This window comes from Carcharodon carcharias, chromosome 15 (genome assembly GCF_017639515.1).
Source record: "Carcharodon carcharias isolate sCarCar2 chromosome 15, sCarCar2.pri, whole genome shotgun sequence".
Lineage (NCBI taxonomy): Eukaryota > Metazoa > Chordata > Chondrichthyes > Lamniformes > Lamnidae > Carcharodon > Carcharodon carcharias.
In genome coordinates this window covers 11,309,901-11,367,912 of record NC_054481.1, presented here as the reverse complement: position 1 = coordinate 11,367,912, position 58,012 = coordinate 11,309,901, and the positions used below count along the sequence as shown (strand labels likewise).

Here is a 58,012-nt window from a genome sequence, read left to right as displayed (position 1 = left end):
TTTGAACTGTTGAGCGACAGTAAATATCAATTACTCACTAAGCACAGCCCAGGACAACATGCAAACTTAACAGCACTTTCAGAACAGAAAGAATGCCACAATATTGTGATGAGTTACCATTGTGCTTTTAGTTGTGAGAAATGCTTTTGCAGTTCATTATAAGTCTGTCATATGCATAAAAGAACATTGGTAACATACGACAGTGTGAGTCAAATATCCAGTCTCACTGGTGGCATTAGTCAGTTAAGGGACTATGGAATCATTGGAGGAAGAATTTTAAAAATGCTAATTTGTTATAGTTGCATGAATAACATACAAGTTTAAATTCATATTTGAAATATATATATACACCTTTCAATGCAAGTTTAATAAAAACTGTTGAAAGGCAATTAAATTAGAACTATTGCATGTAAAATGAAAACGTTACCCTGTGCAAAAAAATTTTAAAAGTTGTTGCAAATTAAATTTAATAGATACATACTATCAATAATTCACACAATCACACAAATACAAACTACTTTAAAAGACTGAAGGAGCTGTAAACCAAAACCAGTGCCTGAAATAATTGGCTCAAATATAAAAAGGCCATCTGGCATTGTGGGGTCTTCAGACTCGGTGATTAAAAACTCAGCACAGCTCCTAACAAGGCTATTACAAATTAGGAAGCTTTCTCAGTGAAGGCCGTCAATCCACCCACTTCACTAATGCAGTGTATGTTTAACACAATTACTGCAAGGGTTATGTCAAGCTTAATTGGTGGAAATTTGGATATGTACATTAATTTAGGATGAACACAGCTGTACATAAATATGAGCACTGATGCTAAACCCCAACTTTGGGACCAAATCACAATATTTTCAGAGTTGTCAGGTTTATGTCATGCAATGGAATGAATGCCACAACCATGGCACAGTATATATACTTTCCTTTTTGGACAACAAATAAATTGCCGTTCTTTAAAAGGTAGTCACCCCACTGATGGGATTTTAGCTATAGTTCAGTCGCTACCAAATTAAAGGCAGTCTGATCCATGTTCGGCCACTGCGTTGTCTAACTGAATGCTAACCACATTGGTCTTCTGAGAGCTGAATTCAGTTTTGGTCTGGTCAGGTTTTACATGTCAGATTTGGTTTCTATTTGGAACAACCTATTTGAATGTTGAAAGAGCAGCCACTTACCAGTTAGCTGACTAGGGTTGTGTAAAGGCACCACGTGGTTGTGCAACACTAAATTTTAACAGCAATAAAGACATATTCACACTTATCCCAACTGGGCTAGATGATTTGGTAGGAGGCAAGTTATGATGGAGATTGAATCCCAACTTCATCTACTGTTAATAATTGACATTTGCAATCAGCCACGTTACCACAGATAGCTTCTAGAATGTGAAAATATCAAATCATACACCTTTCAGGGTGCTCCTGTGAACTCTACATTCTTCAATTATAACAATGATTTTATTAGAAAAACGGAAGAGATATCTTCCTTGCAGCCACTAACTGTTAAAACACTCCCTTACACCTGCAACACTTAACAGCCATCAGTGAAGAAACTGTACCTTTAGTTTCATAATCTTGGATGAGAACCAAAACTCAACCGAAGGGAATTAATGAAAAAAGGAAATATAAAAACTGCAGCTGGACACAGCAGCAGAAAGAGGATGAAAGGTTACACTTGGGTAAATGCTGAAATAGCAATGAATTTAAAACCAGAAAATCTGGAGTGATTTCTGGGACTAGCCAATAACAAGCACTGAAGCTTTGAATTCTGACAAACATTTCACTCTGCATTCAGAACTTTCCCAATGCGAGTTTCGAATCTGGAGGAACAACAAGTGGAGTCTTGAATTTGGACTTGTTTGAAAAATAATCTAACTTAGTTTTACAAAAAAAAACGCAGTAAGTTCTTCCTTTTTAATTGATGCAGAGAATAGACTTAAGAATTGTACAAACCAGTAGGTAGACACTATAACACACCCAATGAACAGTCCCTAATTCCCTAGCACTGGGCACTGTTTGGGGCCAACGAACACAAATCACAACCATTCACAACATTAATTGAATCAAACGTAAGCAGAAAAATCAAAGACAGAAAGATGGAATATTGTTAACAAAAGGAACAGAGTTCCCGTAAATCGACTGGTCTTTTACGCAAATTGTTTTTGCAATTATGTTGGAACAATGCGGAAAAACTGGAGAAAACTACCAAGTGAGCACTATTCCCAGCTAGAAAAAAGCTGCTGAGTGTACAATTACTGTCGTCTCTCTACTGCAGCACAAACTAGGTACACCAAACTAAAAATATAAAAAGTGGATATTTTCTTCATTACTCAAACAAATGTACAAATTACAACTTCTCCAATTCCAAATGCCGCTCTAGTTCAAAATTACAGGAATTGTTAGAATCATATTTAAGATGCTTGCATTTTAAGCAAATTTCTTTAATAAAACACTGAAAATTTGCTGAATCTTGATGAGACACACCAAATTAATGGGATAAAATGCTGCAAGATGCTTTGGTCTGAACTAAAGTAGAAAATACAAAAAAAGCGTGGATGCAAAATGTAGATTGATAGCAGATTCACAGAAGAGTTTTACAGTTTTAAAAAAATAATTCAAGATAAGAGTACTATAGATTGTGAACTGCCTGTGTCAGAAGCAGTTTATTTTTCCATAATCCTCAAATCAGTCTGCATATCTGGGTATACCATCGGCTAGACACTCCTTAAGCTATCATTTCTGTTGTGTTGAATAAACCTGGGGCACAAGTACTGCACTGTAACATGCACTGGTGGTCCAAGTATAATGGTCCATTGTTGTACAATTCAGCTTTCCTCACTCCTGGGGGACCTAAGGATGCAATCATTGGTCCACAGCCAACGGGTAACAATTGTATACAGTTGGACAGTACAGTGTTGCAAGATAATCTTTCAATCTACTCCGGGGTCAGTACTGCTCACTGGTCTAATTGTTTTAACAGTTATTTGGATTAGAAATAAAGTGCCAGTCTTCTTCTGCGGTACATAAAATTAACAATGCTTACAGATACAGACTGTGCATCCGTAGAAGTCGGGTTAGATTTTTTTTTTAAAAAAACCACAAAATCCTTCTGAAAATCTTACCTGTACATTGTAATGCTCAACCAGCAGAGCAGAGTTACACTGCTAACTGCTCTTTGCACCAAGCTCACTGGCAGCAATTCTGTACACATGTGCTTGGATACAGAGCTCCACTCCTAAAGTTCTGAGGGAGCAGAAGGAGCTTCTATAATAACATTAAAAAGTCAAGAGCGTGTTTGTAATGTTCAACAGTGACTCAGCAGATCCCAAGGACCTGGGATCAAGCCCAAGCACTGTTCTTAAAGGTAAGGCGTACAACTGCTGTTTTAGTGCGCTTAGGTGTCAGTATCTGTAATTGTTTCACGCTAACAGGAAATGCTACCATATCCCAAATCTAAAGCACAGCAGGTGGACATAATCTAAAAGACAACTAAAACCAGGAGAGTTACACTTAGGATGGAAAATCTTTAAACTTTATATGTAATTAAGAGTGCTGTACATCTAAAGGGGTAAAAGTAAGTCCAGCCTCATGTGCCCAAAGATCTGTGAGCTGAGAATCACTCTGTTCAGTCGCATGAAGACCCATGGCAGAAGCTCACGACACTGAGTAACATCATCCTCGAATCGATAGACAGCTGCCAATGATGACAGTGGGTGATGCACAAGAAACAAAATGATATTTAAAATCAACAGCACGAAGGCAAATTGAGGTGCATCTAGGATCTTGATTTTGGGTGAAGTAATTACATAATACTATACTAAGCATCAATCTTCAGGTTTGTTTCTGACAGATACGAAAGAAAAAGGACAAGAGGCTGCGATCCAGTAATGGGCTTAGTCAGACCAAACAACTTGTTTCCATGTTATAAAATATGGATCATCCAAGCATTTAGGGAGAATACCAAAATGGCATCATAGGTCACAGTCCAACACATACTAGAAGGGTCAATTCAAGCTGACTTAGCAGCTCAGGACAAAGAAAACAGAAGATGGGGCTGCTGGTGGTGGTGGGGGAGCGGGGGGGGGGGGGGGGGGTGCGCGCGCACGTAACGAGAGGTCCACTGATGCCGTAATTATAGAACCACAAACTAGAAATGTGGAAAGGGCCAGAGCGAATAGGAAATCTAGTATGGCTTGTGAACAAAGAAGGCAATATCATAGCAATGGGAGACTCTCACCAAGAAAACGAAAATCCCAATGAACATATAGCCATTACAAATAAACTAGCACCTAAAAGCACATGTGCAGATTAAGAAATGGATTTAATTCTTAAAGTGACCATCTGAGACTTGATTTTAACTGTCTAGTTCTTCAGTTCATAAGTGCACATTATGTGTGCACTTTCTAAGCATGCTCGGCATCAGCACCATGCAGCTCAAATAGAATTCTCAAAAGTACCCACTGTACGTTAGGCAGACTTTTAAGGGCACACTGCTACAACGGGGACCAAATGCATTAAGCATAAGCTACCGTTAGCATAAGTTATCATTTTAATGATCTCCTTGTACCATAATCAGTCTCACACCAACAGAATAATCACTACAACCATGTGAGCCATGTATTATAACACATTCGTTCAGATTGAATACAGTCTCTAATGTTTTACATCCCCAATAGGATTACTACTGCTTTGCTTTTAGTGGAAAGCACAAATGGGTGTGTTATATATAACAAAAGGTTTGTATAACTCTCTCAGAACATTCTTTATCAATCCAGCAATAATTTGGTACAAACCATAAGAACATCACCAGATCTGCAACAAAACCCCAAGTTCTTGCAAATGGTTTTGTTTCCGTGCCTAACCCAAGCACTGCATTTCAGTTTCAGACATTGGAAGAGAATTTCCCTCTAGTGTTCAGTCCCATCGCAGGATCCTTTTGGCCTCTTCTGTTTTGTAGCTTCACACAATGTCACTGACTGCCAGTTTAATGTTATCATAAATCTAATACTGATTCACGGGAAGTACTGTCAAGCTTATTGCACATTTTTCAAAACTCTCAGTGTCATTTACAAATGGATCCTCCAGTAGTCAATGCCCGTTATGGGCAGCTTAATTGGCAAGGTGCTGAGAAATAGGGGGCTCTAAATGTACCCCTTTGTTCGGTTCATGACCTTACTGAGAGAGGTCACCAATTGGAGGGCCACTGTCAAAAAGCATCTCCTTCCTTGAAGTTTCAGACCCCGAGAGCTCTTGGGCGAGGTCATTAAAACGGGCAATGTAATCCACACTGCTTTCATTCATCATGCACACCAGCTGAGAGTCGACCTGGACAATAAAGACAACAAGTCTGAAAATGAGTTCATGATCTAACATAAAGCACAGATTCTTTAAATGAGAATTTAAGTTCTCCTTTCTTTTCTCCCTTTCTCTGCTACTGCCTGCCTGGCGCATATGGTCATTTTTTTTTTTGTTTTACTTCCTTTGTTTTTTGACGGTGGGGATAATAGGGTGAGGGAGGAATGAAATAGATATGCTTCCCTCAGATGAACACTGTGGCGCCAATATGCCAGCTATGAAATAAAAATACTTCAAAGTGGCTTCACAGTTCAGCAGGCCAACAACATAGGTGTCATTCCATATTCTTTTTTCCAAAGTGATTCTAAACCTTCCTTTGAATTAGCCTTCGTCTGAAAGTTTAGATCTGAAATGCTGCATCACTGCTTTTTTGATATGTAGGAGTGACTTGGATATTGGAATACAGAGTAAAATTTAAAAATTTGCCAATTATCCCAAACATGGAGCTGTGGCAAACAATGAGGATGATACCAATGGACAGCAACAGGGCATAATAAGCTAGCAGAGTGAGCAGAATAGTGGCAGATGGAATTTAGTAGAGAGAAGTGTGAGGTGATTTGTTTTGGCAGAAGGGATAGGGAGAGGAAATAGAGATTTAATGACACAGTTCTAATGTGTACAGTGACAGAGTGAGATTGGGATTCATGTGCATAGATCTTTGAAGGTAACAGAGCATATTGAGAGAGGAGTTATTAAAGCACATGGGATCGTGGGCTTCATAAATAGAGGCATCGAGTACAAAAGCAGGGAAGTTAAATTGAATTTTTATAAAGCTCTGGTTAGGCCGCAACTAGAGTATTGTGTCCAGTTCTGGTCAACACATTTTAGGAAGAATGTGATGATCCTCGAGAGGGTGCAGAGGAGATTTACCAGAATGGTTCCATGGATGAGAGATTTTAGCTCCAAGGCAAGGTTGGAGAAGCTGGGGTTGCTCTCCTTGGAGCAAAGGAGTTTGAGGAGAAATTTGATAGAAGTGTACAAGATTGTGACACGTTTAGATAAGGCAGACAAAGAAAAGCTGTTCCCATTAGCTCATGGTACAAGGACTAGTAGAAGTGCATGAGTTGTAGGGGTGACATGAAGAACAGCTTTTTTATGCAGCAGGTGGTAATGTTCTCAAACTTGCAGCCCATGCGAGTGATGGAAGCAGAGATGGCCACTCGAGGGAAATAAACACACAGGGCTTTGGGGGTTGAGGGGTTTGGGTAGGGCTGATTGGATTGCTGTACAGAGAGCTGGCAGGGATTCGGCAGACTAAGTGGCCCACTTTTGAGCTGTTAGGACTATGACTCACGGCCAATTCAGAATTAAAGCTATGTTATACTAATGCATACTGAAGAGTACATTTTTGTAAACTTAGCAGTAGGCCCAAGAAAGAATGGGAATGTTGGATAATAGGAGCTTCACACACTTTTGGAGCGATTAGACTTAACAGTGTTTAGAAACTTAAAAAGGCACCAGGTTGAACTATTTTTGTACAAGAACAATATTATCATTTCTGAGCAGGACCTTTGATCTCTGAATAAAAATGGTAATAAAAGCTGCAAAGTTCCATGCCACTTGATTATAGAGAATTCCGCTGTTTTTTTAAATTTAGCAGCCGGGAAAATATTAATGATCACTCGACAACAACTTATACCAAATATTTCAGACCGATATTAATTAGGGACTCATCCACTAAAATATGTAATTAGCTAAAGCTGCTGATCACAAAGCATATTTTTTTCTCCACCAAGATTGAAATTGTAAGGTACTGAAATATGTTGGAATATTTAAGGTCAAATGGGTGTCAACTAAGTTTAATTCCACTGATGAATTCTGCCAACTGAAAGATCAATAGTTGCAGCATTCACTCAATATGTTCCCATAGCAACTAAGTTATTTTTACAAGGACCTCAATGTCTCGAAATCATCTTCTGTTACTCTGCCAAGAATATTCAACTTGGAAAACTCTATTAGCCATTTGCGGAACTTAACATTCATACACTAAAAAAAAACCTTGGTAGCTTAGACTTGAGCCTTAAATACTCAATCACATGCTTGATTTTTTTTTAAAAGGTACTTTGAATTTTCTTATTAAAGCATTGCTTAGGTCACATGTCAAATGGAGGCCATCTTCCTACCTCCGAGACGTCTACTAGTGAGCGGGACACAAAAGAATCCCTGGAGTTTCCATCCAATAGGCTTGTTCCAAGCAGAGAGTTGCTATTGCTATTGCAGTTGCCAGTTGTTAGCATCTTCCGCCCTTTTTCAGGTGATATTAGGCTTGCTACAAACAACCCAAAACATCCTGAATGAATACACTGCATTTCTTTTAAAGAGAACGTATGCTATAAGCACTAAATAATAACACAGGTCCCTTCAAGGTCAGGATTCAACCTCATCACTTTTTTAGTGTCAGCTTGGCTCAACCTCATCACTTTTTTAGTGTCAGCTTGGCTCAGATGATAGCACACCTTTCTCCGAGTTGGAAGATTGTGGGTTATAGGCCAACTGCAGGACTGGAGTACATAAGTTACATTAACGCTTTTGGAGTACTCTGAAGGAGTACTACATTGCGGACATTTCATCCTTTGGATGAGATGATGATAAAGTAGAAGAACATGTGTCAAGGATCCATCTTGGCACTAGCTACTTTAATTCTATCACAATACATAGGGATTAAACCAAGTTCCAGTCTCAGCTCAACTTTAGTTGATAAATTGTCACAATGACTATTCAACTAGTTTCTAGGCAGTAGGCTTGAAGGAAGGAGACAAGTCACTTCATTTTAAACATAAACATGTGATTTGTTTATCCATTTCTAATTTGCAGCCATTAACAATTAATGAGCAATTCATTAAATTCGCAAAGCACCCCCACCCAAGTTTTGAGATATTTATCAGCCCACACTTTGAGTTTCATCTGGGACGTTCAAACAGGGGCTTACAAGAATTTAAGAGAATTAGATAAACCAGATTAACTTCTATAGTTAGTGAAAAAAGGATTAAAGAGGACCGCTACATTAATAACTAATTGCAACTTAGTTTGGGGCAAACTATTATTTTCTAACATATGAGAAGCTTAAACAAAGTTTAAGTACTGAAAAATTTTTGCTACAGAATGCATTTGTTCTATTTTTAAAATTGCCACATAAAACCTAAACAAAGTCTAGTGTAATGTTATTCTACTGCCTTCTAAACACAAGCAGAATCCTGTGGAGGCAATGGATACATTTAATGGCTGAAGGGTTCAATGTGCTGAAAACATCAGAACATTTTAATGAGCCATCAGGATAATTAAAAATATTATTCAGAATGTGGGAGGTTACAACTCACCAACAGTAATTTGAAATACAGAAGCTAAAATATCTAGTGTAAGCAGTATAAAAATTCAAAAAACAGACATTAAATCTAGGCCCTATTTGCTTGTTCAGATGGGCATTAAATATCCCATAACCCTTGCTGAAGAAAAGCAGCAAGCTCTTCCAGAATCCTTGCCAACATTCCACTCTGAACTAACATCAAAAACAGGTTACCTGCTTTCACCTCACTGTTGTTTTTGGAATTTTGCCTTGCACCAAATGACTACCAGGTTTTCCTATATAACAGCCAATATAATTCAAAGTCATTCATTGAAATGCTCTGGGATGTTTCTGAGATACAGAAGATAAGTAAAAGCTTTTCTTTCTAGAACTTGGAGTCACTGTTTCAAAATAAAGGGTCACCCGTTTAGGGCAGAGATGAGGAAAACATTTTTGCCCTGAGGGTTGAGACACTTTGGACTTCTTGTACTCAAAAGGCGGGTGAGACAGAGTCCTTGAATATCTTTAAGGCAGAGGTAGATAAATTCTTGAGGAGCAGGGGGGGTGAAAGGTTATCGGGGGTAGGCAGGAATGTGAAGTTGAGGTTAAAAATCAGACCAGTCATGGTCTTGTTGAATGGCAGAACAGGCTAGAGTGGTCTACTCCTACTCCTAATTCGTATGTTCTTAAAATTTTGCCTGCAATATAAAAATCTTTTAACCTGGATGGTAACGATGGTGACACATAGTTATGGCTCATATCCAATCCCAACATTACTAACCAACAAAAACAGTGGATGAAGAATATGACATGTAATGATATCAGATTTGGAATAAGTGGGATGTGTCAAACAAAATATTATACCAGACTTCCTAGCACTCCTCATGGGATTAATTTAATAGATCTCCCCCATTCTCCAAATAAACATTATTTGAATCAACACTAGATGCTTATTTACCCTTTTTTTCTGTACTAAACATCCTATAACTTCTGGTGTGGAAGTTATGGTGGAGTGTCATCCTGGCTCATGACAGAGCGCTGTCCTGAGGTCCTTGCTGATGCTACCTTCTGACCAGCCAGTAATGGGATTATTATTATTGTATTCCACACTATATGTGCATTTCTACAGACACACACAACACCTTAAAAAAGCTTCACTCGTGAGAAAAGTTTAAGTGACAAAGACATGGGACAGGCAAGCTAGATATGTTGTGTATTTATGGTATCCAGAGAACCACGATACAAAACATTTTTAAAAAGTACAGCATTAAGCTTTTGAAGAGTTAGTCACATTGAATCTCTCACTGACTGTGGAAATGGGAAGAGGCTGAATGGGAACAGAAAAACAAGTCACTGTCTCATGATGAATCTAGAGATTTAAAATGGGAATGAGACTTTGCAAGGTATGTTGGTATGCTTAAGGAATGTAAGCCATGATGGGGTGTAACACACCTCCTGGAGGACAATAAATTATAAAACACTTACACAGCAGACTACCCAACGACGAATCACCAGAATCATTTGGATACCACTGTGGATCGTGCGTGGGAGAAGGAATCCAGTTACGTTGAGGACTGGCTGAGGGAGATGGGAGACTCTTTGAGCTGTCACTACCATTCAACTTTGTCGGAGAAAGAGAAGCACCATCACCTGTTAAAACAGAAGAAGTGAAATAGGTCAGAAACTGGTGCTGTGAGTAAATTACATTATACCAGTGACTACACTTCAAAATACTTCATTAGCTATAAAGCACTTTGGGACATCCTAGAGTTTTTTGAAGAGGTAACAGAGATTGTTGATGAAGGAAAGGCTGTCGATACGGTGTATTTGGGCTTTCAAAAGGTATTCGATACAATGCCACACAACAGGAAAGTTATAGCTCATAGAATGAAAGGGGCAGTAGCAACGTGGATACAAAATTGGCTGAGGGATAGGAAACAGAGTAAAATGGTTAATGGGTATATTTCGGGCTGGAAGGTGGTTTGTAGTGGAGTTCCCCAGAGGTCAGTGTTGGGGCCCTTGTTTTTCCTGATACATTATATATATATAAAAATGATCTGGATCTTACTGTGCAGGAGACAATTACAAAGTTTGCAGATGACACCAAACTTGGGAAAATTGTAAACTGTGAGTAGGACAGTGTAGAACTTCAAAAGGGCATTGACACATTGGTGAAGTGGGTAGATAAAGTTCAATGCGGAGAAGCGTGAGGTGATACACTTTAATACAAAGAACACGGGGAGACAGCATAAATTAAAGGATACTATTCTAAAGGGCGTGCAGGAGCAGAGATACCTGGGTGTATATGTACATAAGTCATTAAAGGTGGCGGGACAGGTGGTGGGAGCCGTATCTAAAGCATACAGTATTCTAGGCTTCATTAATAAGGGCATAGAGTACAAGAGCAGGGAGGTTATGATGAAATTAAATAAGACACTGGTTAGACCTCAGCTGGAGTACCGTGTACAGTTCTGGGCACCGCACTATTGGAAGGATATGAACGCAATGGAGGGAGTGCAGAAGAAGTTTACGAGAATGGTTCCAGGAATGAGACACTACACTTATGAGGAAAGATTAGAGAGGTTACGACTGTTTTCCTTGGAGAGGAGACTTGATAGAAGTTTTCAAAATCATGAGGGGCCTGGGCAGAGTAGATAGGGAGAAACTGTTCCCACTCATAAACGGATTGAGAACCAGAGGGCACCGTTTTAACGTGTTTTGCAAAAGAAGCAAATGCGAGGTGAGAAAAACTTTTTCACATATGAGTAGTTAGGGTTTGGAATGTGCTGCCTGGAAGTGTGGTGGAAGCAGGTTCAATTGAGGCATTCAAGACTGCATTGGATGATTATTTAAATAGAAACAATGTATAAGGTTGTGGGGAAAAGGCAGGAGATCGGCACTAAGTTAAAATGCTCAGAAAGCCGATGCAGACATGATGGGCCGAATGACCTCCTTCTACACTAACAATTCTGTGATCCTGAGTTCATAAGAATCAATATATAAATGCAAGATTTTTCTTTAAGAGCAGGTTACACACCTAATTGTCCTGTGACAATTCACAGGCTATCAAATGAGGAATGACAATGCAATAGTACAAATCAATATTCATGTGGAAATAAAACATACATGTGTAAAAATAAGTGACTCCCAGCCACAGAGTGCTGTAAACACAGCTAACTCTCCATGTATTATTCTAATGTTAACTTTGAAACCATGTTTCAACAGATTATTACTACTTTAAACTATTAGTTTTCTCAACAGATGAGTTTCCTACTTTTATTCTATCATTGACATTGCTATAACAGTGCTTTATCAGAGACACCTTTACTATTTCCTATTTTTCAAATTAGCCAATAGTGCAAGCTACGGTACACCACACACCAGTCGAATATAATTTCTTCCACTTACCACCAACATACTGAGTGGAGTTGATAGCAAGCTCAATGATGGAGTCGCTGATTTGACTGTGGGGTCCACCCTGGGACAATGTATCCTCTGGAGGTCCTGGCAATGATATATCCAGGAGCGCTGAGACATTTGGAGGAGAAGTGAACAATGTGTTGGGAGTTTCGCTTGATGGAGAAGGCAGGCCATTCTGAAGTGTATGTTTTTCGAGATCCCTCTGTGCAGAAAACAAATACACATTAGAGGTTAAAGCTGAGTCATTTAACCCACAGAGAACATAGCTAAAAGCTGCAGGAAGAACCCCCTCAGTCAAGACAATCAAATTCATTCTCCAGGCGAAGCAAGTGTATAAAAAGCAGGGTTTAAAAAGAGCAACATATCTCACAGAAAGGAACATTTTCAAGAAAAGTTCTGATGGATTTCACAACTGCATGTGACAGTTTAAATGCCATTTTTATTTTCAATTTTTATATATTTTTATACACAGGTTAATATATTTTGTATAAATTGGATATACACTAACGTACAGTGGAACACTCAAGTGCCTTCCACCACTTTCCACTAAAGTCACAAGATAGCTGAGTTTGCGGTATATCAACTTGCAATAGCGAGGGTATCTTTCAATCATCCAATAAACTTGTATTCAATTATTCTTCGTGAAAAGACCTCTCAAGACCAATGTTATTTCTGATAGCTCATCAACTGAAGAAACTGAGCTGTACAAATTAGACTAATAATGTAGCCAGATGCCACTGACATCTTTGGGACCCAATGTGCATATTTAAAGAATCATAGAATCAAAGACTGTTTATGGCACATAAAGAGACGACTTGGCCCTTCATAGAAGGGCTCCCTTTTGTTCCTGTGGGCATCCCATTCACCTGCTCAAAAGAGCAGGTTAACATCAAGTGGATAGGCAACAGGATCAGAGGGGGCAAGTGGCTGCCTCATATTAATTGCCTTTTTATTTTTATGCACAATAGTGTTAAGAAAATGAGGGCCACCAACCCTAGATCATGACTGGATGACAACAGTGAGCATATTTAAATCCTGCATCTTTCCCTCTAGTCTAGCCTCTTAAAAAGAATTTCTATTTTCTTTAAAACTTAAGTATATGAAATAAGAATATTTCTACAATTTCACATGATGGTTTTTAGGCCCTTTGAACCTTTACAATGTTACATTTAGCTGCAGGCTGAGGCTGCTGGGCACCACAGACAGGGCAGAATTTCCTCCGATCGACACCCCACCATTTTAAGTGGACAGGCCAATTAAGGCCCGCCCAGCATGACATCCACAAGGGAGTGCACATATGCCGGTGGCGCGGGGGGGGGGTGGGATGATTCCCTGAGCCGAGGATGTGCTCTTTCACGCATGCGTACGAGACAGTGCACTCATCTCCCTGAGGCTAAGTGCTGTCTCAGGGAGATTACTGACAGTGCTAAAAACTTTAAAAATAGAAAAATTTGAAATATTATTAACATGTCCCCCACATGTGACAATGTCACAAGAGATGGGACATGTTAATAAAAAGGACATAAACGTTATTACACTTTTTAAAAATGGACATGAAACTTCATCCCGCCAGTGGATGAGGTTTCAGGTTTTATCAGAAGCCCGCTGGAGCTCTGGGCTTGCCCGCCAGCCTTAAGGTTGGACAGGCAGGTCCATTAATTAGTTTAATGACTTTGTCAATGGCCTCAATTGGTCACTGACAGGTCGGTGGGCACATAGCTAATTCCACTGAGCCTCCGTCCATCTGAAAATTGAAATGGGGCAGGATGACGTCAGGAGTTCCGCTCGACATCATCCCGCGTCGGTGAGTGGGCCCCATCCCCGCCCCTGGAAATCCTGGCCATAAGCTAGTGACTCCCACCTAGCAGCTATGGTTCTCAATTACAAGAAAGCTTGATACAATGAAAGTGCTACCCTTTCTGAGCATTTTTACAGCATAGGAGAACAGAATTGCTCACTTAGGACTGTGGGTGCTAAGGAGACCCCCATTGTCACCAGCCTGCCCCTTCCAATCATAATCAGTAACTCAATAGAGTAACATATGTGCAATACCATGAATGTGTTTTAGCTGTTTGCATCAACAATGGTGAAACGCATAATAATCACACACTAGGCCCACGCAATTATGAGCAAAATTATTCAAGGTAACTACATTAATTAGAGGCATGCTGTAGACTTAGAATTTAACTCAGATAAACACCAGAGCTTGGAGTACCATATTCAGAAGGAATGACACAAAAATACAGCTTACAGAACAGTAAGTGCTAATGGCCAATGACACTCACCCCTGTCGAGGTTGCTGTTGTACAGCTTCCATTCTGATGGACTGAGGATAACTCTTGGTCTGAGGTCACTATAGAAACTCCTTCTGTTGACAAAGAGGTCAAATCTTGCGATCCTTCTGCATCAAGGGTCTGGACTGGGCTGCCTGGAATTATGCCTGCTGATTTAGCTGCCATGTCGATTGCACCTGGTGCAAAAGAAACAGTTTGACCAATTTACTCCACTTACATCACATTTGTTTCAATACATATTTAAAAAAAGCCTCTGCTGCAATTTGGAAATCGACAAGTACATCTTAGCATGATCGGCACCACAGTAGTGAAATGAGCAGAATGTTTCCCTAAACAGGTCTGCTTAGGCAAAGTTTATGAGAGAAAGCTTTCGCAAAGTATTGTTAACAGATAATGATAATGTATCATAAGAAAATGATAATTCAAATAAACAGGAACAGAATTATTTAACAACAGTGAATTAACTACATTAAAAAGAAATCTGATTGGAATACCACAAAATATGCTCTAACAACAGGATGGGATCTGAAACTCAGAAGTAATTGACCAATGGAGCTATAGCAAGAGTAGAGTTTTTACAATGAGGGTGAGACGTATAATCAAGGTAGTGTTACAACTAATAGCTGGGAATATAACAGAGCTATGGTTACTTGTAAAACAAAAGCAGAATTGCTGCTTGCTATCACAAAACCCAGAGGAATAATGCTAAATTTTTCTACCATAAAATATCTGCAAGTTATGTTCTGTAAATTACTGAGGCAATAGCAGGTAATTGAGCCTGATATTCCTTGAAAGATGACAGCATTTGGCATAACTTTTAGAACGTAGCTGCAACATATGATTATGCACCTAGATGTACTTTCTTGGCTAGTTCCTAGATCTTCTCAATAAAAATAGATTGCTTATAGCTCTTCGCAGTCTACAAATCAAGAGGGCCAAAAAGTAAAGTGGAAAACGGAAAAAAATGAAAGGCACACAAAATTTAAAGCAACACATTTGCAGTTCTTTAAAACAGATAACTTTTGAAACATTTGCAACTTACTGGAGAGCTGGCTGGTAGATGATGGAATGGCTTTTGGAACAATAGGACGAGCTAAAGATGCTTTGGAAAGTGATGATTGAAGAGGACGGAACGAGCCTGTACCTAAAACATAGAAAAGCATAGAGTTCACAACAGTCAATGGGGGCTGGGCAGGGGGGCGGTGGAGAAAGAGGGGAATGGGGGGAGTTGTCAGTGCTTTTACTGGATAGTAACTGTAGCATTGCTACAAAGAAGAGCAACATTGTCAAAGAGATGGATTTTCAGCAGGGTTTTACAGGAAAGAGGGAGAAGGGGAGGGGTGGGAATTCCAGAGTGTTTAGCTCTGACTGCTGAAGGCATAGTCACCAATTGTAGGGTGAAAGGAGAGGTGGATGCACAAGGCCAAAGTCAGAGAAACAAAGCATTCTGGAGTGGTTGAGGTTGCGGGGCTGGAATAGGTTATAGCAACAGAAGTGTGAGAATTTAAAATTTGAGGCATTGGGGACCAGTAACAAATAATGGTTAGAAGAGTTAGACTTATGGGTGAGAAAGATTTGGTGTGCGATAGGATATGGGCAGTGTTTTGAATAAGCTGAAGTTTACAGAGGGTGAAGGATGAAATGTCAGCCAGGAAAGCACTGAAATAGCTGAGGCTGGAAGTGACAAGGGCATGGATGCAGCAGATGGACTGAAGCAAGAGCAAAGGGAGACTTGATAGGTCGTACTCTGCTGTACTAATCTATGATCCTAGGCCTTAGAAACTTGACTCAGGGTTGAATAAGTTTGCAAACAGTCTGGTTCAGCCTGAGACAAGCAGTGGGACGAGGATGAAATCGATGGCAAAAGCAGAGATTTGTGGCAGGGGCCCAAATCACTGGGCTTTCCCTCCACAACATTTAAGTGGAGGAAATTATAGCTTATCCATGGCTGATATTTGACAAGCGGTCCAAAACACAGGGGCAAGGGAGGGATCAAGGCATATTGTAGGCAGGTATTGTTAGGTATACAGGTGCCAGTAGAGCACTTGAATTTGTCCTCGATGTCTCTGGATTACCACAGTTGCTGCCATTAATCAAAACCTTCAGTTCAAATTTGAAACTTAAGGAACATTCCAAAATGACATGTTATTATGCTTATTCTGTATTCGTGTTTAATTCACTGACACTTCTCTTCTAGAGGTGCCCAGCTTGAAGATGTTCTGCTCATCTCTCTAACCGGAGTTCCATTTGACTTGTTCACCATCATTTTTGCCCTGTCTAATCAGTCTCTTTACTTGTCCTATTAATACCCCAATTTGTTTGTTACCCACCAAACCACTCATCATTCAGTCTCGCCTGCCTTCTACCTCATCATGGATCTTCGTTTTAGTTCTTACCTCCCCTCTCTCCTTGCCCTGCCTCTGCACTTGCTCAATATCTGTCGTATCTCTAACTTTTTCCAGTTCAGATGAAATGCTGGACAGGATGTGCTCGCAAGCTTCAGGATTAAATGGGGACCCGAGCCAGCACTTAATGGCAGCATGACTGGCACAGCGATATTCCTAACTGGCTTACTAAGGAAGGTGTGCAGGCTTCCAATGCTAAGGCAGGTAGGAGACCTCAAGAGTACCTCAAAATGGAGGCACTACTGAAGGGGTTAAATTAAATATATTAGCTATAGAGGTCTACAGCACAGAAAAAGGCCCTTCTTTCCATTAAGTCTGCAGCAGTCAAACAAGTACCTAACTATTCTAATCCCATTTTCCAGTACCAGCCATGGCATCGCAACCGCACATCCAAATACTTCTTAAATGTTATGAGGGTTTCTGCCTCTCCCACCTTTTCAGGCAGTGAGTTCCAGATTCTCGCCACCCTCTGGGTGAAAAAATTCATCCTCACATCCCTCTAAACCTCCTGCCCCTTACCTTACATCTATGCCCCTTCGTTATTGATCCCTCCACCAAGGGGAAAAGTTTCTTCTTGTCTACCCTATCTATGCCCCTCATAATTTTATACACCTCAATCATGTCCCCCCTCAATCTCCTCTGCTCCAAGGAAATTAACCCAAGTCTATCCAATCTTTCCTCGTAACTAAAATTCTCAAGGAGTCAGGAGGAGGAAGCAGACAAACTCCTCAGTTTAGGGGTAAAACTCCTCTTCTTGGTGGTTTCCTGGGATCCCTTTGGGGAATGGAGCTTCTGGCTCTGAAGGCCCTCCTGGATTGCCACAGAGAGGTCACCGCTGGCAGCCTCCACGAGGTGGGGGCTGCTCTGCCACCAGCAAAATGCTGGCCAGCCAGTGAAATCACCCTAATTGGAGGCTTAATTATACAAGCTAGTTGACTGCCTCTGTGGTGCAAGCACCAATCCGCTTGCCCCCAGGTACATTGCCTCTGGGAATGTTCCCCAGTGGCTGGAATACATCAGGGAGCCACCCTGGTGCGACACACAACTACTTTCTTGCCCTCCTTTGCCAGTCTCAAAGCCCCACCTCTAACCCTGCCACCCCAGGGTCATGGAAGTTCAGCCCGTTAGCTCTGGTTTTCTCTCCACAGATGCAGCCTAACCTGCCTAGTATGTCCAACATTTTCTGTTTATATTATTCTGCTGATCTGTTTGAGTGATTATAGATACCTGTGGCAGAATTGGACAAGATAGAAAAGGAACAAACATGTTGAGAGGAATTTCCAGTTGGTCGTGGTAACAGAGTTCTCTGTAAAAAGATTAGAGAAACAAGAATGTTTTACTCAGCAAGAAGCAAAACAGAAACTTCAGTTTAAACAGAATATGGTTTATTATTAACCAAATGAATATTTTGCTCTTTATGAAGAGAAGAATTTGTACATATTTAGCTGAGAAACGTTAGTTGATAAACTACTATTTGGCAACATTCAAATGAACTTTAAATGTGCCCATTCTTTGAGATGGGAGTTAATATTTTTGCCCACTTGAATGTTTCCCAAGTAAAACGCAACAAAATATGACAGGAATAGAAATATAAATCCAACTAATGCAATTCTTTGTATGATAGTTACCCCTCTAATTTTTCTCTAGTTTCCTTTCAATCTATTTCCCATATTCTCTCTGCTTGCTTGCCTTGCCCACAGACCTACTGCAACCAAAGGCCAGACGAACTGGTCTCATGTCTCCATCTAGCTGATCAAGCTAGTCTGCAGCAGGATGTGGTTCTGTGATTCTTCCTCTCCACGAGGAAGCACACAACTTCTATTTTGCAACTCCTCGCTGTAACCATGTTGAGAATAAGATCTCAATGGAATGAGCATGGAGCCAATATTCCATTAGCTCCACAGATAGCAATGAGATAAATGACCAGATAATCTGTACATTTGGTATAATCTGTAAATTTGGTAGTACCAACTAAGGGGGTAAAATTGGTCAGCACACTGGTAAAACTCAATATTATTCAAAGAATAGAGCTATGGGTTCTTTTACGTCTGCTGGAACCACTAAACAGTTATGCCTCTCCTTTGATGGTCAGTACATCCAATGATGCGGCACTCCCTCATTACTGCATTGGAAGGTTAAACACACAATTTATTTGACCTAGAAGCAAGAGTGCTACCAGCTGAGTCAAAGTGACACAAATCATTGTTCGTCAAGCCTATTTATATCGCAGCGAGAAATACAAATACATGCCTCTATTTACTGTAATATACACAATGGGGTGGAAACAATACACATTTACACTCAATACGTCAATCAATTTGGACAAAATTGAGCAATTATGTATGCAGAATGTGAAATTATCACATTCATCGTACAAATTTTGTGGTGAAAAGAACATCAAGGGCTCAAAACTTTACTTCTCAAACATGTAAACAATTTTTTACCTGAACCACCAGTGGCTTGCGTGGACGATTATTCCGTAACTTCCTTTGCTTGGGTAAGTAAATGTCTGGTGGTCTCTGAAATAGCAACAGTGTTATCAAAAAAAGCACAGATACTTAAGCCTACTGATGAACATCACGATCACTAATAAGTACTCTCCTTTTAAGTTTTCTAGAAGCCTTTAGCTGGTTCTCAATGCAAAGTGGGTCATGGATGTAATAGCAGCGCATTTAGAAATACATAATCTAAATCAAGCAGAGTCAGCATGGCTTCATGAAGAGGAAATCATGCCTGACAAATTTATTAGAATTCTTTGAGGTAATAAGCTGGATAGATAAAGGGGAACCAGTAGATGTAACATATTTGGATTCCAAAAGGCATTTGATAACATACCACACATAAGGCTCCTTAATAAGACGGTGTTGGGTGTAGTATATTAGCACGGATAGAGGCTTGGCTAACCAATAGAAGACAGAGAGTTGGGATAAGGGGGCCATTTTCAGGATGGCAACCTGTAACTAGTGGAGCGCCACAGGGATCAGTGCTGGGGCCTCAATTATTTACAATATATATTAATGACTTAGATGAGGGAACTGAATGTACTATTGCCAAGTTTGCAGATGACACAAAATAGGTGAGAAGGCAAGTGGTGAGGATGACGAGGATACAGACAGGTTAAGTGAGTGGGCAAAAACATGGCGGGTGGAATATAATGTGGGAAAATGTGAGGTTTTGCACATTGGCAGGAAGAATAGAGGAGCCGAATATTATTTAAATGGAGAAAGACTGCAGAAAGCTGCAGCACAGAGGGATTTGGGAGTCTCAACAAGTTCAACAGGTAATAGGGAAGGCAAATCAAATGTTGGCCTTTTTTTCAAAGAGAATGGAGTATAAAAATAGGGAAGTCTTGCTAAAACTACATAAGGGACTAGTTAGAACACACCCAGAATACTGTGAACAATTTTGGTCCCCTTATCTAAGGAAAGATATACTGGCATTGGAGGCAGTCCAGAGAAGGTTCACTAGGTTGATCCCGGGTATGGAAAGATTTTCTTATGAGGAGAGGTTGAGTAGGTTGGGCCTGTACTCAGCAGAGTTTAGAAGATTGAGAGGCGACCTTATTGAAACTTATAAGAATCCTCGGGGGCTTGACAGGGTAGATGCTGAGAGGTTGTTTCCCCTTGTGGGAGAGTCTAGGACCAGAGGGCATAATTTCAGAGTAAGGGGGCACCCACTTAAAACAGATGATGAGGAACTTCTTCTCTCAGAGGGTAGTCATTTTGTGGAATTCTTTACCGCAGAAGGCTGGAGAGGCTGGTTTGTTAAGTATATTCAAGGCTGAGACAGACAGATTGTTAATCAGTAAGGGAATCAAGGGTTATGGGGAAAAGACAGGAAAGTGGAATTGAGGATTATCAGATCAGCCATGATCTCATTGAACGGCAGGGCAGATGCAGTGGTCCTAATGGCCTACTTCTGCTCCTATGTCTCATGGGTCATTGTTAGAGCTAGGATTGTCAAAATGTAATCTCGTCCAGACTCAGATCAGTTTTACAGTTAGTGAAAGGAGCAATAGTTGACACAGGAATGATTTCCTGCTTCTCGTGCTTTAGCAATGTTGTGAGATTGACATAATACAGAAAAAAACCTGCGTCTATAATAGTACCTTTCTTCTGGTCAGGATGTGTCAAAACACTTCCTAATCAATGAATTACTTTGTAAATGTAGTCACGGTAGTTATGTAGGTGAGTATAGCAAATGTCAATTTGTACAGAACAGGGTCTCACAAACACCAATGAAATAAATGACCAGCTAATCTGTTTGGTGACAAGAATTGAGTGGTGTACACAGAATTAACTGCCAGTTGTTTCTAATCATAGCTTACCACCAAGAGGAAGATTAACATAAATAACCTAGAAAACAAGATTTATCTCCAACATCAATCTCACTGTTAAACACTGCACGAGGAACCAACACACGCCAATGCAAAACTCTTGCAATCCACAAGGTCTGTGAAAATATATAGTGGAATGCATCCACTAGTGCAGAATTGAGAGGAGGAGGAATCTAACAGAAGTAGTATCCAGTTTTTGACAGAGCTTAAGAAGGATAAGTAATGAAAAACTCAATCAATTACTTTGAATATTTCTTTTCAAAGATCAAGATTGGCTCTGTGACATGGAATTAAATAAAGGGAAAAAATATTAAAAGGTTACAGAGAAAGAGCAGGAAAATGGGATAGTTTATTGTGCCAAATGGCTTCCCTTTAGGTTGAAACTACACTGATTCTAAACCATAAACTATGGTGCACTACACCAAAAAGAAAATTGTATCCCTACTAATCTCAGGTCATACTATTCAGAATAATGATGTATTCAATTGTCATCGAGGCAATATTCACAGATCAAACTTCAGCAGTTTGTAACTGTAAATTGAATACTGAATTAGGATTGTTCTTGTCTAATTTCTATCTTTTATTAATTTTCTGTTATACAGAGAAGGTGAAATTGAGCTCAAAGTGATGCATATCAGTGCTAGGGAAAGGGATCATTTCATACTTTTGGCACCAAATCAGCATGCTGCAGTAAAATATTAATACGGACAAACAGAGGATAAAGCTCTCTAATTCCAGCATCAGGAAGGATAATTAACATTCCTGATCTGGAATCAGATCCACATTTAACGGTTACTAAAGTAATTATTCAATCATTACATGTTTTAACACAATAATTAATATCTTTGTGCACACAAAGTACAAAATTGTACTAAAATTGAGTCACCAGAAAAAGAACAAAACTCCTTAAGTAGTCTTGCTATTATTGTGCTGCCATTAAATGCCTGCACTGCAGGCACTACCAAAGAGTTCAGTCACCAACTGGCTCAATAGCAATACAATTAAATCAGATCTATTGATGAGAAGAGAAAGGATAAAATAATCAGCACAGTCCAACTTAACCCATCAATGAAAGCAATTCTTTGGATTTCAGAAAAATCAGAACCAGCAAAAAAGGTGCTGCTGTTATTACTCTTCGTAGTCTCAAATGTAGTCATTTTTAAAATTCATTCACGGGATGTGGGCTTCGCTGGTTGGGCCAGCATTTATTGCCCATCCCTAGTTTCCCTTGAGGTGGTGGTGGTGAGCTGCCTTCTTGAACCCCTGCAGTCCACGTGGTGTAGGTACAGCCACAGTGCTGTTAGGGAGGGAGTTCCAGGGTTTTGACCCAGTGACAGTGAAGGAATCTGTGGAATAATGTGTCTTTTCTTCAGTTGTTCTTGGGGGTGTGGGAATTGCTAGCAAAGCCACCATTTTTTGCCAATCCCCAATTGTCCTTGAAAAGTTAGTGGTGAGCCACCTTCTTGAACCAGACCCAGCCTGACTGGTGAACTATTGCAATCCCATCTTTTAACACACTCCCCCATAATTAATCAACCACAGTAAAAAGCACACTCGTTCTGTTCCCTAGTCTCATTCACAGGAGAATGTTCAACTCACACTGAAAGAATCCAGTCGTTGCCTGAATGTCAGATCAGCCTCCTTGCTGGGTGAATATATCTTGTTATGCCTACTGTTGGGCGGCAGAATTGTAGGAACAGCAAATACCCCACTGTCTGCATCACTGCTTGAATTTCCTGAGCTACCAGATGAGCATGGCACCACCAATGTCTTCTGTACATTACGCATGCCTGAAAATAATACAATCACTAATTAAATATTCAATAAATAAATATTTTTTATTCTCATTTGTGACATCCAAACATATTTTCCAATTGGGTACTAGACAAGCACTGCAGTTTCAGCACTCACTAAGCTGTAATATTCAGCAGGTCAGATAGCATCTATGAAGAGAAACAGTGAACCTTTCAGGCTGAGATGACCTTTTATTAGGGCCCTTCAGGTCATTTCACTATCTTTGAATTCTGCTGGTCTTCAAAATCACTGTTTTACACATCATGGTTTGACTCTATTGCAGAAGCAATAAAACCCAAATTGAGTAGAACAGATCACAGTATATGTCTAGTTTCTCAGATAAATCACCATTCCTTGGACTTGCTGGTTAGTGCACTAACCTGAAGCAGTGGTGGGAGTAACTGTTTTGTTAGATCGAACAGCTGCAGTATTTCGGACACAGCCAGGACTACGTGTAAGGGTGATCACCTTCCCTGGAGGTGTGTGCATCTGATCTTCATGGTTTGACTTCATTGGAGATGTCGCCACAGAGCTAGATTCTGGACTCTAAACGTTATAAAAGAGCTGCATGAGAGAGTAGCACTGAAGTCCTCTATGCATTCCTCAAGTCTCCAAATCTCTACTGGTCTGCTAAGGCACATTTAACAAGATGCCAGTGGTAGCGTGATTGGTCCAATATCATTGGAATGCTTTCACTGAACAATCTTTGCTCCTTGCTCCATGTTCTAACATGGAGTTTCACACATAGGCTTTTACAAACTGCCATTAACACATATTTATTCATAAGATTTATTTTTTATTATGCTGTTAATCACTGCTATAGTAGCTAACAATTTCTATTAATTTCAAGCCTAGTGTCTAATGCCTAATGAATTTTAGTAAGGGAGCATGAATCAATATATGTTAACATTTTGGAATCTCTTCCATACACACAAAAATGTAGCTTAACCCCAATGGTTTCCAATTTTAAAATGAGCATTGCCCATTGTAGATCCTAACAAGTTGTAGGATTTTTTAGAAGAGAACAAATCACAGAGTAAAGTGTAAGTTTAAACCCTAAAAAACCCACAAATGTTGAAATAATAAACATATTAAGTGCTAATTTCTTCATTGCAGAGGCCCAGAAAAAGAAGATTTTTTTTTAAATGTGCAAAATTAATCCTAACCTGCTGATACAACACAAACTTTACCACTGCCTGCAATCTGTGAAAATAGCATTTGTATTCTCTCAGACTGCTGGAACAAGAAGCATATTCATACACACCATTAGCAAGGTTTTCAAAATATCAGAATTAACATATTATGAAGCAACTTTTTATAAGCTGTCATCCATTTGGACCATTTATCAAGGCTCTTTACTGGCAGAGGAGCCCAATAATTTCTGCTCTGCTAAACCTGGTGATATTAACTTTGGGTCATGATGTCTTACAAATCAACCCTATTAACTGCTGGGAGACTTGGAAGAACTCTATTCAAACACCAATTAGTGATCCCAAATTTCCTCTGTACACTTTGGAAATATTTGAATTTATTTCCAAAGTGCAGGAAATAACCAGGGAAAATATTTTCACAAGGATAAAGTCGTCAGCTGCAATGAAGTCATTGATATTGTCCATTTTAAGAACGAGGGAAGTCTACCGTTGAATACAATACTAAACTATCATGTGTACGTACCAATAAATCAATTCCTTTGGTTTTCTTCTACTTTGTTTTTTAATAAGTTTTTATCTTTCTTTATTCTTTCATGGGATGTAGGCATCACTGGCTAGGCCAGTATTTGTATTGCCCATCCTTAATTGTCCTTGAGAAGGTGGTGCTGAGCCACCTTGTTGAACCACTGCAGTCTACGTGGGATAGGTACACATACAGTGCTGTTTGGGAAGGAGTTCCAAGATTTTGATCCAGCAACATTGAAGGAATGGCAATATAGTTCCAAGTCAGAAAGGTGTATGGCTGGGAGGGGAACATGCAAGTGGTGGCGGTCCATGTATCTGTTGCCCTTGTCCTTCTAAGTGGTAGAGATTACAGGTTTGGAAGGTGCTGTCGAAGGAGCTTTGGTGAGTTGCTGCAGTGCATATTGCAGACGGTACACATAGTTGCTACTATGCTTTGGTGGTGGAGAGAGTGGATGTTGGATGGGGTGCCAATCAAGTGGGCTGCTTTTCCCTAGATGGAGTCGAGCTTCTTGAGTGTTGATGGAGCTGCACTCATCCAAGCAAGTGCAGAGTATTCTATTACACTCCTGACTTGTGCCTTGTAGATATGGACAGGCTTTCAGGAGTCAGGATGTGAGTTACTCATTCCAGAATTTCTAGCCTCTGACCTGCTCTTGTAGCCACAGTATTTATATGGCTGGTTGATTTAGTTTCTGATTTGTTGCCCTACCCTAATTGCCCTTAAACCGAGTGGCTTGCTAGACCATTTCAGAAGGCAGTTAAGAGTTAAGCACATTGTTGTGGGCCTGCAGTCACACTTAGGCTAGACTGGGTAAGCACAGCAGATATACTTCCCTGAAGTCTAGTAAACAAGTAGTAAACAAATGGGTCTTTACAACAATCAATGATACAGTAGTTATCATGGTCACCATTACTGAGACTGGCTTTATATTCCAGATTAATTAACTGGATTTAAATTCTACCAGTTATTATGGTGGGATTTGAACCCATGTCCCCAGAGCATTAACTCTGGGCCTCTAGATTAATAGTCCAGTGACATTACCCCTACACCATCATCTCCCCTAAAAGAAAAGGGCTTCAAGAAAATGACACAAGATGGTAGTCGCCTTAAGTGTTGACTTGTGACTGGTGTCCAGAGATGTTGAATGCACGAATATAAGTGATCATGAACAGGCACATTGCAATCAGAGCTGCCCAGTTAAGCTCCTCCAATCAGTGCTGAAATGGAATGACAGCACGTGTCTCTGTGCTGTGCCGTAAATGGTAAGACTTTAGAAACAAACTTCTTGCCCTTTAGAGTAAACAAGAGTAAAACTAGTCTGTAGACAGGTACTGACCACAGTTATCTTCTAACATTCTTTAGTTTCTGGGGGGGTTTTTAACAGTACGAACCAAAATATAAAATGATATTAGAAGTTTCTTTATTCTCTATGCCTTTAAAATACCATTTGCGTTTAAACCGTTTTAGCAGAAACTCACTGTTATTCTCACCCATCGATCCAGTATACTCACAGGTTTAGGATTCACTTCAGTGGTGATAATTTGCAGCAAGCACTTCAGTAATCTCTGACTTGCACCCCTTGTTCTCTCAGTTTCCTCTGCGTTATTCCGCTGGGTCTGTACCCAGTCATACTCAAGCTGTAGTTTGCTGGGTTTCCCCAGCATGAGGTACAATTCAGCCAACGTCAGATTCTCAGAGGTACTCGGGCTCCAGCCATCCTCCTGCATCTGCTGCGCAAAGTGGGTAGTATCCTCTTTTGGTGGCTTTGGAACAATGCTGGCACTATTAGGTTGTCCCTGAGGGGGCGAAGCAATTATCAAGGCCTGCCTCATAAGGCAGTCAGTATCAGACACCTCTTGGGTACATGACACTGACTGTTCACGAGTGCAAATAGAAGGTAGGGTCCTATTATCACCATCATCTAATGTAGTTGAACTGGATGACTTTAAAGTAATATCATTGGCCAACTGTGGCCCTGAAACTGCAAGTTGTTCAGTGCTGAGTTCCATCATTTCTACATTTCCCGAATGCACAGCACTGGGATCAACAGAAAATCCATTTATGCCTGAAGCAGGAACATCTTTTTCGGAGGATTTGTCCTTACACATACACCTTTCTGGAACTACTAAGTTCTGACAAGACTTCATGTAACGAGGGAATGGGTCCAAGAGGGATGCCTCATCAGTGTTCATAGTCCCCCCACAAACACAGAGTTCAGCAGTGCTGGCTGCTTCTGGGGACTCCATTAGAGCTGCTTCATTACCATTGCATTCTTCAGTGGAAACATCGGAATTAGCTTTGGGGGAATTAAATAGATTTTCTCCATTTTCCCCTGATTCTTGTTGTGCCACATCAAAAAACTCCTCTGCTTTTGGACTCTCCTGGTGGGCAGCTGTCTCTTCAGCAGTGATACCTTCCAAAGAAGGAATTCCCTCTTCAGTGCTTTGTGGTCCTTCTCCAGTCAACAACCCAGTCATTTTGCTACCAGTTCTCCCGTCTGTTGTGGCCCGTATTTGTTTAATATGTCCCTTCATTGGGCCCTGTGCTCCCTGGTTGAGATTAACTGTCGGATCCTTTGTAATAGAGGCCCTAGCTAGGATTTGTGCTGGTGGGAGCAAATGAGTGTCCTTCACGTTCTGTCTGCACCTCCCCGTTTCCTGCCAGTGCACTGTACAGCAGGCTTTTGAGTGAACCACCTTTGCCACTCCAGGCAGTGCAGTTAAGGTACAGTTCTCTGCAGGATAGAGATGGAGCTCCGTCTTTTCTTCAAGTCCCACAATCCTCGATTCATTATCTCCAGAGTCCTGCTGGCGTTCTTCTAATGATTTACGCTGAAGAACAAAGTCAAGGCAAAACTTGAGGCAAGACATTTGTATGTTTACATGAATTAAAATTAGTGTACAGTATCTAAGGTCAGCTTAGTTTAATTGTGGCACTCTAACCACCTTCAGACAGTATTGGACTTACTGCTAGTAGCGAAAGAGGAAAAGAAAGCAAAGAGGAAAAAGAAAAGAAAGAAGTTGCAGTCACAGTGCATCTTTCATAACCTCAGGATGTTGCGAAGTTATTCACAGCCCATGACTTGCTTTTGAGGTGTATTCACTGTTGTATTGTAGGGAAGCACAGCAGCCAATTTTGCGCACAAGGAACCCAACCAACCATGCGATAAGTTTCCAAATAATCTGTTTTAGTTACATTGGTTGAGGGATAGCCGTTAGCTATGACACCACAAGTTCCCTGCTTCTTTTCCAATAACACCTTGGGATCTTTTTAACCTATCTTAAATGCAGGCAGGGCCTGCAGTTTAATGGCACCTCCCACAGTGCAACACTTTCTCAGGACTGCACCAGCGTCAGCTCAAGTCTTTGGACTGGACCTTGAGCCTACCATCCTTCTGTTTCAGGTGAGAGTGTGACCACTGAGTCACAGCTGGCATTTATTACAATAAACTAAGCTGCAGCACGAGGGTTTAATGCCTTCCGCATGTAGTTTGGTCAAACCTACAGAAGTTAATGTGAATGAAACACTAACAGGTAACTGGTGTGGTAAAGGTTAGAAATGTAGCCATTCCAACTGAGGCAGGCTGCAATTAACAGACACGGGTAAGGGGTATACATTTTTATTTATTTATAATGCCATTCAGACATGTACAAAATAAATTTATTTACATTAAGTCATGGTAGCTATTCTACCTTTTTTTTAAGCAGTTATAGACAAAATGGTGGATTTTTTTAAAAATTGTTTTGCGCAACTCAGAATCATGCATTAATGTATATTTTATGGCACTGGCAAAGGTCTCCACCTGCCTTCAACAGAATAGCACAATTATACAGGAGGGCAAGCTACAGTGGAGAGACAAATAAAAGTAGAGGAACAAAAGAGAAAAATATATCCAAATATCAGGGGTTGACTTTCACTGTTGCACACTGGGGTGGGGGGGGGGGGGGTGCAAATAGGGCAGCAAGGCTCTGAAAACTATGATGTGAATTTCCTTTCTCCTCTTCCCATAGCCGTCCTGCAAATGGATAGAACCCTCATTAAGGCATGCAGATAATGTCCAATGACATTTTTTTCCCCAGGTACCAGTAAGCAGAGTATAGTTCATCTACTGGTACTAGATGTAAAGTGGCCTAACCAGTGTCGTGTCCAGTACAGGCATGTCATTAAGAACTCTGTCAATATTTTTAAAAATTGGACACAAACAAGCTGTTAAGAGAGCTACAGCAAATAATGTGACTTTTGGCATTCGGACTACAGGCAGTATCAGGTCTCCTGCAAATACCCTAATTAAATATGAGGTGATGGCACCTCAAAGCCATTTGTGAATTTCACACATTCATTGCTTAAGAATAGGCCAATGCTTAAAGAGTATGGAATTTCCAGACTGTCTGTCTCCATGTTTCATCTGGACAAAAGGGAAGATCGAAACTCAATGGCCACTATCAACTTCCCATTCTATCACAGAATGGGTGGCCCTCAGAAGTGTTAATCTAGTGGTCATGTAATTGAAATTGGTTTCCGGGACTGCACCATTACTACCTCAGGATCCAGCAGAGCCATCAATCATCAGCCAGTCCGAGGACCAGAATTTAAAACAAGTTGCAAATTATCAAGCAGCCAAAGCGCTTAACCTGCTCCAGTTTCAAGGTTCACCTGAGAACCAACCTCCTCAATATCTGACTACAATAAACCTCGCAACCTGCTGTGAATTTTTCGTTTTAACTTCAAATTATTGAATCCATTCAGGAGACCACAGGCCTGCTATACGAGAGACTGGAAATCATAAATCAGAAAATGAAAGAACCGTAATCTGTAAAAGTGAACTAACTTTATCTGTATTTGTGTCTGTGTGCCTGTCTTCTCTGCGCACAAGCATTTGCATGCATGCACATGTGTGTCTGCATGGGTGTGAGTGTGTGCGTGAGACTGAGTATATAACTTTGTTTATTCAGGGAGTGTGAGAGAATAAATAACTTTAAACTCATAACAGCTTGCTGCTGAATTACTTAATTGGAATACACAATCTTAAGGGTAAGGAAAGAAACACCTCTTTCCACACAAAACATACCGATTATGGGCAGTTAGAAAGCAGACGCATTGTGTCTGTGATACCAGCGATTCTTAAAGGGATTCCTGCAGGCCACTTCCTAAAGCAGCAACAGTAAGGCATTTTGTGAACAGAAAGAATGTGAGGGTTCCTTCTAACCCCCCAAAAAATCTTCCCACCCACTGCTGGTTCCTCCATACTCTTTGCCACTTCCCCACTTTAAGGTTGACTCCAGGGCAGTCTATGCATTACTCCTGCCCCGGATGATTGAGCGGCTGTGGGCACTGGTTCAGTTCTTCCAGCTTGGCAATCAGAAGCAATTGAGGCCCTACCATTTAAATTGCTTGGATCTCTTACCAATGACATCAAGCAGCAGTATGATTGCTTCACTGACTGGCCATCTGGGATTTGTTGATAAATCAGCCAAGGATTTCTTTGTTTGCTACTGGTTGAAAAAGGATACAATTCTGAATTCCTGTAAAGCCCATTTATTTTTGAGGAATTCAATGAGACTAGAAACTTTCCTGTGCAGCTCCACCATCATCCTGCAAGGAAATAAAACCTGGTCCATCAAAGAATGATTTGCTAATAACAGTATCACATTGCATATTGTAACTCAGTTTAAAGTAAAGGACTAAAAATGCAGCATGCTGTCATTCAACATACAAATGCAACTGATAGCTCCCAAGAGGGAAATTTCAGAATTATCTTCAAAACTCTTAAATATGAAATTACAAAGCATACAAAAGTTCCAACGTATTGTTTCATAAAGTAGATGAATGTGAATTTACATCCATCATTCTATAAATGGAGTGTTCTTGATCTGCCATAACAAAGGGAGTCATGGAATTGGGGGTTGAGCATTCCAAAGCAGATCGACTGGCTGCCCACTTTATTCATCTATGGGTATAGGGGATGGACAGATGAGGAGAATACAAGTAAAATCAAGTTTACCATTGGTCACTGATAAAGGAATACTCTAGCGTGACTGATACAATTCAACTAAACTGAACTTTCGGTGATGTTAGCAAGTCTGTTAAGTGCCCCATAGTTTTAATTTTTTCTTTGTTGTTGATTTTTTTTGTGGTAATTCATGTGTAAACTGTTTACAGTCTGTACCACCATTGAGCTTGCTTTGTCTCAAGTAACTTGTTAAAAATAGCTATTGACTGAAAGTCAGTTCCCCTCCAAGTAACACATCTGTTAACATTACTCTCAAATACTGCTCTGCTAAATGTTAATGAAATGTTGGAGTATTTAACTTACACAGGACTTTCATTTAAAATATGTAAAAGTTTCGCATTCAGAAACTGAAGACTCAAGTTGTGCTACAAAAAGACAACACAACACACTCAGCTCTCTATCTGATTGTCAGCAAATCAAAGGAGTGAATCCATCACAGATAAACAGATTGGATGTTCAGCCTCTACCTTAGTCGAGGATTCTGTGCCAAACTCTGAACTCTTGCCCAGGTGTAGTTACTGCGTGGCAGCAGTTCAAGTAGCACTTTGAGAGGAAGTCGGACGGGTTTCTGGTCTTCTTCGTCACTAATCCCTAAGAACGTTAAAAAAGACAGTCAAAAGATAGTTGAGGAGGAGATAGCAGGAGAAAAGGAAGAGACAACACGCTGAACGTGAGGGAGCCTCTGTCTTCTAGCCATTCACTCACAGGAAAAGAGCTGGTAGGTTCTGGGGAAGAGGGGTGAGATGAGGGACGGCAAAACAAAAAGGAGGGGGAGTTACAAAGTTAAGCACGTAGTTTGAAGAGGAAGAGGTAAAGGAACTGATGGGGGTGAGGGGTTGGCAGGAAATAGAAGTGGGATAATAACGAGGGGAGGTAGCAGTATTGTCATTGGACTGTTAATCCGGAGACCCAGGGTAATGCTCCGGGGACCGGGGTTCAAATCCCACCATGGCAAATGGTAGAATTCGAATTCAATAAAAATCTGGAATTAAAGGTCTAAAAATGACCACGAAACCACTGTCGATTGTCATAAAAACCCATCTGGTTCACTAACACCCTTCAGAGAAGGGAATCTGGCCTACATGTGACTCCAGACCCACAGCAATAGTGGTTGACTCTTAAAAGTGTTCTGAACAAGCCAGTGACACCCACATCCCACAAAAGAATTTTAAAAATGATATAGGATATGAGGAGAGTTGCTGAGGACTATAGTTTCCTCACAACCCCACCTCAAATTCAGACTGCAGCCTTGGTAGTTTCTTTTGTCATCCAACACCTGTTGTCAAAAGGGAAAGAAGAAAAAGAGAGCAACAAAGAGGAATGAGAGTAATAGAAGAGCAGAAAGGAAAGAAGAGAAGAGAGAGGGGAAGATGCATAAACAAGACAAAGAAAATCACCAAAAGGCAGACAGATTAAGAGAGTGACAGCATTCTCCAGCTTACCATATGAAATGCTAGTAATATGTTTACATTTTTGCATAAACTAGAAGGCTGACTTTATACAAGTCAAGCCAATACTAAATTCAGATGCATGAATTTGTAATGGTTTAAGTTAACAGAAAAAAAATGTGACAAAAACTTGACAACAAGAGGTCAAATGGCACAGCCAAGAGGTGAACACAGAGGCAAGAGTTTTGCTATACTATGGATAGAGAAGCAAATATACATGCAAACACTAATAGGCCGTTCGTAGTGTGGCACACAGAGATTTAAGACCAAGGGTCGTATTCAGGTGAAAAGGGGTTCATGGGCATAAGGTAATTTAATCAGTATGCATAAATGTAATTCAGTCATTCTGTCAATATTCTTATATGACCATTATGTAATAAACTGCCTATATAAACTTGCCATGCTGTAATTATACCTCCTGCCAATGGCGTAGGTACAATGCCTCGACTTGCAGAATAAAATGACAAGTTTTCATTACAAATGTGAACACAGGAAATTACAATGCAAACAAACATGATACACGGGAATGAATATTGTGTATACAATTCTCATTTAAATCCTCACTTCTGGATTTTCAGGTCATGGTTCAAGCTTTTTTAGCCATCAAAGTTTCTGGCACGTACAAAAGTCCATTCCATATACAATTGTTTCCAACCAAACCTGGGAAAAATCTATATGTATGTTTTTTTTTATTGTAATACAAAGCATAATATTTGTGTGATTAAGGGCACATCCCACTTATCTAGGTCCAAAGAACTGAGAGGTGGGCGAAAATCAAAGCCAGGCATGCTAATAACGTTTAACCAGCAAAAAAACAAGCAGCTTACCAACACAGGGCACTGGTAAGCTTCCTGCTGCTTAGTTACTTGTGGCCACCCTACTCATTAGGGTGTTGGTTTGCAGGGTTGCTTTTGGCAGACAGCAAAGAATCCCTACCCCACCGAAAACTCCATCAATGAACCATTCAGGCTGGTCTTGTCAATAAAAACCTTGCAACATATGAATGGTATCCACCATCTCAGTTCATGTATGCAGGAACTGCAAAGGCACAGCATGAAATATTACTATCAAGGAATACCTTCCAATGTAAAGGATTTTTTTTGTCTACATTAGCAAAGTTTCAAGAAAAAAAACCACTTTCATATTTGCAAGGAGGGGGTACAGTATATATATTGCCTTGATTAATAGATTTGAGAATGGTTACCTGACAGAGTTGATCTCAGGATATCAATACAGATTGAGAACGAGAAAGCAATAGCAGGAAGTTGTTACGCCATACTTACTGTTTCAGAATCAGTTGGAAATCCCCTTGAGATAAAATGTGAAAATCTAGTCAGGGAATCTGAGAAATTACCAGTTTTATATTCACTCATTGGATCCCTCCAGCTCTTCATCAGATTTGATAACTTACTTGTTTCAACTGTAAGCCACTAGATGCAGTCACAACCCTTTCCTTTATATACCCTTCCTCATACCCGCTGGTTGTTGGTGATATCTTCTTACAAGAGTTCCTCAGGAATTTAATTTTACTCTATTTCAAACATCACTTCATAGAACTGAATATTGAATTCAACAACTTTAGGTCGTGAGCTCCCTCCCCTATCCCCACCCCCTTTCTGTTTCCCCCTTCTTTTTTTTTTCCCAATAAATTATAAAGATTTTCCTTTTCCCACCTATTTCCATTATATAAAAAAAAACCCACTAGAGCTATACCTTGAGTGCCCTACCATCCATTCTTAATTAGCACATTCGTTTAGATAATATCACCAACTTTAACTTTAACACCTATGTGTTCTATTGTACTATTGTGGTTGACATCTTTTGATGATCTGCTTCTATCACTGCTTGTTTGTCCCTACAACCACACCAACCCCCTCCACCTCTCTGTCTCTCTATCTCTCCGCCCCCCACACACACACCTTAAACCAGCTTATATTTCAGCTCTTTCCTGGACTCGAACTCAAGTTCTGTCGAAGGGTCATGAGGACTCGAAACGTCAACTCTTTTCTTCTCCGCCGATGCTGCCAGACCTGCTGAGTTTTTCCAGGTAATTCTGTTTTTGTTTTATCACTTCATAGAACTTACCCTCAGGATCGCAGATTTTTTTCAAAGCCCGGCACATCGGTGTCTTTATACGCAAATTGCGGCCTTTGTATCGCACCGTGGTGGCCCTGAAATCACAAAAGTCATAATTACTTTTAATGGAGAAGAAAGACAAGATCATCCCACAACCTTAGCATTCACCTGACAAATTGTGAAACAACTGTTCTCTGCATGTAACTCCAGTAAAGATCTGGCTACCCATCTGAAGTCACTACACAAAGAGCTTTCGCCATATGCTCCTACTTTTCTAAACTGGAGAAATCTTGCATTAGCAAGTCTTCAAAGCAGTTAGTTTGGCCAGATCACAAAATCTAGCAAGGACCACAGCACAGAACATTATTACAAGTAGAGGAAGACCATCTGTACCCATCTAGCTAACACAACTTTACAATCTCTCCATAAATGCATCCAAATGTCTCTTGAACGAAGTGTGGTTTTGCCTTCTTCCTGTAAGACCACTCCAAATATTAGTAATTCTGCACGAAGGTGTGTTTTCTGACAACAATCCTGAACTTGCCTTTTACAAGTTTTTATTATGTCTCCTTGTCCCGCAGTTGCAGTTGTATTTGAAATTATGTTTAGGCTTTTCAAGTCCACCTCCTATATTGTACACCTTTGTAAAATCCTCTCTCATTCCTTTGCTTTCAAGGCACATTTTTGTAATTCTTCCTCATTACTCTGCCCTCAGATTTGAGAAATTCATCTTGTGACCATATTCTACACCAATTCCAAGGCTTGGAAAGCTCCTTTTGCCTTGATGGCCAGTGAAGCAATATTCAAGGTATGCCTGAACAAAGCAATATACAGCTTCAGGACGATGGCCTCAGGCTTAGACCCTAATCTGACAATATTACATTGCTGTTAATTGAAATCAAGAAATCATTGTACATGGTCTGTAAAATAAAAAAGGAAATAACAGGAAACCTGAAATAAAAATTAAAAATTCTAGGAATAAGTAAGTCATCATCTGTAAAAAGAAAAAAAAACTGTTGAGCTTGCTATCACCCCCATATCTTTCAATCTCTAACGTAATTCAATACCATTAACTACATGCCCCAGTTTCCTTACAACCCATTTATTATTGCACTTAACTGTAATAACTCTCACTGGCCATTGTTCCGTCCACTTACAAATATTGTCTAGATCTTTCTATAATTTTTCAGATGCTTCATCAATTTTTCTATTGCTCCCCACACAACCCAGTAGTTTGACCGACTTAATTTGTGTTCTGAAGTCAGGTCACCTAGGCAGATCAGAAGGAAGAAGCTTCTGCATTAGTTTCTAGAGCAATCCATCTATCCAGCACATCATCACTCCCATAATGATGACCTATTGTGGCCTCTCTTTTATTCAATTCTTTATCCACCTCCAAACTTTACCAATTATATTAAGCTTATGTAAATGCCTTTAAAGTGGAATTTTATGAAAGAATTTTTGGAAGTCTAGGTGCATTATGTCACAAGGCTTTCCCATTATCTTGAAGAGGTCATTTTTTTCAAAAAGTTACAGTGGTTAGTTAGGCAGGAAAATCACTGACTCGAAAGTAAAGTGAATGTACAGTGAGCATACTTAATAGGATTCAGCATTCTTCTAACATATTTTGGTGGGGTTGCTGTACATTCCTCTGTTATCATTAGAGACTGTGACATGTTCTCACAACCATATTAAGCCAGCAAAATAAGGCTCTAAATTCAAACCATCAATTTATATCAGATTGCCATATAGTACTTATAAGATTTGAAAAGAATGTTGATTTTCAGTCTAAGGACACACATGATGGTCAGTTACACTAAATCATTGTCCGATGGTTCTAGATACAGACTTGAAACATTAACTCTATTTCTCTCCCCGCAGATGATGCCAGACCTGCTGAGTTTTTCCAGCATTTTCTGTTTTTACATAAAATATGAAGGTCACTTACCCAGCTTGAATTAATTCATTGAGTTTAGCTGCATTTTTGTCATCCATGCCTATGAAATAAATGCATTAGCAAAGCATTAAATTAGTATGAAATCTCTATTTTTAGAATAATTGCTTGCTCCAGGCTATTCTGTCCTTCAGAATGTCTTTACTGTAAAACTCACCTGAATAGATTCACTAAGCATTTATCAGAAGAGATATATGAACTGGTGTCTAGTAACACGAGGAGAAATTTTTAAATACTTAAAACCGAACAACCATATGTCTTGATACACATCAGTACATCTAACTCAAATACAATCTTGTTGCGATTCAGTGCTTCTAATTCATGGAATGGAATATAACAGAAGGTGGAACTTTTCAAGGTCATGTCCTTCACATTAAACAAGTATCTTACCAGAAAACCATGGGCATTTTGCTTGCATTATTCCATCCCATCAACATTAATGGGAGTAATATGAGCAATGCACTCACAATTTTCCATTAAGCCACCTGGTTCCAAGGGGCCCCAAAAATGTAGCACAGAAAAGGGCCATTTGAGCCATCAAATCTGCATTGATAGTTTTCTCTGTGAGCCACCTAATCTAGAAAAAAAGTTGCTTACTTTCAAAAAGTTCCTTATTTAGATGTACTTGATGGCCAATTAAATGTAACAAGCTCCCATAAAAAGTAAATGAGATGCATGACTAGCTAGTCTGCTTTTGGTGGTGGTAGTACAAGGAGGACATGAGGAGAATTCCCTTTTCTTCAAATCGTCTCACTGGATCCTTTACACCCATCCACGCAGGCAGATGAGGCCTCAGTTTAACATCTCCACACAAAAAAAATGACACCTGACAATGTAGCCTAAACATGAAAATATTTTCAAGTATCCACCAAATGAAGCAACACATGGAATAAATGTTATCAGTTGATAGCCCAATTAACACAATCCATTTATTCATGGTGAAGGTAGCTACTTAAAAATGCACCAAGAAGTGTTAAAAGTATTCAAAGTCTAAACTGAAGTAATATATGAGATATTTACATGTCAGGTAAATTGGAATTCAGAAACTATACAAACAAAAACACTACAATTTTCATCCAGCAAAACAGGGGCTTTAGTGATGGGGTTCATAGAAGCTAATATAATGGCAATTACTAATTATAAAGCAACAAAATTAAGGCTATCAACAGTTGCTTACAATGTCTACAAAGCAGAAACTGGAAACCAAAGGACTAATTCCAATTACAACAGGCTTCCTTCTCACCAAATCCCATCAAAATACTCACATCCACCAATTTTTTTGCGTAGTTCTCCATAACATATTAGCCCATATAGCTCCTGGGATGATTTCTTCAGTCCTCGAGAGAACACTACAACAAAAATACAGTTCATAATTTTTTTCAATGCATCGTCAGTGTTCGCTGGAAATCTGGAACAACAGAAAATGCTTGAAATACTCAGCAAGCCTGGTAGCATCTGGGGAGAGAAGAATTAAAGTTTCTGGACAATGACATTTCATCAGAATCAGCCAGTTCTGATGATAGGTCATTGACCTGAAACATTAATTCTGTTTCTCTCTCCCTGTATACTGCCAGACAAGCTAAGTACTTCTAGTATTTTCTGTTTTTATTTCAACCAATGGCTTAGTTGGTTAAAAACAGCAGATTGCTGCGCAATATGGACCAGAAGACCCCAGGTTTGATTCCAAACCTATGCTGGAATTGCTGATCTCAACCAGTTTATCAGCAAGGTCAACCTCTTCACTTCTATTCCTGGAAGAAGAAAATCAACTAGGATTTGCCATTCTTGGTCACTATCCACGGATCTCTGCTAGAAGTTACACTGAGGAGAAGAATGAGGTCAGATTTAATCGCTTCTGAGATTGTAGCCCATTACCATGTTTGAGGCTTACATGTTAAGAAAGACTACCAAGATAGGGTATTTGAGAACAACCAATACCCAAAACAGACAATAACTAAATGAATAAAGACAAATTGATTAAATCACACCTATTTAATCTACTTACTGTTTAAAAAAAGAAACCGTTTCAGCATTTGTCATATCCTAGTTAACTTAGAAGGATATGGGCAGGCTATTAATTTAAATTTATTTCGGACCGGTGCTTTTATTTTAAATGTTTGAATTTTGTCAATGTTTGCTAAGTTATAAGCCCGATTGTTCTGTTATTTTGCTTCCCTGAAATAATAAAAACCACATCCAGTGCCGAAGAATTAGTTACAAGAACCCTAGAGGTGAAATTCTGTGTTAGAGCAAAATGGGTAATATTTAACCAGCAGCCCGTTTCACAACCCACTGAGAAAATGAAATAAAATAGCAGTCAGTCAATCGTAAATACCTTCCAACCACTGAAGGGATAACACGCGGGATGACTAGACTGCTGGAGAAACAAATCATAGAAAATCATGAACATTTAATAACTATCCCAAGTCATAATTTCCAGAATGAAAATGTTATCCCAACAGCCTGAATTCTTCAGACTGAGTTTTAATAAATTTCACCACATCCAGAAATCACTCTGCCCTGCGCACTCGGCCACCTTGCAGTTAACTAGGTTATTCAGGGCTATCACAGAAAAATTAATTTGTATGACCGGTATGGATGATTACAGGTTTATTTTTGTCACTCAAGTTTGCCCATGTCGGACAGGATGAGGTCAATTGCAGGTATAAGGATCACTGCAACTTGCCTTATTTAAGTGATTTCAGCCAGAAGAAAAACTACTTTCTTTACAGGTAATTGCAATTCAAATACTTATCCTTACACCACTGTTTCTCTTCACTAAATTTTGGTGACTGGGCATAACTTATCTTGTAAAATGTAAATCAGGTCAATTGGAAAAATTGACTCATAGCTCAAATGCCTGATTAGAGCAATGTGGCTTTTTATAAAATACAAAAAATAGGTTTTGAGCGTGCCATTAGGGCAGTTTGATGACCAACACTTCTTTTAAAGATACTGACAAGAACATATAGGATATCAACATAGTGAAAAATGTCGGACCACAATTGCAGTTATACCTGGTTCTTCTGGATGAAAAAATAAGGAATTTCCCATTCTCAATAAATGTATTAATAAATGCATTAACTATGGTATTGCATAGTAAATAATTAAACTTTGTGCCACATATGCAGCAAACCAAGCTGAAAGAGGACAAGTATCCAAATGAACATCATGAGGTAAACATAAACAGTAAACAGCAGAGCAAGAATGCAATAATTTTTCTAGAATTCTGTATTCACCATTAGTGAAATCGATGTCTTTGGAGATCTTGTGCCAAGTACGGTAGTAGAAGTGCCGAACCTGCTCCTTATTTTTCACCATACTTGCTGGCTTCCCTTTCTTCTTGTACTTTAGAGCTATGTTATTCTGTATTGCTTCAAAATCCTTCCCATGCTACAAAATAAATAAGAAGTATGTTAATACTACTGTTCAATTAAATAGAAATATTTGAGTGAAACAAAATGAGCTTTTTAGCATTCAGTTTGCGCAAGGACCCTGAAATCAATGGTCCCTGAGGAACAGAGCTTCCTTGGGAGATGAATCAGATGGCTTCAATCTTGTTAACGTTGAGTTGAAGAAAGTGCTAGTTCACTCAAAATGCAATATCAGACAGGTAGTTAGATGGCATGATGATTGTCTTGGAGAACAGGGGATTGACAGAGGTATGTGTTGTCAGCATGCATACAAAAGCTTCCTCCATGCTTGTGAATGATGCCTCTGAGATAGCATATGATTAAGGAATAGTGAAGGCCAAGGATGAAACCTTGGGGTTTGTTGGAGCTGACTGTGTAGGGACAGAACGAAAAGCAGAAACTGACCTTCCTTGAGTGATGCCATTAAAGGAGACCACAAAACAAAAGCAGTGGTGGTAGATGGATCAACAAAAGATGGAAAATATTAATACACGTTGTAACCTCTCAGAAAATATATTTTAGTTAGATGGAAATGGATAAACTTCGAAAACTCTGACTTACGCTCGACTTAATTGTTAACTGCACATACATATAACTTATTAGCTTTGGCTGCGTAGAATTAGGAAAGAATAACATGTGGAATGTCATGAAAGTGAGACACATATAGAATACTTTTAATTAATTTGTTATTGTAATGTACTTCTTGCACTTCCTTGAAGCAGCTTGAAACCAATTACAAAAGAACTTAGCCCCTTATAATCACATACAGCATTCTGTATGGACAATTAATGTGATCACTAGCTAGTATTACTACATGAACTTTCTCCAGGGCAAATTCAAATAAAGGGCAGATCTTTATAAAGCCTTGCAACAATCAGGTAAAAGTTTCTCCATATCAGTTGGCATTCCTGTAAAACTACAATTTGTAAAACAAGACACACAACTTGCTGACATCTCGAACCAATGGGCTACAGCACTGTTGGTGTGTCAGCCTATAATTTTTTTTGTAGTCGCTGTTATGAGGTACATTTATTATAAGGGGTTGTTGATGGGGTAGAGAGGTAGAGCAATGATGCTGTGGGAAGGCACTGAAATTTAAGCATTTATCCTATTAGAACACCTTGTAACTCAAAGCAATAGCTAAGTTTAACTAAGAAAAAGCAAAATACCACAGATGCTGGAAATTTGAATTAAGAACAGAAAATGCTGGAAAAACTCAGCAGGTCTGACAGCATCTGAGGAGAGGGAAACAGAGTTAACGTTTCGAGTCTGTATGAAGAAGAGTCATACTGACTTAAAATGTTAACTCTGTTTCTCTGCACAGATGTTAATCATATTTTAAATCTATGTATTAGAGAACCATGCATTTCCTCTTAGCACCAACATATCAGACATCAAATTAACATACAGCAATCTTAACCCTGGAAACTACTTGTACCTCATACAGGCCTTCGAAAAATGAGTTTTTATCCTCTGTACTCCAGGATTCCCACTGTCTACGGACTTTTTTCTTGTTTCCTTCCTCCTTTTCTCCAGAGATAGAAGACAAATTCTTTGCTGTGGTTTTGCTGCTTCCACCAGTGCTGCCAGCAGCAATGCCAGATGCATAACCAGAGGCAGCAGCTCCCCCTTCAGGACCTGCAGAAAGAACAAAAAAAGTTAATAAGTCAAAGACTTCAGGAACAAAAATGTGATCTAGGCCATCTAAACAATTCTTCCCCCCACTGCATGGATTTCAAAAAATAAAGATTGTACAGTGCAACTTGCAATACTTGCATCATTGTAAACTAATAAATATCTCCATTCATAACAACCCTAGTCAACAGAAAAATATAGACATTTTAACAATTCAATGAGTGTCCACACAGTTAGCAATCCCAGTCCAGTGTTAAGCAAATCTGATGTAGGCAATTGGGCTTCCTAAATTACTGAGTCATAAAGAACAGGAAGACACCAAGTTTGATCTTGAGTCAATGGTGTTCGTTGAGCTCAGTCAGGAGGGCACTGCAAATAGAATGCACAAAGATCAATGTAGTGTATTGCTTACACAACTCGATTATTATTTTGACTCCCAAGTTTGCAATTCCTTTACATTACAATCCTGCAAAATAACTTTGTGGGCAAAGGAGGTGAAAAGATGTTTAAAAATGATTAAATAAGATATCAAGAATGAAGGAGCAGCTGAGGAGAGGAATAAAATAACTACCTATATTGTTCATCCCACGGAATAACTTACTTTAGCATTTCACTGATGCGCCTTAGCCCAGACGTAGCCATGTTAAAACAAACTATTTCTATTTAATTGGCACAATGCCGAAAACTGTGCACTAAACAAACTTCTCCTTAGCAAGTACAATGCCCTCCATACAGCACAAAAACGCAAGACCCATATTAACCAATAAAAATGAGCCTCTGTAACAAAATCTATACAGACAATAAAAATTGTGTCACTCAAGGCTACTCAAAAGATCTTGGTACATTCCAAAAAAGTCATGTCACAGCACACTGCTGCTGCTGCTTGTAGCTACTCCTGTCATGCGACGCCACACTTGTCTGTCTTGCACCATCCTCACACATCCACAGAGTAATCTGTAACCGCTCTGTGACATCCGTCATCCAGCTATGCCTAGGTTGACCCCTCTTTCTGCTGCCCTCCACTTTTCCCTCTAGAAGAGATCTCTTTAGCTTTTCAGCTCTGATCAAACGGCCAAAATACTGACGTTTCTTTCCTGAATGTCACTTTTTAAAGAGTGTTTTTGTTCTTTGCAATTTCAAGCACATCTTTGTTTGTCTTATTGGTTTTTTTTAGCATACATCTTAGCATCCACATCTCAAAGGCATCTATTTTCTTCCACAGAACTTTATTTACTGTCCAGGTTTCTGAGGCTTACAGGAAAGCGGATAGAAAGTAGTATCTTGAGGTTTTTTCTTTCTAAAAGCTTGAGTTTTCTTGTTATTAACACATCCTTCATATTTACAAAATTACTTCTGGTTATCTCTAGCCTTCTTCTAAATTCTAATTTTTGCATCACATCTGCCATCTTCCATTATCGTTTGTCCTAAATAGACAAACTTATCTACTTGTTCCAGTGTGACACCATCCACCACTCTAGTTTCTACTAACGCATTCCTTCTTACTGCCATTTTTTATGTCTTTTTGAGTGTTCATACTCAATCCATGTTCTAAGCTTCTAGATTTTACTTGATCTACAATATCTTGTAGGGCCTCTTCCAAATCTGCTAGTAGCACTGTGTCATCAGCATTCTGCAAGTTTATGTTCTTACCCTCAATTTTTACCCCTGGAATACATCTAAATCTCTGAATATTTGTTCTGTGTACAGATTGAATAATGCTGAAGACAGTACACAGCCTTGTCATACTCCTCTCTTCGCCTGAAATATGTCTTCTAGCCTATGCTTGCTATTTGGTCCCAAGATCTGGATAAATCTCACATCTTTACTGTCAATGCCACATTTCAGCAACGTGTCTATTAACTTTTGGTGATGCACACAGCACACTGCATCAGAAATAATATTCTAAAGCCAAATAACTATCACGTTCATTTTTACTTGGAGCATAAAACAGATAACACAGAAGGAACTTGTGGGGTGCAATATATATCTAATTGTCGGACCCAATATAGTACTACACTTTTGAGCATGGTGCTAATGCACTCAGTTCACACACTGGATACTATCACATCCAATGGCTCACCATATTGCGCATAGTACAAATGAATTAAAAATAATTAAAGCCCCACCATTTAATTCAAATACAGCCTAGCATTTAAAAAAAAATGCATGTTTTGAGAACATTAGTTGTTTGTAAAAGCTCCAGGATGAACAAAAATTAGCAATCTCTTGTCATAGACCTGGTCTCATAATATCCTATCGGGTTTTTAACAAATGAAGGGTATTTTCAAGGTGGACAAATCTCTAACATGTTCTTCTGGATATATTACCAGGATGAAGCCTACTACCAATGACAACATGAAACCAGGGACTGTGGAAACACTGATCGCATCTAACATCATTGCCAGCATAATCTGTGGAAAATGCTGTACAATATTGCTTCTCCAGCAGCAAATAATGAGAATTTTCTGAAACAGATATGGTCGAATGAGAACATTCAAAGTCCCTTTACAAATTAAAAAAAACACTGCTCAACCTCATTCAGAGCTTTGAGAAGAATCAAAAGGACCATGAAATAGCTCAATTAATTTTGAAGTGAATTTTAAAGGTTAAAACAAGTATTGGGGCATACAACAGCAGCTGTACTAGGTCTACAGCAGACATGTACAGCACTGAAACAAGGTGGCCAAATGAATGTGAAAAATGACAGCATGAAATTATATCTTTCTTGAGGGTAATTGGCCAAATAACTACTGAAAAATACCCGCTTGAATCGTGGAATCTTCCACCATTTCATTACAGAAAGTAAATCAGGTAATGGGTCAGAGTGTCAGCTTGTTGTTTTGCAAGGAAAACAATTGATGTTAGCAACAAAGGAAAACAAAACAAGCCATAATTCTTCATTCTGCTTTTCTCTTGTTCGGCCCTACCACTTTTTCAGTATCAGCCTCTTCCAGTCAAATAGGTTCCAACTGCGATCATCTCTGGATGCAACAGATTTAATTAATAAATACAGAAGTGGTTTGAAAAATCAATTTTAAAACCACACTTCAAAAGAAAAGCAATGAGTCTCATCATTGCATTTCCTTAAAACAGTAAATTCTGTACATAAGAAGTGCTGGAAAAACTCAGCAGGTCTGGCAGCATCTGTGGATAGAGAAACAGAGTTAATGTTAAGTCCCATATACTTTTACTTGAAGAGTCAGATTGGACTCGAAACAGTAATTCCGTTTCTCTCTCCACAGATGCTGCCAGACCTGCGGAGTTTTTCCTGCATTTTTTGTTTCAGATCTCCAGTATCCACAGTATTTCACTCTTAAATCTGTAAATACACCTTTACTGTTTCCAGTAGCTGTTTGTTTTCCTGATCTTTAAAAGTTTATGTACTAGCACATATTTAAAAACTAATATTTGATCCCATGTGTCAGGAAAAGAATGAATTGTGGCTGAGTAGCTTAGAGCAAGGATTTCCAAATTACAGCTCATGGGCAAATGAAGCCCTGACGATCCTGGCCACAAAGCGCAAGCAACTTGGTTCCATTTATGCTCATCCTTCCCAATCTATCCTGTTTGAATTTTGCAGCCTTGGGAGTTTATAAAGAACTGGTCTTCAGCTATGTCTCAGCGCTGGATAAATCCTGAATCAGCACGCCAGGGTCTGTAATTATTTGCAGCCTGACATAAAAAGGTGGAAATTACAGAACCATTTAAACTTCACGTGTCTCACGAAACACCTCACGTCCCTAAATGATCAAAAAAGACAATAAACGTGGGTACTCAGTGCTTTACAACACTTGTAGAATGTTCGGAAGGATCCAATGGAGCCAATACAAAATTGCACTAAGTATCACAGGCACAATCTTTACCAGCTGTTTCAGCTTGCTGGGCTAAATGGGTTACATAGTGGATTATGGAAGTAAAGGCAGATAAATCAAAATCTTACAATGGAGGTCTCAAACTGCCATATCAAGACAGTTAAATTATCAAGTAGAGCCACCGGCAGCAGTAGCTGACAAAATCACTAACAAAATAAAACTTAAAAAAAGGAATAGAAAAAAGGAAACTCATAGGTCAGCCAATTCTGTGGAGAAAGAGAGTTACGTTTCAGGTTGATGACCTTTCATGGTCCTGAAACTTCAACTCTCCTTTCACTCTCTACAGATGCTGCCTGGTCTGTTGCATGTTTCCAGCACTTTCTGGTTTCATTCCAGATTTCCAGCATTTGAAGTAACTTATATGTGTTATAAAAATGGTCCTATTGTAGCTGACTGTGACGTTAATGAAAGTCAATTTGCAAACAGTCTAAAGGGTCCCAATTCCATAAAGACAATGCAGTGAGTCTGCATTGGCCCATTTGCACCTGCTCTGTTCAGATCAAACCAGTCACACTCCCACAAATCACAACATGCTAGCCTCAAGAAGGTTAGCACTGATTTTAAATTCTGATCATCAGTACTGTAAAAGGCATACATGAGAAACAAAATAAGGCACCACGTGAATCTGAAATGAGCAAAAGATTAGTCCTACTCTATTTCAAATTATTAGTGATTTGGAAAATATCACAACTTGAATACCAAACAGGGTAACAGTTTGACCTCGTGGCTTGCAGAAGGGATTAATTTAGCAGAAGCAGCTGGTCTCGATCTTAGTGACAAAGAAGATGAGCCCTTGCTCAGGTTAAGGGTGGAGAAGACAGGGGACAGGGGTTTAAGAAGATGGGTTTGCAATAGAGAAAATAAACTGAGGGTTATGCTTGCATTCCAGGATGAGCAAATGAAAGCAGGATCCAACTGTGCTTTGCATGGTCCAGCTTGATCTGCTGGTAGATGGTTAAAACCATTTGTTCACCATATCCTTTTAAGTGTGTATTCCTTGGACTTCTTTAATTATTTATATGCTTTACACTAAATGTCACAATATATATCCTGTACATCAGCAATAGTTACAAATCCTTTAGCCTCATAATAGAAACCCAGTAACCAACAACACTGCAGAAACATCATATATTGAACATGTCCTTTTAGTTTTAACCAAATTTATCAGAAGTATATATCAGGGATTTACTTTGTTCATTCACAGGATGTGGGCCTCACTGGCATGGCCAATTTTTCATATCCATCCCTAATTGCCCTCGAGAAGATGGTGGTGACCAGCTTTCTTGTACGACTGTAAGCGTAGTGGTTTGGTACAAATAAGTGGCTTGCTTGGCCAGCTCAGAGGGCTGTCGAAAGTCAACCATATTGTTTTGATCTGGAATCACAAAGTCTAGACCAGGAAGGATAACAGATATCCTTCCACAAAAGGATATCAGTGAACTATTTTTTTTTAAAATGACAATCCAGCAGTTTCATAGTCACCATTGCTGACGCTAGCTTTTTATTCCAGACTGTATTTAATTAACTGACTTCAAATTAACCATGGAGGAGCTTGAAATCATGTCTCCGCATCATTAGTTCAGGCCTCTGGCTAACTAATCCAGTAACATGAACAATATGCTACTGTACCTGCATTGAATGCATTGTTGTAATGGTCTGTAACCCATATATTATACAAATATAAAATGCATGTAGTATTTTGCAATAAGCAGTATTACGATATTTTCACACCAAAAGGTTGTCATACAAGAGACCAACAAAAAGGCAATTACAACTGCAGCAGGAAAACAGCTTTTATCAAGACCAAAGCAAACCTTCTTGCCAAGACTAAGTCACTGCAAAAAAGTGTGATGAATCTGTGACTGTGGAGTGACATTTCAGAATCCGCGGTTGTTAGGAAGGCAAATGCAATGTTGGCATTTATTTCGAGAGGACTAGAATATAAAAGCAGGGATGTGCTGCTGAGGCTTCCTAAGGCTCTGGTCAGACCACATTTAGAATATTGTGAGCAATTTTGGGCCCCGTATCTCAGGAAGGATGTGCTGGCCCTGGAGAGGGTCTAGTGGATGTTCACGAGAATGATCCCAGGAATGAAAGGCTTAACATATGAGGAACGTTTGAGGACTCTGGGTCTATACTCGATGGAGTTTAGAAGGATAAGGGGGGATCTGATTGAAACTTACAAAATACTGAAACGCCTGGATAGAGTGGACGTGGGGAAGATGTTTCCATTAGTAGGAGAGACTAGGACCCAAGGGCACAGCCTCAGAGTAAAGGGAAGACCTTTTAGAACAAAGATGAGGAGAAAATTCTTTAGCCAGAGAGTGGTGAATCTATGGAATTCATTACCACAGAAGGCTGTGGAGGCCAGGTCATTGAGTGTATTTAAGACCAAGATAGATAGGTTCTTGATTGGTATGGGGATCAAAGGTTATGGGGAGAAGGCGGGAGAATGGGGTTGAGAAACTTATCAGCCATGATTGAACGGTGGAGCAGACTCGATGGGCTGAATGGCTTAATTTCTGCTCCTTTGTCTTATGGTCTTATTTTTGAACCAAAACCCAAAACAGACAATTATGGTGGCAAACAACAACAACTTGTATTTATATTGCACCTTGAATGGAGTAAAACATTCTAAGGCACTTTGCAGAAGTATTAGCAAGCAATACAGTTGAGAAACATTTAATGGACACTGAAGAAATATACTTCTAGATTCTTTTGTGTGTGGTAGTGATTAGCATACTATTCTTTCATCTTTGGGACATGGCCTAAGTAAAGATGCAAAAGTCTCCCTTCAACATAGCTGTTAAGGTGTCAAAGGAAATGATTTTGAGTGGCTGCAAACCAGTTCCTGGGAGCACATAGCCATAGTAGACCATAAGACCATAAAGACATAGGAGCAGAAGTTAGGCCATTCGGCCCATTGAGTCTGCTCCACCATTCAATCATGGTTGATAAGTTGCTCAACCCCATTCTCCTGCCTTCTCCCCGTAACCTTTGATCCCCATACCAATCAAGAACCTATCTATCTCTGTCTTAAATACGCTCAATGACCTGGCCTCCACAGCTTTCTGTGGCAATGAATTCCATAGATTCACCACTCTCTGGCTAAAGAAGTTTCTCTTCATCTCTGTTCTAAAAGGTCTTCCCTTTACTCTGAGGCTGTGCCCTTGGGTCCTAGTCTCTCCTATTGGAAACATCTTCCCCACGTCCACTCTATCCAGGCGTTTCAGTATTCTGTAAGTTTCAATCAGATCTCCTCTCATCCTTCTAAACTCCATCGAGTATAGACCCAGAGTCCTCAAACGTTCCTCATATGTTAGTACACAAACAGGCGTTAAATTGCGAGTCTTACTAAGAGAAGCCATGAGAATGGCTAGTGGGAAGAAGTGGAAGCATTCACGCTGGTGCAGTACAAAGTACTCCTTTGAGATTAAAGTAGATTATTGTAGCAGATTAGAAGAGGCTTACTCTGCTTCAATCCTTGTAACACTTTAACCAAGGGTGTTTGATGCCAATATGGATATGAAAAGCAAATGCTATCCAGCACTATCACTCACTGTAATAAACAAAGATGCTCAGACTGAAATCAACAACAATAAAAATATAGGCCAGTTTTAGGACTGCAAAGGTGTCTTCCCTTCAGAGTAGGAACTGCTGATGGGTCCTATTCAAGGCTGAGCCTTTCCGAACTCTCTAAAGGCTCTTAAATTATTTTTCCTTAGTTCTGATGAAGAGTCATACGGACTCGAAAAGTTAACTGTATTCCTCTTCGCAGATGCTGTCAGGTCTGCTGAGTTTTTCCAGCTATTTTTGTTTTTGTTTCTTAAATTAAAGATTGCATGCAATATACAAAAATTGAAAGTCGTGTAGCCTAGAAAGTAAAACATAAAATTGAAAGAGATTAATAAAAAAGGAAAACATTTTGAATGGAATATACATCTAACCTGCATCAGCATTTACATTCCATCATGTAATTGCCTGCAACATGCTAAGTAACATTGATTTTTAGACACAGTGAACACTGAGTTACACCTATGTGTTTGTGTCCACATACAGTTTGCAGACCATGTATTCCTGCCTTAAATCAAGATATAAATTACAGATTAGTACATCGCTGAATGTATGTTGTCAGACGTGAGAAATAAAATCAGTTAAAATGAATGTTGGCTTTTAATTATGAATGCTTAAAATAGAGGCAGTTTCTTTTCAATTAGTATATAGTCGTATAGGTAGGGGCTCAAGAAGCCTGAGTGACTGCAAAACTAAAAAAAGAACTCTAGCACCAATATTTCCCATAAAATGATGTAGTTGTGCATGGCTAGTTTTCACAATGTGCAATGTACTTTTGCTTTTCTTGCGCGGCTGCAGAACAAGGTCTGTATGGCACCTCTGAGCCTGCTGCAAGGCCATGCACGTGCCCAATTGAGCAGGAACACTGCCTAGCACTAGGATAAACTAATAATTTCTTTTAGCGGAGAAAATGATTTTGAGTGATCAAATAACTTGAACTGAGGAATAAATAATAGGAGTGTGTATCCAATAATTATGAAATTTAACTATCAGATAATTTTAGTTAAGGGTTTCCAAATTTAAAAAAAAAGTGCACCATGTTAATCATGGAGGTCCCCAAAAGAGTGATCGCACTCACGCCCATTTATGTATGCAAGCTGTCCATCAGTGGCTTTCTTCTAAAGTTACAGGAACCAAGGAATGAAGAACAGCTCATAGCAGTAGAAGCACAAACTAGCAAGCTCACTTTCACCTGACTATTTGAGCAGCTTCATAGCAAATGCCAAAGATTCTTCAGCTCTAGTTTATTTATCAGAATGAATAGCATCATGGAAGGATTTAACAGCTTTTAATACACGAAACTATGACTTTATAGCTGGAACATCTTTAATTCCCATTGCCTTACACATATATTTATTTTTGAAGCAATTACTGTCTGATTCCATTAGGTTGGCTGCATTACAAATGGTTATAACAAATGTTTCAGCATGTCTAATGCTGGAAGGAGAAGGAGCTGATTAAAATATGAACACAGTTAAGTTAACGTCTGGTGATATAACTGGACAATCACATTTTAATTTTAAACTACTGAGCTAAAACAGCAGTCTGAACAATAATGCATGTGCTTACACATATTGTTTGCTCCTTTGGTCAATTAAATGAGGGGTTCTACTGTACTAATAAGATCAAGTCTCCAACAATGAAAGGAGTTGCCAAAAAACTGGATGTGTCACAATGGCTTTAGGATATATCCTATGCTGAGGATTTAATTCACTTTGACTGAAAGTGGATGACTACTCTATATTTTGTAAGTGTAAAGTGGCATGCATATCTGTGGATGTCACAATAACTTAAATCAGTTTCTAAATGAGAAGGAGGGGAAATGAGAGCAAAAACAAACATGAAAATACAAAACCAGAAATAAAACTGTAATTAAGAAACTAAATGGGCTAGGGCCGCAAAGAGATCTGGGGTTACAGGTGCATAATCACTCAGAGTAGCAACACAAGTTGTTTAGGCCATAAAGAGTATTGGCATTCATTTTTAAAGAAGCAGCAAGAAAGTAATGTTAAATTTATATAAAGCATGGTTAGACCATGTGGAGTAGTGTGTGTAGTTCTGATCTCTACAATACAAAAATGCAGAAATGATTCACAAGGATGTCACCAGAACTGGGAGGATACAACAATAAGTAAAGATTGAACAGTTTGGGGTTCTTTTCTTTGGAAAAGAAAAAACATGATAGAGGTCTTCAGTGTTGTGAAGGGATTTGACAGGGTGGATGTGAAGAAACTGTATTCATTTGTTAGTGAGCCCAGTACAAGCTGCTGCCTTTTAAGAGCCAGAACAAAGGATCGTAAATATAAGATAAGTACTAACAGATCAGAGAGTGGCAAAATATGGACCTCACTGAAACATGGAGCTGTTGAAACAGATGATATTGATTCACTTAAAGCTTGGTGCATACATGAGGTAGAAGGGAATAAAGAAATGGAGCAGGATTGGAAAAGGTAATTAGAATGGGAGGAAGCTTGTGTGGAGTATAATCAATAATGTAGACCAGTTGGGCAGAATGATCAGTTGCTGTGTTATAGATTCTATGCAATATCCGCGAGTAACTGCTAGTGATGAGCTACAACTGCTCACAGTCAGTGACCCAACTACCTGTCACATAAGTAACTGCTGTAATGGTGACAACACCATTGCCAATCAAAGTGCTGACATTTCTCAGAGGATGAATGATTGATTTCACAGGAGAAGTTTGGTTTACCTTGCTATAAGTCACAAGTTGCTTTTTATTCTTCAAATCTCTACTACACATTAATGTTTGTCCCTTTGTTGTTTTGTCAATTCAACTTCAAAAGTGCATGATCGCCAAGTCAATCTAGTCTCCAGAAAAGAACCATCATTAAATCAGTGGTCTTCTAAATCACAGAACAGAATAACTAATACCTGAAATACTTGAATATGTAAAACATTGGCAATTGAGTTAATTGTCCCTATTTCCAACACTCAACTTACTTTTAAGCTATTTTATCAAATTCATGTTTCTCTAAAAAGCGATGTGCTTTAGAACTACAACTATTCCATGATGTGAATGATGTAAAATGAATGAATACAAGTAAGCAATTGCAAGGCAGTAATTTATGTTATATAATCACTGTGAAGTTGAGTAAGATAATATAGATGATCACTCTGGAAAAAATAGGCAATCAGGCAAGTCCTTCCCGTCTTCAGCAGTTACTACTGCTCTGTATTCACTACTTTGGATTCTCATTGGGTGCATTAATATTCAACACAGTTGATGAGGATCCAATGCAGTATCCTGAAACACCCTGAAGAAAGTAAACTTCAGCAAAAACAATGAAATTGTAAATAATCGTCTTGGGATGCTTCAGGTGTTCAAACTCTGATAAATGAAGACAATGCAACAACTCAACCCATCACTTAAGGCTGCTGTATAAACTCACTTCCTCTTCAGTTAAACGGCTAAGCATTGTTCTATTTGGAATGACAAGTTGCTACACTTGAGTTATATTGCAATTCATTTCAGAACAAGAAACAATTGTTCTTAAATTAAATCCCAAATTAGCTGTGATATTCTACACTACAGCATATAAATCCCTGAAGTTGCAAATGAAGTAATATGGAAATCAACTTAATAAACTATATCTGAATAACTTGTGCGTTTGATGAAAGATTACTACGGACAGTTTAGCCGATGGTCAGCAGTCAATTAGAAAGTAAATTACATGTGAATAATTTCACGGATCTGAGAAAAAAAGGCTTGAACTGTATACAGGTTGGTGGAATGGGTGGACAAGCGGCAGATGAAATTTAATTGGCAGGACAGGTTGAGTGAGTGGTTAATAAAGCATACAATATTCTAAATTTTATCAACAGGGGCATAGAGTACAAAAGCAAAGAAGATGCATTAAACCTATATAAAACACTGGTTCACCCTCAGCTGGAATCTTGTGTCCAGTTCTGGGCACCACAATTTAGGAAGGTTTGAAGGCATTAGAGAGGGTGCAGAAAAGATTCACGAGAATGATTCCAGGGGTGAGGAACTTCAGTTACATAGATAGGCTAGAGAAGTTGGGACTGTTTTCCTTGGAGAAGGTTGAGAGGAGATTTGATAGAGGTGTTCAAATTCATGAGGGTTCTGGACAAAGTAAATAGGGAGAAACTGTTCCCATTGATGGAAGGATCAAGAACAACAGGGCACAAATTCCAGGTAATTAGCAAAAGAAGCATTGGCTTCATGAGGAAAAGCTTTTTCATGCAGCGAATGGTTAGGATCTGGAATGCCCTACCTGAGAGTGTGGTGGAGGCAGGGTCAATTGAGGCTTTCAAAAGGGAATTGAATCATTATCTAAAATGGAAAAATTTGCAGAGAAGTGGCACCAGGTGACTTGCTCCTTTAGAAAGCCAGCACAATGTGTCATATAGCCTTCTGTGCTGTGTAGAAAATCCTTATGATTTACTTGCAGCCATTTGTTACTCTGCATAATCAATTTTTATACCTTTTAAAAGTTAAAAGATGCCTTGGATGGTAAAAATTGTCTTGCGTACGAAATGAATATGGTAATGAAAAAAGTAAAAGCTATAGTATTACAATGAACAGTTTTGTTAACAAAATACAGTAAAATAATTTCCATTACTTATGTGTAATATCCTTTGATTCATTAGCTCAGGGTAGGATACAGTAAGCACTTCAAGACTACACTTGCGAATGGCATCCAGATTTGTGACACTGTTCTGAGTGGAAATAATGTGAAAAATCACCACTATGGAACAGTAGGTCAAATAAAAATTACAGTGAGTGTCACCAGTGTCCTGGTGTCTACTGTTCATAGGTCAGCCTCTTGCTCACATTACACTTTAGATTTGGTCCACTGTTCACTAGAAAAGCAAGCGATGTGCTGTGATGCACTACTTTGTAAACTTCAACTATAAAGAATATATATACATGTGGATTATATTGTTGGGAATTAAAATATACCCATAAACTAGAATATAGCTGTCCCAGTGAAAAGGATTAAATGTTATGCCTTACGTGGCTTCCAGTGCAAGGCAGTGAGCTAAGGGAAGGTTACAATAACTGCTGATCACATATTCACACATATTGTATGAATTAATATCTACTGAAAACTACTTTCAATCTTTAAAAAAATCTTTGGAATATTATATAAAAGCAAGGGAATTGTTTGAAACAGCCAGGCACATACCTGTTTCACCCACACAGGAGTGTAATGTGTTTGATGCTGCCAAACCTTAATAGCAAGAGCCATCATTTTACCTTTTCCTTTATTGTTCTGGAAGCCACTGGAGCCATTCGAAGTAGATGAATCTTTCCTTAACCTCTTGCTGGGAGGCCTGACACTAGATCTTAAGAAATGGTGTTGGTCTGGGCTTGTGGCAATTGCTGTTGGATCTTCTCTCTTTGTGTTGTGTTGAGAGCTGCTGCCTCCTTCTTCACTCTCCCCATCTCCTTCAGCACTCTCCTCTTCCCCAGACCGTTTACACAATCTCCTCAGCCCTTCATCGCTGCCCCCATCCACACATTTCGCCGTCATTCTGGGGGACACAAAACAGGGCAAAAATCAGTCAAACACATCTTAAAAAGCATATTTATTTCCACATTTCTGAACCCTCACAACTTGCAGCTGTAAACATTTTTTTCCAACATGGCCGCCGTTGTTTTTCTCCTGATTCCCCCCCCCCCCCCCCCCCCCCGATCGCTGTCCCGCAACCACCCGCTGAAAATCCGCTTCTTCTCGGCCGGGTCGCGGGTCGCGGGTGGGGGGTCCTGAAGCTGGGTCCCTGGACCAGCCCGTTGGGGGGGGGGGGGGGGGGGAGTGGGGGTGGGGGAGGGGAGGGGATGAGGGTTTTTTTTTGTCGACTCTTAGGTGGTGGTGGGGTGGGGGGGGGGGGGGGGGGTGGTGGTTTTGCTGGGCTTGAAAGAGCCGGAGTTTGCGGCAGTGTTAATGTCTTCCTCCTTCCCCTTGAGCTTCACTCCAAAGCCGCGACATGTCGGCCGGGAGCTGCCGAAACCTCCCCACGCTCCGCCAAGCTAGGGAGACGGCTTTCCCTGCTTCTCCTACCCATTCTGGCGGTCCTCGGCAGCCGAGACTGTCTTCTTCCTCCTCACCATGGGCACGGCCTGTTCGTGCGGGGTCTCAGCGGCCAAAGGTTCATATTTCCAGCTTCACAAAGTGGCTGTTATTTTTTTTTTTCTCTCTTGCTCCCCCCCCCCCCCCTCCCCCGACTCTCTCACTCCCCTTTTTCTTCTTCTTCTTCTTCTTCTTCTTCTTCTTCTTCTCCTCTTTCTCCTTCTCCTCGACTCCTCTCGCCGCGAGGAAATCAGCAACGCAGGAAGATATACACGGGCAACTCCAGACTTCTCAAACACATGCCATCTTCCAAGGCCACCAGGAGCGGGCAAAGACACGCTGCTTCCCTCTCGCCAGCAACCCCGACAGTTTTTAATCCAGAACACAAATGTCACCAACTCCACTCTCCTCTCCCTCTCTGAACTTTGCTCGCTACGTCACCACAGCTGTTCCCCAAACTTCAGCACAAACTGCCTTGGATGGAAACACATATAGCTGCTGTTGACAATGATGGTATGTATATTTATCCAATAATGTAGATTGAGAGAGGGTTTATTAAAACATACACCAACTTAAAATAAAATCTTCCCCATCAGCACAAACAGAAAGCTCCTCTCAGTGTTGACTGACTGATCTCAGACATGAAAACCCCTTCTTATGGAGGTTGCCCTTTGGTTAGGAAATTTAACTATTCCTAGCAATGTTTTATGGATTATACAGAAGTATGTTCATAAAATGTTTTTACTAACAACTGTTTTTACTTGGAACAAGCAAACATCCAGGTCCATTCACACAATATTCTGGACTGTTTCTGTTGCTCACTTCAACATAAAAATTTTGGTGCTCAATATGAAAATGATAATTCCAGTAAACAAACAAAGTCCAATTATATAAAAACACAAAATGTCAATGTAAAAAAATATACACTTTTATCCTTTTATTTAACGTGTACAACTAGATTTCATTTAACATCCAAACAAAGCAAGTCAAGAAACAGTGTTCCATAAAGTAAATAACATTCTACAAACAAAAACAGCCCATCAAGGAATGTTTCATTAGCAAAGGTAACTACTCAAATTGTATATAAAATTTTATTTATATTTTAGATTGCATGAAATGTTCATCTTATTAAATCAAGCTTATTATAAAATAATAATTGATGCGTTTAACAGGGTATTGTTGGCTTAAAATATAAATTAATACAATAAATTAATTCCTCTGCATAAAAACTTACTACTGCAACTGTAAATTTTAAGAAGTTCATAAATTCCACTACAATCTATGATCTAATCATAACATTTTATTTTAATAAACATTTTATTACTGCAATGTTTGCATACCTCTCAAATAGTTATATGCATATTAGAGCATCATGACCAAACTGGCTAGACTGATAGTGGCTTACGAAATTATATTTAAACAATAGTTTGTACCATTTTATACAAATTTTCACTCCAAAGATCCACATCTTGAAATGGTGACAAAAAGATCAATCCTGGTGCAACATAATTTGCTCTGAACATTTGTTCAGACTGTAAAGGGAGACTATCAAAATGTTCTACCAGCAAAATCCTTGTTCTACATTTGGAAAATCTCTACAACAAAATGCCGAATAACTCACAAGCTACCATACAGGGCTACAGGCAAGTTCTCTTCTCACCCCAGACAAAACATTCAGTGACATCTCTGGCCATCCCAATCAACGTGCTGTTCCTTCTTCTGGTTGACACCACGTCCTTTCCCAAGTTGACACACGGTCATTCCAGCTTTAAATCATGCTGTCAAGTCAGTCCTGGCTACAAAATGCTCCTGAACTCAGCTAATTCTTAGGTGCCTACTCAGATCACAGTTCCTCTCATCTGTAAGGCACTCACACCTCATTTATAATAGCATATCCTCACCTACCAAGTACAAGCTACCATGTTTCCCAGTTAGTATCGTGACTTCCCGGGTTACATTTCTACCATCCTAGATCATTCTCATAGTTGAGATCCAAGATAAGACACCACACAACTCAACATACTATGTGGAATACTTGAAGAATTACTAAGTCGGTGTTCATTACCATTACAGTATCAATAGTATGTGATGTTTGTTATCTATAAATAGATGCCAACCCTCAATTGTGTTGAAGATAGTAAACCTCAAATCATAACAAAAACTTATGTTTTAATAATATCACATAGATACACAATGATTGCAGTCTCATCATTATAACATACAAACATTTCATACCACTTGATCTTGCAGAGTTTGCTGTGCTGTAAGTTGCTAGGTAACATACAAAGATATACATGGGTCATTATTCTTAAGACTGGCGCAAATTCCTATTGAGATCCTATCTACATTATACATACAACTCCTCATGGCTGGGATCACCTTATGGTGCCTTTCTGAACTCGGACAACATACACAGGGGATGCCACTCTCCTAATCAAGAAAATGGATCTGAATACTACTGCTAATCAAGTATAGTTTCAGAATACCAGTCCATCACACGAAGCTGTGACCTGGGCAAGCTTCACAGGCAAATAAGATAAACCCAGCAATGAATACAAGTCATCCAAAAGCTTGTTGGTACACACAGCAAACTAGGAAGTGAGATCCGTGGCAACAACACATCCTTGGGTTAAGTTAACGCAGAATCATTCCAACCAGTGGATACAGTATTCCTGAGAGGGGGGGGGGGGAGGGGAGCAGCCCAGAGAGAGGAGAGGGGACAAGGCGAGTTGCCCAGAGAAGGGGGTTGGGGGGGGGGGGGGGGGGGGGAGAGAGAGAGAGAGAGAGATGTCTGGTGAGGTGGGGGGTGGGAGATGCCCGGAGGGGAGCGGGAAGAAGGGGAGAATCCCGGGGCAAGGGGTGCAGCTTCCGGAGAGGAAGACGGGGTAATGTCCGGGATGGGGAAGTTGCTGGAGCCCAGTTTAACCAGTGATAGAGCGGCCGGGCCTGTCTCCCTCACCCCCCTCCACTCCCGTCCGTCCCGCTTTGTCTTCTCCCGGAGCAAGGCCCACCCCGGTTACCGCTGTCTGTCTGTCTCTCTCTCTCTCTCTCTACCCCCGCCCGCCGTTCCTTACCCTGCTGCCGCCAGGGCTGCTCTCCCTCTCTCCCCTTCACATCCTCCGCCACACATCCAGTTCACAGCCGCGTCGCTCAGCGCCCAGCGCGCGCCAGGCCACAGCCGCTCGCCATTGGCCGCCTTGGCGGGGGCCACGTGATGTCAACAGCGCCACGGCAACGGCTGACGGCTCGGGGCCAATCAGAGACTCGCTACCCCACCTCGGCTTCCGGGTCAGTGGTAAGGGGGGGGGGGGGGTCACGGCGACTGATAGACAGGAGCAGCAACCAGTCCGATGGCGGGGGGCGGGGGGCGGGGGGCGGGGGGGGCCCCGCCCACCAGGCGGTTGAAGGCTGA

General features: G+C 39.9%; 1 protein-coding gene across 2 annotated transcripts; it reads right to left on the bottom strand.

Moving 5' to 3' along the window:
* Positions 1–4,301: 4,301 nt before the first annotated feature.
* Positions 4,302–57,808, bottom strand: cramp1 (cramped chromatin regulator homolog 1). 2 transcript variants are annotated; one of them, XM_041206215.1, is made up of 20 exons: positions 57,675–57,808; positions 53,787–54,064; positions 40,903–41,102; positions 39,291–39,444; positions 37,317–37,400; positions 36,046–36,094; positions 34,107–34,192; positions 31,041–31,164; positions 30,074–30,155; positions 26,075–27,394; positions 23,267–23,432; positions 22,692–22,882; positions 19,201–19,275; positions 17,984–18,062; positions 15,394–15,495; positions 14,343–14,527; positions 12,046–12,259; positions 10,123–10,287; positions 7,478–7,623; positions 4,302–5,324 (listed from the first exon to the last, which is right to left on the bottom strand). In XM_041206215.1, exons 1-20 carry the CDS (start codon positions 57,728–57,730, stop codon positions 5,172–5,174), a joined length of 3,909 nt encoding a protein of 1,302 aa, XP_041062149.1. In that variant the 5' UTR covers positions 57,731–57,808; the 3' UTR covers positions 4,302–5,171. The 2 variants fall into 2 exon arrangements, with proteins under 2 accessions (XP_041062149.1, XP_041062150.1); XM_041206216.1 differs by lacking the exon at positions 57,675–57,808 and adding an exon at positions 54,592–54,711.
* Positions 57,809–58,012: the final 204 nt, after the last annotated feature.

What these genes read in the sequence shown, in the direction of transcription:
- cramp1 (XM_041206215.1), bottom strand. Translation starts at nt 57,730, where the DNA reads ATGTGTGGCGGAGGATGTGAAGGGGAGAGAGGGAGAGCAGCCCTGGCG. An exon ending in AATGAATTAATTCAAGCTGG is followed by an intron (nt 34,193 to 36,045) that starts GTAAGTGACCTT and finishes TTGTGATTTCAG; the next exon opens with GGCCACCACGGTGCGATACA. An exon ending in CTTGTCCAATTCTGCCACAG is followed by an intron (nt 15,496 to 17,983) that starts GTATCTATAATC and finishes TCTATGTTTTAG; the next exon opens with GTACAGGCTCGTTCCGTCCT.